General features: G+C 34.0%; 7 protein-coding genes and 1 pseudogene across 24 annotated transcripts; 2 read left to right on the top strand and 6 right to left on the bottom strand.

The window, feature by feature from the left end:
• Window positions 1-398: 398 nt before the first annotated feature.
• LOC113768709 lies at window positions 399-7,809 on the top strand. 18 transcript variants are annotated; one of them, XR_003468120.1, is made up of 13 exons: window positions 401-823; window positions 1,943-2,075; window positions 2,243-2,333; window positions 2,455-2,555; window positions 2,809-2,904; window positions 2,993-3,086; window positions 3,179-3,399; window positions 3,488-3,575; window positions 4,800-4,908; window positions 5,963-6,093; window positions 6,345-6,576; window positions 6,759-6,927; window positions 7,497-7,809. XR_003468120.1 is itself a non-coding variant. In XM_027313163.1 (2 exons), the coding sequence occupies exons 1-2, from the start codon at window positions 409-411 to the stop codon at window positions 1,887-1,889; spliced, it is 465 nt and encodes a 154-aa protein (XP_027168964.1). In that variant the 5' UTR covers window positions 399-408; the 3' UTR covers window positions 1,890-1,930. The 18 variants fall into 18 exon arrangements, 1 of the variants encoding a protein (XP_027168964.1); XR_003468116.1 differs by adding an exon at window positions 1,840-1,858 and having other exon boundaries at window positions 1,948-2,075; window positions 2,993-3,399; XR_003468117.1 differs by adding an exon at window positions 1,840-1,858 and having other exon boundaries at window positions 2,993-3,399.
• A 5,526-nt stretch (window positions 7,810-13,335) lies between these two features.
• On the bottom strand, window positions 13,336-16,276 carry LOC113769064 (annotated as a pseudogene).
• Window positions 16,277-26,234: 9,958 nt separating this feature from the next.
• Window positions 26,235-27,318, bottom strand: LOC113769063 (major allergen Pru ar 1-like). Its single transcript, XM_027313546.1, has 2 exons — window positions 27,135-27,318; window positions 26,235-26,533 (listed from the first exon to the last, which is right to left on the bottom strand). The coding sequence occupies exons 1-2, from the start codon at window positions 27,316-27,318 to the stop codon at window positions 26,235-26,237; spliced, it is 483 nt and encodes a 160-aa protein (XP_027169347.1).
• A 3,545-nt stretch (window positions 27,319-30,863) lies between these two features.
• On the bottom strand, window positions 30,864-31,874 carry LOC113769061 (major allergen Pru av 1-like). Its single transcript, XM_027313545.1, has 2 exons — window positions 31,691-31,874; window positions 30,864-31,234 (listed from the first exon to the last, which is right to left on the bottom strand). The coding sequence occupies exons 1-2, from the start codon at window positions 31,872-31,874 to the stop codon at window positions 30,864-30,866; spliced, it is 555 nt and encodes a 184-aa protein (XP_027169346.1).
• Window positions 31,875-47,273: 15,399 nt separating this feature from the next.
• LOC113768562 lies at window positions 47,274-54,088 on the bottom strand. The gene is made up of 5 exons (XM_027312968.1): window positions 53,819-54,088; window positions 52,851-52,917; window positions 52,025-52,426; window positions 49,641-49,981; window positions 47,274-47,987 (listed from the first exon to the last, which is right to left on the bottom strand). Exons 1-5 carry the CDS (start codon window positions 53,900-53,902, stop codon window positions 47,772-47,774), a joined length of 1,110 nt encoding a protein of 369 aa, XP_027168769.1. The 5' UTR covers window positions 53,903-54,088; the 3' UTR covers window positions 47,274-47,771.
• Window positions 54,089-56,184: 2,096 nt separating this feature from the next.
• LOC113768270 (probable apyrase 7) lies at window positions 56,185-59,625 on the top strand. The gene is made up of 3 exons (XM_027312550.1): window positions 56,185-56,307; window positions 56,933-57,743; window positions 58,951-59,625. The coding sequence occupies exons 2-3, from the start codon at window positions 57,074-57,076 to the stop codon at window positions 59,463-59,465; spliced, it is 1,185 nt and encodes a 394-aa protein (XP_027168351.1). The 5' UTR covers window positions 56,185-56,307; window positions 56,933-57,073; the 3' UTR covers window positions 59,466-59,625.
• Window positions 59,626-60,013: 388 nt separating this feature from the next.
• On the bottom strand, window positions 60,014-66,844 carry LOC113767937 (heme-binding protein 2-like). The gene is made up of 2 exons (XM_027312141.1): window positions 66,567-66,844; window positions 60,014-60,629 (listed from the first exon to the last, which is right to left on the bottom strand). Exons 1-2 carry the CDS (start codon window positions 66,782-66,784, stop codon window positions 60,179-60,181), a joined length of 669 nt encoding a protein of 222 aa, XP_027167942.1. The 5' UTR covers window positions 66,785-66,844; the 3' UTR covers window positions 60,014-60,178.
• A 1,788-nt stretch (window positions 66,845-68,632) lies between these two features.
• Window positions 68,633-69,506, bottom strand: LOC113769060 (DELLA protein RGL3-like). The gene is made up of 2 exons (XM_027313544.1): window positions 69,269-69,506; window positions 68,633-69,156 (listed from the first exon to the last, which is right to left on the bottom strand). The coding sequence occupies exons 1-2, from the start codon at window positions 69,504-69,506 to the stop codon at window positions 68,633-68,635; spliced, it is 762 nt and encodes a 253-aa protein (XP_027169345.1).
• Between the last annotated feature and the right edge of the window lie 1,826 nt (window positions 69,507-71,332).

Raw genomic sequence — 71,332 nt, 5'->3', positions numbered from 1 at the left:
TGGGGCCAATTTTGTCGTTTCAACCTCTTGCTTATTCTTTTTCTTGCAGCTGGTACAACTGCTTGGTGCATTTGTTTAGACAATATGTCTTTTTTGCCCTTATTACAAGTCTTACCCGGAGGTTTAGTAGAATGTGGAGATCGTAATATTGGTTGGAGAGTGTTTTGAACATTTGATAGATGTGATGGGAGGATTTGATAGAATAGCTCTTTATTACTTTTCTAGCCCTCTAGATTCTAATTATATGGATGGGTTTCCATCCAACTATGCCTTTTTACGTAATTTAGCCTTTTTAACTTTTTACCCATTCTTGGAGACCGTTTTCCCTCTGAGTTCTGTCGGTCATTACTCTTCTTTGCATTTCATCCCCTTTTCTCTGTGTTTTCACGATAGCCTTCTACTTTTGTTATGGAAATTGTTCTTTATTTGACTCCATATCTGCTTTTATGTTTTCCCCGCCAGCTACCGCTGCTTCACTTAACACAAGCTTCTGAAGCCACTAGCCCTTTTGAGGCCATTTCTATCTATTACCAGATATTTGCCAATCCTTCATCTTCCTTCATCTTCTCCAGAGGCCCTAACAATAAAGGAGCAGGCCATTTTTTTAGTACTATCCAGTTTTATATATACGTCACTCAAACCCACAAAAATAACAGGCGAAGGAGAGGAGCACGGAAAACCACCACCACCTTTTTCTTCTTTTCATACTTGCGGGAAAACACAGGAGAGTCTTTGAGCAAGAAAATGTATAGCAACGGAGACTCTTCTTCTCCGGAGGACTCCAATGGCGAATCAAATGAAAAGGCTCAGAGATCGATCAGAGGTATTAATTTTTCCCACGTATCTGATTTAGTTTTGCAGTTTGTGATGCGATTTGGGTAGTTCCATGTCATCTAGAAATTGTTTGTTGCGCAGAAAGTGGCTAAAACGAAAGAGATGTTGTCGAAGCAAGCAGGTCAAACCAAACAGATCTTTGTAAATGACTTTGCCAAACGTGTTATTTCAGAAAAGTTATTTCAGAAGACATATTTTTGACTTGGAGTGAGACCCAATATCTCAAACTTCACCAATGCCTTGTGTTTCACAACTTTGCACAATCACATAAAGACTGTACAGTCCAAGAAACAAGGATCAATAATATCTATCCACCACGAAAATAAGAAAAAAAAAATCTATGATGCCTATTAATATCTACAACTTGCAAGTCCTGAAAAGTGGCTTGAACGATAAATTTTGGGATATTATTATGTCAGAGGAGACTTAAGAGTAATTTTTCTTTGTTTCACACCTTATAGCCTCAATTGGATAAAACTGCATTATGTTTCAGAAGGAAATACTAATAATAGAACCCCTAGAAAGTCAAAAAGATTTTGGAAGATCTGCAGTCCGGATCCCCAAATGAGCCAAAAAATTTTCCTCAGTAGTTCTGTCCCATTAATATGAAGATTAGAGTTGCAACTTAAAGAATAAGATCAAGAAAAGAAAGCACCAGACGATAGCTTCAATATCTCTCACTAAAAGATAGAATAAATTTTATTTCAAAAAACGAAAACAAACCTGTGCGAAGCAATCAAACACGCATTGCAAACAAACCTGTGGGCATCAATTATCTGGACGAAAATGAAAGACCACGAGACAAAAGCATGCAGATATGGAAACAATTGCTGAAAATGACTTGACAGGAATTTGAATAATAACTTCCTTTCTTGCATAAACTTGGAATAATCCTACAGCAAGTTAGTCAATGAGTGAGTAAATTTCTGAGGCTTTCTAGCAAGTCAAGAAAACTGGTCCTGCTACCTGTTCGAATTTTTAATGTTCATTATCAGTTTGTTGCAGGTTTAGATGGTCCACATTGGTACATGAATGTTCATAGCTGTTTTCTTTGAATTCTTGATGCAAATGCCCACATGCGGGTTTGATGAACTAAAAGTGTATACAGGACAGACAAACATTTGCCTCATCTGGAGAATACAGGGCAATGACTGACATGTGAGCAACATACCCACCATATGATGCATAATAAACAGATCTTTGCCAAACGGGCTGAAGAGCACGAAAGATTCATCAACAAGGTAATCAAGTAACTGACCGACCAAAACCCACCATATGTTTGTCAGATGGTCTCAGTAGCTATTAAAAGAACAACTTTGTAGCTCATATTTGTTTCCGGGATTCATTGTTTATTTACTTTTACTAGCATCTTTGCTTATGGTTTGGTGACCTGGGATGTCGATTTTAGGTTGCACTGATTGGGAGCTTTTTGGGTTGATAGGTGACTTATTTGTTGAGTGTTCTTGGGTTTGGAACATTCTGCTTTCTGTTGGGTGCCAGTGAGTATTACATTCTTGAGATTTGATAATTCAGTTATCTTTATCCCTCGAATAATTAGTTAGGCCTTGTGGATTGTCATTTGCTAATTTGTTTTTGTGGTTCTTTTCTATTGTGGCGCAGGGCCTCAAGATGTCCCTTATGCATATTGTTTGCTCTCTATCATATTTGTTCCTCTACGGTGGATTTATTATCGATACAAGAAATGGCATTATTATCTCTTGGTAAGCTCTTCCTGTTTTGCAACTTCTTGTTTTGGCCCATTTAACTATACGAATATTTTTTGTTTTGCGTATCTCGGTTATTTAGATGTTTTGTCGAAGAGGTTCTAGAGTCTTAATTAGACAAAATCACTCTATGTTTAGTTGGAATTCTGATGGTACATGTTATCTGTGAATTTTTCTGTTTCAGTGTAGACTTCATCTCCTACAAAATGTACTTTCTCTTGTGTCACTATGTACTTCTTTTGCCATTCAGGACTTCTGCTACTACGCCAACACACTATTCTTGGTCATGCTTCTTTGTTTTCCTAGAAATGAGAAGTTTTTCATGATTTGCTTCTCTTTTGCAGAGGTAAGCAATCAATCTGGAGATGCCTTGTTTTCATCTAAATGGCATTAAGATTTGCTTCTTTATGTCTTGACTCCTCACATAACTGCAGGGTCCACTGGCTTGGGCACTGATTGTGTGGAGATGCAGCTTAGCCTTTAATTCTTTCGACAAAATTGTAAGCGTCTTCATACATCTTTTGTCTGGTAAGTTGGACATCCTTCTCTACAAAATAAGACAAAGGAACTTAAGAACCTTTTGATCCAACTTCGGCCCTTCTTTTCCTTGATCCCCAAAGCAAAAGCTGCAAAAATTATCTGTGGAATTCTTGATACGGTGGCCAAAATACCTGCCGCATCTGATGTTCAGATTGCCCTATGCAAGGAAATTGTGCAATAGACACGTGATGAGAAGTGAACTTTCCTTCGTTAGCGCACTGAGGCAAAGCTTGCAGCTCTATTGATGGAGACCAAGGAAGAATCCGAAACTTTAGCTCTCCTTTCTGGACCAATCAAGGAGGTGAGAGGATATAGCTTTCATTTTATATGGTCTTTTGCACTTGTATAATTTCTCTCATGGGAAAGTTTCATGTTTTATGTCTCTGCAGGTTCAGAATATAGGAAAGCTTCAGCTGAGTCCATTAAGTGCTCTTTTTATCACTTGAATTTCTTCATTTCCAACCTCCCATAACTCAAGTACTGATTTACCTTGACATCTTTGCTCAAAAAGCATCCTTTAGTTGATAAAAACTTCTTTTCCTGCAACTGCTTCATAATTTCATACTACAGACCAGCTTTTATGTATTAATTATTTTTCCAGGACTTGGAACAACTGAATGTTGAACAAACAGCTCAAGAAACTTAAGCACATAATCAATAACTAATATGTTTCCTTGCTCCAAATCATTATGTTGTCTCAAAAGTTGAGACAAGTCCAAATCTATTTGTTTAAGTTTTGTTTTACCTTCTTTTATGATAGCCATGATATAAAAAATGATGCAGTGTTTCTTAATGAGTTTGAAGACCAAATCTGACTTAAAAATAAATAGGAATGGAATAAAAGAAATGTAGGAATCACATCTAGGTTTTACTACTGTGTTACCATTAATTGCTCGAGTCTTGATGAACTTTGAATTCGATAAGTGCAATTCTAATAAGTATTATTGACGATTTGGAATTCCACTTTTGGAGTTCGAAAGTTGGAGTCAAGTTATGCTCCTAGAATACATGCTCTTTTTTTTTAGTGTCTTATCAGACAATTTCACATAATTATTTATCTAAATGTTGATGTTTGAATAGTTTATCTAGAAAATTGCATAAAAAGCGATTTTTCTGATATGATCTAGAGAACCATTTCATGAGTATTGAACTTTGTCCCTTCTAAGTACCCCAAAGAACCTTACGCCCAGCCTTCTGCATTTAGATTGCGTAGAATTCTATGATCCCCAATTGTTCCTCGTTCTGGAACTGCTCAGAATCTAGGTAACCTTGGGAATGACTTTTGGTAAACGTAACAAGTCCCTCATGAGAGACTGGTATCATACAAAATATGGAAACCAATGTTTCATTTCCATTCTTTAACCTCCTTATCAGAAAGAAATAGATCCAGCATGGCAGACTGGTAGAAAATTGAAAGTTTCAAGGATCTAAAGGAAAACCAACTCATAACTAAGGCTCTCAATCTTAATTTCTAAGAGCTATCATTTGTGTAAATTTGTCATCAGAAGATTCATATTATGTCCGAAGTATTCTAGGTAGGATGTTATTCTTGAATTCTGCCTTCAAATAAATCATGGTTAGATAAATACTAAATTTTGACTATAAAGTGGCATTGGTACTACATAACTTAACTATGCATTTCTTTTTAACCATGGCATGCACGTCTTACTTATTTTTCTATTATATGCTTTTGTGTCTCAGCTAAAGCTATAGACGAATGTCCTGACCTCAAGACCAAGGCTGCTGAGTCAAATAAAGCAGCAAAGATAGATTCAAGATCAAAATCCATTGTTGAAAGGATGCTTGATAAGTATGTAAACTTCTGAAATGCTAGATTACACTATAGATTTAAACTTTTTCTCATTATCTCATTTTTGGACCTCCCTGTAGGTTTATAACTAACAGAAAACATCAATAAGCTGTGAGAATAGCCATAAAATACCAAAGATTGGATAAGATTGAGGAAGCAGTTATAAGAAGTGACAACATTTAAGTAACCCTATACTATTGTAATCAGGTCTCTCACAGTTTTGTCAGCTCTAGAAAATATTAGTGTGACGTGGTTATATCTATCTAATTCATTCTTGTTAACCTTGTTCATAATTCTAATTCATTCTTGTTAACCTTATTACTAATTCTAGAGAACATTAGTCCAAATATATTAGATGTCAAAATTTGAGAAATTCTGACCCTCAACTACTTTAATGCAGATACAACGTCTTCTTGTTAGAGTATTCCAAAAACTGCCATCACCCCATTATTTAAGCATATGTCAGCTTCTCATGTTTTTTGGATAGACCAGAGGACATTGCAGCTGTATTTGAGAAACTCTTAAGAACAGAAAGCAATAATGATGCTTTATTGGGATTTCAAATAGCATTTAACCTTGTAGAGAATGAACACCAAGCTTTTCTTTTGAAAATGAAGGACCAACTTTCCAGTCTCAAGGAAGATGTTTATGCTGAGAGGTTATGAAAAATAAAAGGAATACTGTCTGGAGAGACTTCCATACAGTTGACATTGCAATTCTTATATAATTATTATAACTAAGGCATTTTCCCTATTTTCTTTTCTTCTCTTCCCAAGATAGTTTCTCAGTTTACTAGATTTCTTTGAAGTATTTGACTAATTGTTGGTTTTTTGCATATTACATTGCATGTCCTAATTCTCAACACAATAAAGCAATCTGTTGAGATGAGAAATAATATTTGTCATAATGCAACTATATACGCTAATAGCATTATGCATGCTGTCAGAACCGTCAGCACCTTACTGTGCACCTGCTTTGCTCATCATTTTATATGTTGCATAATGATAAACGTAGTCATTTCTATCTAACATTTTGTATTTGTTTAAACTCTCAGAACTGGCTCACCCGGGCTACAAATTAGGTTAAGTTTAGCGCAACAGCACTACGAGAAACACAAGCAGTGTCTACTATAGGGAAGGCATAAATCAGTTCCTGTGTGATAGTCTAACAAGCGCTAATGCTGAGGTATTTGCCTTGTTGTGTTAAGTAAAAAAGTACCTATTTTTATCTTTGCACTTTTCCTCCTTTTTTAAAAATTGTCTCCTACAAGTTATTCAACATAGTACCTACCTTAAAGAATGTCCTTTACTCGGACATCTCTGCTTAATGTCTATAATCTATTTCTAAAATTAAAAGCTAAATGAATTCTCTCTTTTTGTGAAAAAGAGAAATCAAAAGTCACTTGGACATTTCTAACGATTTGGCATTGGGGATAGCTCTTGACAGTTTATGGAACAGAAGAAGCAACTGATACACTGATTGAGCAGATAACTTGGGATCAAGACCCCATACTACGTTATGGATAAATGTATGCATTTGCATTGGCTTACAGTAGAAATGCAAACAACAAGGCCATTCGACAGCTGCTGCATTTTGCTGCATCAGAATTGAGTGACAATGTTAGGCACACTGCAGTTTTGGCACTGGGTTAGTTTCTCTTACGTTCAGGTTTGGCACTTGCATATGGTTTATGTTCTAGGCTATAAGAATTTGACAACAAGGCTTTACTTCTCCAAACAACTTTTCATATGATGTATTCGCTCTTAATTTTTTCTAACCTTCTACAAGGATCGATGAAAATGCACATATTGAACAATCCATCTAATTGAGTTGCTAATCTTAAAATGTAGACTCCTCAAATCGTCTCCCTGCTCTCTGAATCATATAATCCACATGTTCATCATAGTCCAGTTCTTATGTTTGGCATATCATGTGCTGGTACTGGTCTGAGCGAGGCCATATCATTGCTGGAGCCTTTGACATCAGATGTGCCAGCGATTCCCCTGTTGATGCATTCAGGTAGTTTTTTGCCTCATTTAACAGTGATTCCCTGATTTTTTTACCTTATTTAACAGACAGCAATTGGAAAAATTTATTCTGGATAAGCATCAGGACACTATGAGCAAGATGCTTGCAATTTGAGCATTAGGAATGTTGGATGCCACTATTCACTGATTTATCGTGAGCATAAAATCTCATTAATGCTGTACAATAACTCAAGTATTAATCTTCTTGTTTCATTTTCTTCTCTACATCAGAAGTATACAGACTCTTATTTCTTCTGCTGCATCCATTTTAGATTACATCAACATAATGGATATTCAGTGTTTTCCCATCTATTACTACCTCTATGCTATTATACTCGCACCTTCTCCACATACCAACTCCCCTGCTGTTACTTTGACTAAAACTTTCCTCCTTGTGTAATGAAGATTGAGAAACGCAGCATTTTCATTTCACATTTAGTCACAATAGATGCATGATCTTTTTATTATATAATAAAAAAAATGTTTTCGTTGACAATGCTTTATGTTGGATTTTTTTCAGTTGTTACAAGCTTTGCTCACGGACAATTTTGTAATTGCTAGATTCATGGTGCTGCAGAAAGGAAATCAGAACTGGAGCTCTTTGAATGGACTAAGCATTTTGAGCTCATGTGTAACACATAGTTCACGACACAAGCCTGAACTAGCGTGTCAGTTATTGCCTTTTTTTTTTTTTATAGCAGCATGGACATTGTTCTTTAACTTTTCTAACAGGAAACTCATTCTATTGATTTCTGCTCACACTTAATATCAGAGCCTAAAACATCATGCAGTGAAAGCAATTGCTCATGCTCATTCATTGTAAGACACTTATTGCGCTTATAGATTGTGTATACAACTTCCGCATTGCTACTATTATCTGTTTCTTATTTTCGCTTCTTTTTCTCTTTCAACTTTTTCCCTTCCCTCACCCCTGCATAATTCTCTATATATTTAATCAAGTTTGTTTTCTCTTCATTACTTCTCAGTACAATGACAATTTCAAGCAGTAATCAATTATAAAAAAAACTCAGACCAGTTCTCCTCTGCTCATCAAAAAAAAAGTGATCATCAGGAATTGCTTAAACTCAATGACACCTTAATAATATATACTACTTTTCCATGGTAAGGAAGCTTGCTAACAGGTCTAAAGTTCCCACGCCTTGCGTGGTGGGAAGCGACCCCTAGTTTATATATATATTGCAATGGTGATGGTTGGTAAACTTGCATCATTGGTAACATCATGGATAGCACTGCATCAAATACGCAGCAACTTGCTAAAAGGATAAGTTTGATGACAAGTTGCCAACTACATAATATGTAAAATATAAATTCGGGCAGGCCAACTTGCCTGCCTTTGCAGGCTGCAGCTGCCCTGCCACCCTACCCGCTGCCCTTGGCCCTAGAATCAAAGTATCTTCTCCAGCACCGTCAAGAAACTTAGTATAAAATGCATAAAAACCCTAGTGAAAGAATTCTTGTATTGGTTTTTGCCTCTCTTCTCCTTCACAAGTTTCTCCCCTTCTACCATTTCTCAGGTTCAGTTGAAGCCTAAATGGCTATATCTATAAACAAGCTTTTTTACGCATGTTCTTCTATTATGGTCAGTGAAAACTTGTACATTTACGATTTATTCTACATGCCAAGTGATGTTACAAGACTTTAATCATTTATTTTTATGCAAGCATGGTGTTTATATCATAAAATCTCAGGCAATTAATCATCAAGGTATAGTGTTTATTGAGTTGAAACTTGAGCTGAATCCTTGCTTTCCTTTTTTTTGAAGATACATTTTTTTGGGTCAAAATATAAATCCTAAAGAAGCTTATTTTTGTGATAGGTTATAGTGCTATTTGACTATTTGAGTTCCATATTGGGAAAGTTATGTGATATTTTGTGCTAAATGAAAATTTTTTGGCATTCAATTGATTTGTGCAAAAACTTCCATCCGCATGCGACTTATAATGGGCAGAGCGGCCATATTTTGCAAAGAGTGAAAATGTATAAAGCAAAAACTCTTTTAGTTTGTGCTTTTGCTGTTTCTAAGAGGTTAAATTTAGGTATGTCGAATTAACCTACTTAGTTGTATCAGCAGACAGTTTTTGAAATTTGATTATTTTTTTCCAACCTAGTATTCAGATATTTATAACATCAACCCTCAAAAAAAAAAAAAAAAGATATCTACGACATCATAATGACCCTAATATGATTTGCAGAAAAGAAAAAAAAAAGAGGTACTATTGGGCAGTCCTTTTTGGTATGCTTTTTGCTGTAACGCTACATCATAATATTTAAAATTTGGTCTGCTTTACTTTTGATAGATTTACCCTTTCCCTTTATAGAGTTTTGATAGGGAATCTGACGGCAAAACCACAAAATTAGTTTAATGTGATATTTTAATGGGTTGCAGTCATGGGTCCATGATAAGTCGTTGAAATTACAAAGGGATTCTTTGCATATTTTCAAACGATAAGTCGTTTTTGACTTTTGTGTGGGCATTTTGCGTATTCGATCATTTTTTTTTCTCTTTTTTTCATGACAAATATGTCGTTATGGTTTATATTGGATCTGTGAACAATGGAAGAATAGTTACTTATATTTCACAATTTTTTTGGTTAAGTCATTTATGTTTAAAATGATGCAAAATAGTTCTTCACTTATTTAAAACGTATCGATCTATTTCAAATCCAATTTCAGCCTATTTTCTGATCACGAAAAGCTATTTTACTATTAAATTAGTATTTTTTACATTGAAAGGCCAATTTGGATGATTTTAAATGTCGGTGAGTAAAAATAATTTTCAAGATGGCAGAACCATTTTTATCATTTTTTCCAAATAGAGTATTGGAAATCAATGTAAAACACTAATTAAACCATTTTGTTGATAATATCAGCAGAACTCATCAAAGTTAAAAAGTAGAAGTATAAAAGACTGTATGAAAAATATAAGACCAATTATAATGATTATTAGGACTGTGTTATTTTTCCAGGCGAATCATCTGAAAGCTCTAAAGAACCAAACTCAAAATAATATACCCATAAATGACAACAGAGGCTTTTTTGAGTTAAGATAAGTGAACTGATAATCCAACTTTGCAAAATACTATTAAAAAGGCAATAAGAAAAGCAAAAACAGTTGATAATATATGAGGAATAGTTTTGAGTAGGATTGGAGAAACTTTGCTATTTTATAAAGGGGGCATGAATTTTTTTTTTTTAATTCTTGCAATTAGAGCTGTCAACGGGTGAGGGCACGTGCCAGAATTGAACATTTCGGATTTGGACCAGTTTTAGTATGCATATTTCGGATTTTACCTGACGGGTCTTATACTTGATCTTCTGGATTCGGGCCTGACGGGTCCCCGGATATTGGTCGGGTCGGATACAGGTCAAGTCAAGCCGGATATGGGTCGAACTTTATAATAAATATATATTTTTATAATTGTTAATTTATTATATAATGAGTATTATTGTATTAATATTATATATATTTTATAATTATTAATTTATTTAAATGGGTTTGGGTCGAATACGAGTCAAAATGCAATATTCCATCTTCGACCTGCTGTTTTATTAGGAAAAATGTGTCTAGGTTCGAGTCAGGTAAATGGAATTATATTTGTACCCTTAGCCATAAAAAATTAGTGGGTCTGAGGTAGTTCTTGGTCTAGATCTGGATCGTTGACAGGCCTACTTGCAACTATATACAATTTTGTGATGAGTGTAAACATCAATGACAAAATTTTCTATTGAGTTAAATTTATAATTAACGTTTTCCTATTTATTTATATTTTAGAATCTTTTTCATGTAACTGCTTTCAACTTTATTTAAAATACTGTTCTAATGCCAGTCTTTTTCTATGGCTTGGGTATTGGAATTTAAGGAATTAAACTTAAAAATTATCCATTTGGAAAAACAACAAAAATAGTCCCTTATATTTTACAAAATCTTTTTTGTCCCTTACGTTAAATGATGTAGAATGGTCCCACAAATATGTAAACTTTTCTAATGTAGTCCCAAAGTGGCCGAAAATATGTTTGAATTGTTTGCACCAACTTAGTGGAAAAAAAAGATTTTTTTGAAATGTGAGGGACTATTTGTGTTATTCTACATCTATATAAAAGAACAAGTAACCCCTGCCCCTGAACATTTCCCTATATTTCACTTTGCCTCTTGAACTTAGTTCCCTAACACCCGTACGGCCGTACCCCTAAACTCTTTATCGAGTTTCAAATAAGAACTCTCATTTTTCCCCCCTCCTTTACTTCCTTTTTTTTAAAAAAATTCTTTCTATTGTCTTTCTTTCCTATCGGGTGCATTTGTATTCACATTCTAAAACTTTATATGACTCTAATTAACTATAAAAATTGTTTGAAATAATAATGCTTATGACAAATAATTTACCCTCTTCACAAAATTTGTCAAATATAATCCTTCTGAAGTTAAAAAAATAAAAATCATCATACTTTCACAGTGGTTTCAATTTTTGGCTTCCAATGTTCCTGATGCCTTGCCAATTTGAATTGCATTCTAAATTTTAAATAAAATCGATAAAAAATTAACGAGAGTTGAGATGTGTAACTCTCATTATTATATCAAAACTATTTTCAATGTGCAGCAACAACAATATTCATGAGAGTCATTGTTAGTAACTTTTGTATAAAATTTAAGGATAATTTCAGAAACCTTCCATTGATGTTTCTGACAATTTCACTTAGCTCCCTTGACGTTTTCAATATTACACTTACCTTCCTTGATGATAGACAATGACTATAATAACCTTCATAATTTTTCAAAAGACAGGCCGTTGATAAGAAAGGGAAAAAGATAAAAAAAAAAAGGAAAATAAAAAATGGGAAACAATTCTTCTTGACTAGGTCACATATTGTGGCCAAACTATTTTAGTCATGGCCATTAAATTGTAATTTTCTATCACTCAAATACGTTGATCAAGGAAGATGTCTCCTTCCTTATCATCAGCTTGCCATCACATCCCTACAACTGTTCTAAAAAATTCTCTTGAATTCCTGATCTCCTAAAAGCTAATTCGAAACCTATAACTTTTTTTTATTCTGCCATCCTACTCATTACAACGTTGGTATCACTATCCATAAATTGAAATAGAATGAAAATCTAAAATTTTCATGCCAATTCAGTAAGGCCAAGAGTTCAAGTAGGTTAGCCATTCAACTATGGATTTGCTGGTTGAATTAGTGGCTATATAACATAACAAAATGTAATTAGCCAATCGGTTGTTGAACTGGCTAGTTTTTTGGATTTTATTGGTTGACCTGACGGGTTATCAAACAATCAATATGTTCTTTCTTTATTTGGTCTAGTTACTAATCCGGCATACTTAGGTAGTGGTTCACCTGGTTGACTAGTTGAATTGTCTGGTTTGGCCGAATTTAGTAACTATAGGTAAAATTATTCGTGTTTTACACAAAATAGAAACTTTTTATCAAGTCGAGGCTTGTTTCTGAAATACTAAAAATATTTTCAACTATTTAAGAAACACCTAAAATAAAAATCAATAAATCAAAGTTGTAAATCATTTATTTTCAGTTTCACCCATTCGCCACCTTACTACCCAATCACCCAATTTCAAAGTTGTAAATCAAAGCTGTAAATCATTTATTTTCATTATTCCACCTTACCACCTCATCTAAGTACAATGATTACATATTCCTTTAAAAAGTTGATTTTCTGAAAAACGACTCAAATTATAGAACAGAGGGACTATTAATTTTGAACATTGATAACGGTTAAACATATGAACCATTTGAATTTGATATTATTATTTGGATCGGATCTAGATTGATTTAATTGGCTTAAATTTGATCCATTTAAAGCCCAAAATTGGCCTAAACTCCAACTCATTATTTCTCGTACGACGCATGCTGTTGTCCAACAAAACATATAAACTAAATTCGTTTTTGTTTTTGAAATAGTACTATGAACTAAATTCGTTTATGTTCTATTTTGTCTTTAAAAAAAAAGGTGATTTGTTCTGTTCATGGATAAAAAACAAAACAAAAGAGAAAAAGCACGAATATTAGCATACGGCCAACTTGGGGAAAAAAAAGAATTAAATTCTAAGAGTTAAAAATGTCGCAAAGAAATTTTTATTACTTCTTTCGAGCTGATGTAGTAATTTTTACCAACAGAAAATAGCTAAAATATTTCTTTCTACTTATTTAATATCAAGGGGGGGTGTTTCACAAATGAATTTATGAATTCGAAACTTTAAACCAAGAAAAACGAAGAGCAGCATGAATACTTCACATTGAATTAACATTCCGTTTCTGAAGTCAAAGCATCTCAGGACTCATGTACAGCATGAAAGAAAATAAGAACAAAACTAATGAAGAAATTTTACAAAACACAACGGTATGAAAAATTTTAGATGAATAAGATGTAGATCAAAGAAGGGACTCTTTTCTGATTTGTGACAAACTCAATTTCAGATAGAAAATGAATGTTAACAGGAGAAATCTGCTTGCTTTGTGAAGGCACCAAGAGGCGAAGTGTTCTCTTCCCAGCAGTCTTCAGTACTCTTTATTTCTTCCCCATACACCCATTCTTCCTCTCCCTTTTTGTATTCAAGTCCACTAGTTTCTGAGCAAGAAATTGAAACTTCTCTCCAGTTGCTCCAGATTCTTAGCATGATATAAAGCAAAGCCAAGCAAATGAGCGTTGATGTGAAGACGATGGCCACTATGATTCCAACCACGGCAGTATTTGACAGCTCTTTCTTCCCATGTCGTGCAGATTCCAGACATGATACTAGCGGTGGGCCACATAGCTTATCATTGCCTAAGAAAGAACTTAGTGGGAATCCTGAAAAAGTTGATGGAAGTTCCCCTTGGAGGTTATTATTTGACAAGTTTAGCCTGTGAAGACTGGAGAGTTTGCCAAGTGACGATGGAACTTTTCCTTCTAGTTGATTGAGAGAGAGGTTTAGTCTTTCTAACTTCACGAGATTTCCAAGAGATGGAGGGATTTCACCAGAAAGAGAATTCTTGCTCAGGTCTAAAATGACTTGTAGTTCAGTTAGGGTGCCAATCTCTGATGGTATCGAGCCGGTTAAGTTGTTCTCAGAAAGCCTGAGCTCATAGAGTTTCTTGCATTGTTGGATGGTTGGTGGAATGGGACCAGAAAGATTGTTACTTTGAAGATTCAGGACATTCAGAGACGTAAGATTGCCAATGTCAGATGGGATTGTTCCAGAAAGGGTATTGCTGCCGAGAGAGAGTTTAAGTAAGCTTGAACAGTTGCCAAGCTCTACTGGCACTGTTCCATTGAACTTATTGAATGAGAGATCTAGTTCCCCAAGGTCTTCCATACTCCCTAACCATGTAGGAACTGTTCCTGAAAAGGAATTGTTGTTAAGGAGAAGGTGTTTAAGCTTTTTCAAACCGGAAAGCTCAAGTGCCAGCTCTCCTGAAAGATTATTGGAAGACAAATCAAGGAAGTAGAGCTCCTTGAGCTGGCCTAAATGAGGAGGAATGCTACCAGTGAGAATATTATTTGCAAGTCGGAGACGAGTCAGGTTTTTAGACATGGCTAAAGTAGAAGGAATTAGGCCTGAGAAACTGTTATTTGTTAAGTCTAGAAGTGTCAAAGAATTTGAACCTGACAAGGGAGAAAGGGTTCCACTAAATCTATTGTGAGAAAGATTTACAATCCCGAGGTTTTTCAGAAGGGAAAGAGATTCTGGAAGTGGACCTTCAAATGAGTTATTGTAAAGGCTTAACATGATCAGCTGGGAAAGGAATCTGAATGTTGGTGGCAATGTTCCGGATAGTTTGTTGTCAGCCAAGGTCAACTTTTGAAGCTTTTGGCAGTAGCCTAGGCTTGGTGGTATTGAACCTGACAAGTCATTCTGCCTCAGCAGTAGAAAAGACAGATTCTTTAGCCTTCCAATTGTTGCAGGAATTGAACCTGAGAAACGGTTTCCAGAGAAATCAATCTCAATTAAGCTGCTGCAGTTTGTTAGCTCCATCGGAATGCTTCCTGACATCTGGTTGTCATACAGGTAGATAATGCTCAAGCTCTGAAGCTTTCCTATATCAAGAGGGATTGCTCCTGTAATCATGTTGTCAAACAGATAAAAAGAAACTAAGTTGCTCATGTTTCCAATCTCTGGAGACAGAGTTCCACTAAAGCTGTTATTGTTGAGCAGAAGATCTGTCAATTTCTCTAATCTTTCAAGGCTGGAAGGTAATGATCCCTGAAAGTTGTTACCCGATAGATCCAATTGTTGAAGGGACGAGCAATTCAGTATCTGCATGGGAAAGCTACCAGATAAATTATTTCGAGCCAGAAAAAGCTGTTGAAATTTGGAATCAGGAATGCAGAGACTTCCAGGAATGCCACCAGTCAAAAAATTATCAGATAGAGCTAAAGCCTGAAGATTTTTCAGCTGAGAATTGGATAGATTAATGAGCCCTGAAAGCTTATTTTCTGATAGATCAAGCACCTCAAGCTGGCTTAATTGGTTAAGCTCTACCGGGATTTGGCCATCCAATTCATTCCCGTGCAAGTTCAGGTACTGCAACTTGGACCCAAACTTGGTCGGAATTCCCCCAGAGAGGCTGTTGTTGGCTAAGTTGAGGATTTCAAGTGACTCAAGGCTTCCAATTGAAGCAGGAATTTTTCCTTCAAGTCTGTTGTTTGATGCTGCAAAGTCCTGAAGGTCAGTACAGCTACCGATCTCGGGTGGAATGGGACCATCAAGATCGTTCTCCTGCAAATCAAGAGCTTTCAAATGCTTCAAGTTTCCAATTTCTTTTGGTATGCTTCCATTGAACTGGCAATATGCAAGTCCCAGAACTCTCAATTCAGTCAAGTTACCGATTTCCGGTATAACTTGGCCAGTTAACAAGTTATCTCCTATTCTCATAACTTGCAACTTCTTCAGAAGACCAATCTCTGCAGGAATTATCCCAGAGAGAGAGTTAGCGAAAAGCAGCAATTGCCTTAGCTCTTGAAGCTTACCAAGATCAGGTGGGACCATTCCAGTTAGAGAATTCATCGACAAGTCGAGAATTTGGAGAGAGCTGAGCTGTGACAGTTGAGGAGATACTGAACCTATTAGTCCTGAACCTGAAAGATTCAGACTGACAATATTAACTTGATCGTTTGAGCATGCAACCCCATTCCAGTTGCAGAAGTTAGTCCCTGGAGTCCAATTTTCAAGAACTCCAATTGGATCTTCAAGTTCTGATTTTATTCTGAGAAGAGTGTCTGAATCAGATAAAGTATCTTCTAGAGATGCTACAAGTAGAGAACCAAGAACTGAGAAGAAAATCATTAAATAACAAAGATGCAGGCTGGCCATTTCAAAGTTTGTCACTTGGAATCATCTAGTATCAAGTTTTGGTGAATTTGACAAAGGAATTCAATCCATTTTCGAGAAACAAGCAAAAGAAGAAGAGATTCAAATTTCAAAAATTATCAGAAGAACAGCAAAGAGATCATAGGAGTTCAAGAACAAAAAGGGTAGCAGATGACAGTGATAAACTGCCATGCCAATGAGTTTATATAGTTTCATTGACGTAAGACTTTCTAATCATCTTTACAGGGTGAAGCAATAATCATAAAAAATGCATGAAAAGTTAAAAAAACTTTCTCATGAACAGGTGTTTTTCTAAGACTATTTACAGTATATCTTCTTTCCTACTATTTTATTTTACTTTTGCCGACAAGGAAATATTTTTGCCAAATTATAAAGAATCCCAAAATTTTCAGGTATATTGAACTGAATAATTTCAGATTAATTAATCACCAAAGTTGTATATTCAACGTGTTTGGTATGGTGCCTTAGCTCATTAGCCGTGGTTGAGTATATCTTCATATTTGGTCTCTCATGTCATAATAGCATGTCAGTGAAATTGGTGTTGGTACCTTTACTCAAGTGTTCTTAAGCATTGCATTAGTCAACATCAAATATGAGAAACTTGGACTAAAAAGCACCCAAAACTCTTTGAACTGAAAATCTTAATATTTTCCCTTAAAAGAAACTTTTTCAGATTTGAACCATGTAAACCTGCAGCATATATATATTTTTACACATACTAAGTAAAAATTGATGCGACATATACACTAGATTTCGTGTGATATTCATCAAATGTTTACGTGTTAAATATTTAAACCTACTCTTTTAAAGAAATTGTTTAGTTGCCAATTTATTCAGAATATTCAAATTTTGTATAATTATCATTTATTCAAAATTGATAGTGTATAGTATATAGAAAATTAATTCTAAACTTATTATCCCTAATGTCTAAACTGGCCCAAGGTTTAACACAGATTGGTCCTCTCATTTTCAAGTTGTTGAAAAAAGGTATGATATATTCTTCTCAAGGTAATGATAGAATCATGGAAGGATGGAGCATGCCGCAGTAAAGATAAGATGGTCCGATGGCTACGCTGAAATATGAGAACAAAAAAGCTATGGGAGAAAACGCACTTGCCGCTATAACAAGAAACTTCAACATAGTGGGGCTATCCCTACAAGGTTTTCCACCTATGGCCAGTGCCAATTTTTGGATATATTGGATGTGCAATGAATGTGACATTGGATAAACAGTGCTACAGAAAATCATGGGATTTTGAGGGATCTATTGGAAAATATTGGCTTATACTATTTGACTTCAAAATACATGTGTTCAATGACCTTTGTCAATTGTCAACAAAATAGGTAAAATTCCATTATGCTAGAAGTCAGAGGTTCAATCAGCATCACAGTACTACATCAGGGCGATGAATTTGCCTTATTTTCCATTGCTTTTTCTCCTCAAACTCCTCTTCATAGGGATCTTGTCCATTCCAACCACTTTCTAAGATAATGTACATGTTTATTATTCATTGATTTACATTGTAGTTTCCTCTCTCTTTCTCATTCAATGCAAACAAAAATTAAGAAGCAGCCATGCTTCAGATGCTGTGGATATCAGAAAGTGGAGTAATACATTTTAGGTTAATCGCACTTTATCCCCTTTACGTATGGGCTATTTTTCAATTTATACCACAACGTTTGTTTTTCTACAGTTTACCCCAAAGACTAACGGTCAACCCTAATGGAGATAAACAGAATACTGAAAAGACAGTAATGCCCTTAAGAAAATAATGAACAACTCAAAATACCCATATCTCTAGGTTTATGAAAGGGATAAAGAAAAGTTTCCAAAATTACCCGGGAATAATGGAGGAGGGAAATTTCCCTCCATCTGGCACATGGGACAAAAAAAAAAAGAAATTCGGAAGACAAAAGGTAGAGAACCTTTTGTCATTGTGGGTCATCTTTTCTCTCTCATTTATCAGCCACTTTTCTCTCTCCTCTATCTACCCATGAAAAGTGTCCACATGCATGCCGGTTTTGAATAAAAAGAAAATATAGCTATCTAAAACTCTTTTTGACTTATTCATATATAGAGCAAAATTAAAGACAATAATAATAGATTATTAATGAAAAATTCTTACATTTTAATTTGAGCAACAGTACAATCTTCTTTCCGGATTTTCAAGTGTCCAAGAGGTGCACAATGGTGCCTCTTTACCATATCCACACATTTTTTGGGGTGATTTTTCAATGTTATTTGAAGCACTTTGTGACATTTTTATGATACTTTTGGTTGACAAAGAAAAATTTTAGGAGCTGTTGAATCTGTTGAAATGAAAGAGAAAAAATAGGCTGCAACTGGATGGAAGCATGAAAGAGAAAAAATAGGCTAAAAAGCATCAGACATCCCTTTTTATAACTCATTAAGGGACATTTTAGTCAGTCAAAACAAACAGTTCTCTTCCAATGGCAATTTTGGCATCTTGAAGTTTCTAACAATGCAATTGCTTTGCTGGACTGACGGAGGGGGTAAATTGTGGAAACACAAACGTTGGGGGGTAAATTGAGAAATGACCCATACTTAAAGGGGATAAAGCGCGATTAGCCCTACATTTTATGCTTTTGCACTTTTGCAGTCTACAAGTATTGTATACCTTCTAAAAGCGTGATCTATGAAGTTTCCCATCTAGGTCATGTGAATGATTACCAATAACAAATAGTGATATATCAATATATACCTGGTTAAGTCAAGAAATTTTAGTAGCTCGGTAATGACTCTCAACCATTTGTTAGTTCTTGTTTTATATATAATAGTATTACTTATCTTCGTCTTTAAATTCTATTGTAGGTAATTGGTTTTGAAAAGCACGAATAGAAATTTCATGATTGGATTAGCTCATTTTGCTTTTGAATTATAAATATTACATTGATTTACAGTAGTCAAGCTCAAGATCACACTGCTTTGACTTGCTTCATTTTAATATTCAAGGCTATTAGTTGCCCCAACTTGGTCCAATTCTGCTTAGATCTTCTGTTGAAATCCTTTATTCCCCAACCAAAACCTACCTAATACCAAATTTAATACAGGAAAAATACACATGAGCAGAACAACCACAGTTGATTTCGGGGTGATCTGTTTTATTTTAATGCTGCACAAACCCCAGATGAAAAGAAAGCCATGTGAGGATTTGTTGTCGTTTAAGCTAGGGATATTCCATCTGTCTAGCTTGAATTGTTAATGCTTTTACTACAAGAAAGCAATGCGTTTAGGAGCATTCTTGATAGAAAAAGACCCAAACAAATGAGGACAAAGATGCATGCTCCACAAGGATTTTTTGTTTCATAGTGAACACATGTAATTACCACAGCTTTAAGCTTTATCTTATTCTACATTTGCTTATTATCTTGAGTAATTTTATGGTATTAGATATCTTCAAATGCCACCTAACATGTGAAATAATAGCAGAGGAAGGGGTGTATTTTGGACTAGCATAACCAATTATATTCTATTAAAAATATGGGAAATTCTATGGTTCCTTTTGGATATTATTCCCTCGACTTGTATCTCTCACTGACGATAACAATTTAACTATTTAACAATATTTAATTTAAGGGTCAATAATACTTTCCTTACCATTTAACAGTGAATTTCACTTATAGATATGATACCGAATACTCACAAGAGATTGTAGAATCTCCCGAAAGTATAATACCTTGACTACACTGAAAATTTTGAGATGATCTGTTATAAACAGCGGTCTATGTTTTGTGGTCTCACCATGAAGTAAGTGCCATAAATGGGATTCACTTGTGGAAAGTGGAAACTAGCTACCGTATTGTGGAGCTGATTTATCTATATCATAAAATAGCATTGAATTTTTCTATAGAATTGTGAAAGACAGACTATGAAAAGTATATATATGCAATGATTATCTGCAACCAAAGGTGCAATATCCTAACTGGACTATAGAATTTTCTTGCAAGGTTATGGAGACGGGTGGAATAAGATTTCCTAGTACCACATATCGAACAATCTCAATCCAAAAGATCCAACATCGTTTGTTCCATCAAAAACCCAAGACAAGGAAACTTGCTTTTAGCCATGCGGGAAGACTAGTGCTATCCATTTGCTGATCACATCTGTGCATTCTACACATACACTACAATGATGGCTGCCTCCATCTTTATGATTCCTAAACAAAGCCCTAATTGCTACAATAATAATTTTTCTCAGATAAATGTTACTTTTTGTTTTTTTTTTTAAGATGTTGACAGACTTTATGGAAAACATTTGGGGTGCTTGCTAAAGATTTTTTTTTAATTAATTTTCTTTAGGTTAATTCTCTACCTAATATTTTGTCCAAATCTCCAATTCCAAGTGGCCCAAACACATAGAACCAAAATAACACCACCAACTTTGGAATTAAGAAAAAAATGAGATATGCGATTGAGATCGAAGTATAGTTGAAAATGGAGAGGCTAGGGACTTTAAAAATGTGATATAAATCCAAAGGAGAAGGTACATCATTGTTGGTCTGAATAATATCTATAGCAAAAGAACAAATTAAAGGAATTCCTTCCATCTATCAAGGAATTAAAAAAATTATCACAGGAATAACATTTTCTCTTTCTTGGGTCCACTTTGAAGAAAATAATGCTACAAGAAAGGGAATAAAACCATCTAAAAGAAGTAAACCTTAAGTCATTTATCCATCACTTCATTCTGTTCTGATGAATGATTGCTGACTTTTGGGAACTAATATTCGTTCTTAATGCTCTAAGGAGTTCTTGATGGATAAGGAAGAAGTTGACTTTAGTTTGCTTTCCAAATAATTCATGTAACCTCATCCATTAGATTTCAAAAGTAGAGATAAGGAGGCCCTCTTTTTATTAAAGCTATTAAGAAGTAGGTGTTTTATTTGGTTTTGTTTTCCGAGGAATTAACTTGGTGGTTCTATTACAACACAAGAAAATGAAGGAAGCCACCTTTGGAATCCTGTCAAATCAATTTATAAAGGAAAGTGTTGATTCCTTGAAAGAAAAGCAAACCGTAGACACCTTAACATGCCCTATGTATATTAGTGTATATAATTTCTAGATAAAGAAATGCAGTCTTAGCCACTAATGTTTGGCTTGTGTACCATATTTGTTTTTAGTATTTCGAATAAAATAATTCTGGTCCTGAAATTTCGATTTTAGGTAAACCAAGGATTACTAAAGAAAAATCATAATAACTAATTCTTAAAATGAAATAAAAAATTTTGACTTTGCATTTTTGGTCTCTTATGCTTGGAGATTTGAGATGATATAAAATTTATAAAAATCTCTAAAGCACTTTATATTAGCACAGCACTATCTTGTCACTAAAAGGCATCACATCGTTAAATTAGTTATAAGTAATCGAATAATAATACATAAGTAATATATAAAATTAAAGTTAGTGGTACAAGATGAGAGTTCTAACTTAATATATAAACTTTATTCTAAGTACATCTTACACAAATCCTTGCTTGACTTGTGGATATAGTGTTGGTTATAGTTAGGAATTATGATTACAATAAGTTAACTAATCAAAGTAAATACCAATAGAAAGTGCTTATAGGGAATTTTTCAAACAAAGTGCTTATAGGGAATTTTTCAAACTTCCTTTTTTTTTCCCTTGGCTTTTTGTCTAATTAAAATTTAAATCTCCAATGAAAAAGTTTTAAAGTACTTATTTTAGTGTTTGAGTATATTGATAATTTTATTAAATAATTCTATAAGAAAACCTACTTAATGTAAAACTTAATTTATAACCTATTGACATGCAAAAAAAAAAAAAAAAATGCTAGATGATCAACTTAATTTTTATATAATATATAATGCTTGCAGTTCAAAGGGACATGCCATTGAATGTTTAATAATGAATAAGTAAAAAAATGGTAGAATTTATCAATGAATTATTTATAGTGAAAAATAATAAACAATTATAATATGCCAAATTTGAGACCAATTATGCAAAAAATTAAAAAAATATGAGAACTAAGTGGTATGAATACATAGAATAAAATTTTAATTAGCATTTTCACTTTTTTTTCTATAAGAATTCCTAGTGCACACTAATGCAATTCCAATGTGATTCATAATTCCTTTCATCATAAAAACATAAACATTTGATTCTAAATATTGGGGGAAGCACTACATTGGGTCAAATTCTAAATATTGGGGGAATAAAAAGGCAAAGTCAAGATTGTTCACTAATGATAATTTGATTTTGACAATTAAAAATTGTTTAATTTTCATCCATTTTTTGATTTTGTCAAAAATCAGAAACTTTGAGGACCACATTTATTTCGATCGAAATATTAGAGTTAAATTTGGCGTATAAACTATATATTAGTGGCCGAAACTACGTTTCTCCCAATCCCCGGAAGATTTAACAGATAGAACATTTTCCCTAATGACATGGTTTAGATACTAAATAGCTATATGAACCTTGACTTTAATTTGGTTGTGTAATATTATGATTTATAGATGGAATTATGATCAATATTAGGTCTATATACATTATCTTCTTTTCCTATCCTTTCATGTGCTTTGGTAGGTGTTGTTGATTGATTTCAAAGAAGAAAACTTAATGAGAGCTTAAAAAAATTAACTACATCTTTATTATCTGAACATTAAGTTTACTTGGGTAAAAGTGTTCGTTAGTTTTGTAGTACAACCAACACTAAAAATAAAGTTGGCCTTTATTATTGTTTTTAACTTTTTGTGTCTTTACATAATTCTAACAAGATCTGGAGATTTGTCTTGGCACTTATCCATTTTTGAGAAATGAAGTGATAGAAATATTCATGCAAAATATAAAACAGGGCAATTGGATGACTCAAAAGTGGAGCAGAATTTGGATGACTTGAACATGAACCCGCATAAAGAGGTAATGCAATTGGACAACTCCAAAATTGGGCGGTAAGAGATATGACATCAATAGAATTAGGATTAATTTTTTATACACTGAGAGTGATTGCACTGTCAATGTTAGATGAATGACAATTATGTAAAATTTAAATATAAAATTCAACTTTTGTATGGATCCAATAGTAACAATGTAAATATTGTCAGTATATATAGAATTTTCTCATAAAGTTATCCTTAAAACATAGTTTAATAAACTTTACTTGAAATTACTTTTGTGATAAACTATTGTGGACATTCATAAATTGATGAAAAAAGATCCTTAGGGCCAATTTGAACTACAATTTTTTGGAGTATTTGTAAAAAAAAAAATTCTGAAAAAAATAGCAATCCAAACAAGGCCTTAATTTACATCCACAAATTTTGAAGAATGAGGGTTTAGAATGCCCAAATTGTAGTTTGACTTTTTATCTTCCCGCACTTCGTAATTCTATATGAATCAAAGCTACATTAACTAATAACAGCACTCAAAAATATTTTTCATAGAGGAAGTGCAGATATTACTAATGGTTTGGCTAACTCGTTGAGAGAGATTTCAGCTGTAAGTTTTTTAAAAAGCGTAATTATTTCGAAAAAGTTTCTAAATGCAGAGGTGTATTAATTATAATAGTGTGTATTAAAATGATAAATTACATGTGATTATGTGTCTTAACGTGTATTCATTGAACATCGTTACAAAATTCCTATTACTAAACTAGTACTATTTTGTTTTCTTTTTTGCTTTTTTAGCATACTTGTAAGTAACTGCCCTTCTTTACAACCCCACACCACAAAAATAAATAAATAAATAAATCCCTTTGAATGGTCAATCCTGTCGTTGCTGACTTCGTGTTCTATGGTTCATATCGTAGAACCAAATATACAGACACCAATTGTTTAGCTAAGCATAACCAACTCACTTAAGTGAATTCGCAACCAAGCGAAGTATAAAGTGTCGGTCTAATTGTAGATTAGGAAGTCAAATCTTTGCACCCATAATAAAATTTAAAGGATATATTGTAATGTACTCCTTTGCTCTAAAGGTGAGAACCACTCTCTCTAACTCCTCTAAGTCTAGTTGGACCCTCCCTTAGATACATTAAAATAGATATAGTGATCAGGGGTTCAAACATCTGCACTTACATTAAAATTTAAAGGATGTGTAGTAGTGTACCCTTTGATATCGAGGTGAGAACTACTCCCTTTAGCCTCTTTGGCTCAATTGGACTCTTGCCTGGATGGATTAAAGTAGAAGTTGTAAATTGACCAAAAAAAAAAATTGTTTAGCTAAGCATATAGTATACACCAATTTTTAATTTTCATACTGTTTGTAGAGGTGTTTGATGTATCAGGCTAATGAACTTTCTCTTTCTTGGAGCCAACTGATTTTCTTTTCTTTTTTTCAATACATACCTCTTGGAAATTTAGAGTTTTATATATCACTACTTGCAACTATTTTTCTTTGCTTCTTACTTGATTACTAAAACCTTTCTAATTATGCCTCTCCTGTGAAATCTGTATATGCATGGAAATTTTGAGAGTTTTAATTCGTTTTTAAACTTATCATTGGCCAGTTAAATACCATGATCAATCATAAAAAAAGCCAGTCATACTTTGCCTATCTTACCCGCTTTATTGTTTTTGCTTTCATTTGCAGCCACTAGCTAGTTTTGTTGTTATTATGATAAACTGTGCCACAGGATGGCCATAATCTTAAGAAGACAAATTGGAAGGTGAGTTACTTTTTGCATTATAAGTTTCATTTGTTAAAATTAATGATTTTTTGATTTAAGATTTTCCCTGTTATTACCATGGATGTGTTATTTATAGTTGGAATGATTAATTTTAGCATGAGCTAAGGTTTCCAACTGATAAATAGTGTCATAGTTTCCAAAAGTGTTAATTCCATTTTACACCTTTGAACTATTCCCTAATTTTTATTCTTTTAAGTTAGAAAGCTTTACTTCCTAGAATCTTATACATGTCCACTTTAGTCCACTATAAATGGAATGTACCAAAGTTAACAGAATAGTTGCTGCTCTTGGTTACCTTATAACTAAAATCAAAATATTCCGTTTACACAGTGACAGCAATTTTATATAGTCCTTCAACAATTGGGCTAAAGTGGAATGAGCTTAAGATTTTAAGCAACAAAGTGTTCCGAATTCTAGCTTAAGGACAAAAGTGCGATTTAGAGTATATTTCAAGAGAGCAAAATGAAATTAACCCTTTCCAAAACTTGGTCATAATAAGGTAAACGGTCTCTTATTTTTTTTTTTTCACAGGACTTATTAAATCTTAGAAGACATTGATTTTAGGTATTTCAAGCTTAATTGATCTTTCCACATAGGACTTGTCCACAATTTGGACGGAGAGTTTATTATGATAGTTTTTTTTTCCTCTTCCTGCGGTGGTAGCCGGATAGGGCAGTTAAGGAATGTGATTAGTGTTAGAAGGCATTCGCTCTATGTGGCTTTTTCAGATCGGACTTCTTGGCTATTGCAATTTGGAGAGTTCAATCTGGAAGTGTTTCTTTTTTTCTTTTCCGATTCTGCAATTTGATCACCTTTGTTGTCTTGAATACCGACCAGAATAATGTTTTAGTGTTCATCATTTTTTGTCTATGGTATCATATTCAGCAAGGGCTGGTCCAACTGATCAAATTTACTATTTATTTACACAATATGACTCGGATAAAATATGTCATTGACAGGATCAATCCAATCATTATAAACTCTCACCGTCCTATGTGTTGTGAGATAAACAGTTATTTATTGTAATTGAAAAAAAAAGGGTTTAAGGGATCTTCGATCCATTCGATGCAATTCAAAAGTTGGAATTTTCTTGATCATTAACAGGTTGACACGAGCAATTGCTATCATTAGTAATTTAGTGAAACATGTTTTGTGAAACTTGAGGATTACAACAGTAAAGATCCTTATTGCCAAATCAAAGACACACAAAAGCCACAAACGAAAAGAACTGGAAATTGAGAGATAAATCAGCAAGTCTTGAAAGATGATTAGGCATAGGCATTAGGATTTTCGATGAGATAGGCCTCCACAACCTTGTACATTCCCACAACTTTTTCTTTGCCTGCTTTGATATCTTCTTCTTTGAGTGAGAAATCTCCTTTGGTGTAGTACTTGCTAGTCACCTTGGAGACAGAACCACCTTCTGGAGTTGGCTCAAACTTGACCTCGTAAGTGATTTTCTCAAGGTTTTCTGTCAATGCACCACCTTCAATCAATGTGTAGTTGTAGGTGTAAGTTTCTTCATTGAGCTCATCAATCTGGTACTTCAAAGATCCAAAATGGCTGCCTGCAAGGCATTGACAATTTCAAACACAAGCGTGGCTGTAGCTTTCAATAAAATAGCAATAAATTCTGGAAAGTACATTATATTTGTCCGATTGAAGGGTTTAGAAGGTATAGGACTTATACAGCATGATGCTTGAAAATTCGATCTGCAAAACTACCTTTTGTGAAGTCAAAAATCATTTCTACACTGTCAATGCAAATATTAATTTATGCTGGTGAGTTTGGATGAATAGCAAATCACGTCTATCCAAACTTATACACGATTCTTGAAAATTCGATCTGCAAATTTACTTTTTGTAAAGTCAAAAATTGTTTCTATACTGCTAATGCAAATATTAATTTTATACTGACGAGTTTGGATCAATGACAAATCACATCTATTTAAATTTTATATATATATGTATATATTGAACATCTAGTAAGCATCATGCGGTCTACTTTATAGAATTCTTTGCACTATGACTGTAGTAAAGATCATAAATAGTTTTATTAAACTGTAACAACTAGTTGAGATGTTTACAATTTTTGTTTTCTAGCTAGGACAGTAGCGTTTGAACTCCTAAAGCTTTCAGTACTTTAATGGAATGGCCTTGTAATCTTACCTTCAGCAAAGTTAATTTGCTTAATGCTTCCTGCTCCACCATTACCCTGGGTGATTTCAATGCTCTTAATGGCTTGTGGCATGAGTTTTGGGATTAAATTGTGGGAGTCTACAATGGAGGCTTTGAAGATTCTTTTAGGGGCGATTGGGGAAGTATATTCCTCATTGAAAGTTGTAACACCCATGACTATAGAAATTTCTTCTTAAGAGAATCGAAAGAAACTTAGAAAGCTGGGAGTTTTTCTGTGCTGCTGTGGATTGTAGGGGTGAAGCTATTTATGGATGAACTATGGAGAAATTTTCTGCCAAAAATTGTCAGCTAGTGGCAAATATGTGCACCTTGGCAAATGAAAGGACACCTTATTCAGGAATCAGTCCAATATTGTTCTATTTTTCGTTTGGTTTGCATGTCTTTCTTGAAGGCTAGAGGCAGCAAGGGCCACTATATTGACAAGTCAAACATTTTTTCCTGAAGAAATCATCATGGATCAGCATATTCGGTAGGAAAAATGCTTGAAGTGTCAGACATATGCAAGTTTGACATTAAACAGGACAGAGTTCAAGGCATGTTTCTTCCTTTTCCTGTACCTTCTCCTTCTCTTTCTTCTTATGCTATATACTTTCTTGTTTGTTTAGAATCTAATAGTCCTAAAAGCAGAACAAATTCAGCAATCTGAATATAAAAATTGGCCATATCCTGATTGGATTGTTCTTTGTCCATCTTTAAACGTTATTTTCATTTATGAATTTATTGTGCAGTGAATACCATTTTTCAGTAAACAATTTGAATTGTTAGAAACACAATTACCAGGCAGCCACAAGTTGAATGTAAATTTTTATTCACTTATTATTGCAAATTCTAGACTAACACAACATTTACATCTCTAGTAAATCTATATAGTATTATGGACTAATCTTTTTAGCACGATCAATGTAAAGAGTTTGTTCTACGAGCAGGCTTTAATGCATGTCACATTTGCAATTACATATTGTAATGCATAGTTTGTTATGGTTTAATAGTTGATTAATATGCCCAAAGGGCCTAAAATTAGGACTTTGAAAATGCCACTGTAGGTATTTGCATGTAGTAATGAACTAAACATTTTCATATAACATTATTGTTCGTCAAGCTTTATGGGTTTAATGCCTAAATGGTTCGATCGAACAAAAAAACTAAATAGTAATTTGAAAAAAAAAAAAAAGAACCTTCATGAATAACGTTGCTGCAAGACGTGATTCATACTTGTTAGTAGAAACAAGCTGCTATGAAACAGATTGAAAGAGTTTTAATACATTGGACTAGTTCTTTGAAAACTTCTGAAAGACAAACCCTTTCTTACAAAGAGAGGCAAAATAGGTAACATAATTTCGTTGATATTCGTGTAGCCTTAAACTTAAAGTTTAATTCAGAAAGGAAAACTTCTTTAATGCTTTTTGAACATGATAAGACACTAAAGAAACTAAAAGAAAAAGGATAAAATTGCTAAATATATGCTAGAATTTATAACCAAGTGAGCAGTCAAGGCATATGCTTTTATGTAAATGAAAATCATATGCAGTTTTGGTATGATTTAAAAATTCTACACTGTTTTCTATTTTTTCATTTTTTTGAGTAAGAATAATTTTATTCTTCGTGGTGACCGTTAATCCTCTTTTAATTCAATAAACTGACGTACTTCTATTACTTTGTCCACTACAAGAACAAGTACATGTTGCATTTTTGTCCTCGATATCTTGCGTGCAATAATGAAATTTGCAATTAACACTTTTATTTCTTTAGACAAATTAAATTAATTTTCTTGTAGCTAGTGGTGGACATATTCTTCATCCAAAATGAAACACGACAACAACTGAGCCTGAATAAATAACAAATGCATAGGACTGAAAGATAAACCAAACTACTTGATACTCAAATCGAATTTGATTTGATAAGAGCTTGTTTAAATTTGGCTCGCCAATTAGTCAAACCAAAATTGAACACCATTTTATGTTTGATAACAATCAAACTCAATAAAAAGTTCGTTCAACCTAAGTTAAGCAAATAAACAAAACAATTTTAAACTCATTAAAATAATCAAACAAGTTTAAATATTAGAGTGTTTGGTTTGATTAGACTCTTTTGCACTTCTACAAATACAAGAGTCCTGATCAACCTCCAAATTGAAAACAATTTCTAACATAAAATCTGAACCTATCTACCAAACAGTTCGAGGTGACAAAGAATAATTTGAGGAGAAAATAGATACAGTTAAACTGCAATTCTCAGGGTTCTAGCTCGCGAGGGAGTTGATTACCTAATAGGGGAAAATTGAACCAACACTGGATGAAGTATGTCATACTTTCCTTTCATGTAATTGTCGAATTAAGCATACAATCAAATTGACTGCGAGATAAATCCTTAAAGCAACAAAAATTTGTTATGGCTGTTCTTTCGTAGATTGAACATCAATCTTGTCTCTAACAACCATCTTTTGATGAAATGAATGTGGAAATCTAAAATCTCCTCATCTTCATATTCAGTTTGGCAAACTACACAAATTTCAGGATCCTTATTTTAGTTTCTTCTTTTGTTTTATTTCTAGATCGTCAGTTATTTGCATTGTTGAACTTTTTCTTTTCTTTTTTCTTTATTGATTCTCAACTAGACAAACAATCAAAAAGTTCAGAAATTCCATAAATCCATAGTCATTTTCCTATCCTTTTCATCTTTTGCATCTGTCTTCCATCACAACCAAATAAATCAATTCTACAAACTCCATTATCGTGTAAGGGGAGCCCCCCTTACAAGTTTGAATCTGTTAGGGAGGTTCTTTTAGAAATAAATCATCAACCCATGAAAATTTATAACATTTTCACAGTGAACTATATCCTTTTTCTCCACTACTATATAAGTTCAAAGTTTGAATCCTGAACTTGACAACTGGAAATGGGAAGGGTGTGGAACGGAGTGAGAGGATAAAAAAAAAAATTGAACTATATCCTTTGTATGGCATTAATTTTGCCCCATAGAAAAACTCCTGCCTCTATATTATAAGTTGTCCACCTAATCAACCAACTCTTCAAAATCGAATTCTTGAATGCAATGTTTTCCTTTTGGTCTTTATCTTCCAAATGCCATCCACTGTGGTTTGATGCTTGTCCTCTGAAACTAGGTTGAAGTATTCTAAGTGATCCTCATCCAACCAAGCCAAACTAAAGCTAATTGTTGCTTGAATAAAACGTTATTCTAAAGTTTTTAGCTTGTTATGTATTGCTTGCTGTTTTTTCAATATAATTAATGGAATGATTTTGTTTAATTAATCCCCAAAGTTGTATTGTCAACATGTTTTCTTGGTCCCTTAGCTGCGGTTTAGAATATTTTCATTTTTAAACTCTCATATTTTAATCTGTAGTATTTTGTGGAATTGGCGGTACCTTTAGCCCATTACTAAAGTGTTTTTCAATAATACTGATTTATTTTCTCCCCAAGATCCAACTGAATTATTAAGAAGATTAGATTCAATTCCTAAACCTTTCCCCTTCCCCCTCTCCTTTGACGTTATCTTGTGATATTTGTGTGTTAAACATCTAAACCTAAAATTTTAAGGAAATTTTTAGGCTTATAGAGAGTATAAACTAAATATTTTATAAGGATAAAACATGACGATAACACAAAGTAATTTAGTACAACATACTTTGTGAAACTTGACGATAACAAATTGCAAAGATCCTTATTGCCAAATCAAAGACACTAAAACCAAGAGAAGAAACAGAAATCCAAGAAGGAAACTGAAAGATTACAATGACCAAATTTTGAGAGATGATTAGGCATAGGCATCAGGATTTTCAAGGAGATAGGCCTCCACAGCCTTGTACATTCCCTCAACTTTTTTTTGCCTGCCTTGATGTCCTCTTCTTTGAGTGTGAACTCTCCTTTAGTATAGTATTTGCTAGTCACCTTGGAGACAGTTCCACCTTCTGAAGTCGGCTCAAACTTGACCTCATAAGTGATTTTCTCAAGGTTTTCTGTCAATGAGCCACCTTCAATCAGAGTGTAGTTATATGTGTAGGTCTGTTCATTGAGCTCATCAATTTGGTACTTCAAAGAGCCAAAGTGGCTGCCTGCAAAGCATTGACAAGTTGAGACACAATTATGTCTACTGTTTTATAAATCATGGCAATGAATTCGATGTGGACTGTACATTACAAATTGTCTAATTGAAGGTTTTAGAAGGCATAGCATTTACACAACATGATTCTTAAAAAATAGATTGCAAATTTACTTTTTCTAATGTTGGAAATCGTTTTCATGCACTGTCAATGCAAATATTTATTTGCACTGACGACTGTGGATAAATGATACATGACCTCTATTCAAATTTAGATTTCCTTTTTACATACATCCATGCCATCAAATTCAAAGAAATCTTTGCACTGTTAATGTAGAAAAAATCATCAATACTTATATTAAACGGCAACGAAGTTCAGATGTTAAAAATTTTTCTTTTCTACTCATGAAAATAGTATTTGGATCCAAACGCTTTCAGAACATTCCACGGCATCGGCTTGTAATCTTACCTTCAACAAAGTTAATTTGCTTAATGCTTCCAGCTCCACCATTGCCCTGTGTGATTTCAATGCTCTTAATGGCTTGTGGCATAAGTTTTGGGACCAAATTGTGGGAATCTACAATGGATGCTTTGAAAAGCCTTGCAGGAGCAATTGGGGAAGTGTATTCCTCATTGAAAGTTGTAACACCCATGGCTATATATATATATATTTCTTCTTAGGAGTTTTGGTACCAAAGAGTAAAAACTGGAAGAAACTTAGATAGCTTGGAGCTTTTCTGTGATGCTGTGGATGAAAAGAAATGAAGCTATTTATAGACAAAGTATGAAGAAAATTTTTTTTTCTTTGCCATGAGTATCCTTTGCAAATGAAAAGACAATAATGTTAGCAAAAAATCCAATGCATTTTATTTCTCGTTTGGTCTGTATGTTTTTGTCAAAGATAAAGGCCACTCTATTGACACAATCAAACATTGTTTTTTTCCATTGACACAATCAAACATTTCTTTTTCTTAAAGAAAAATTCAACCATGGTTCAGTATATTCGTTTGGGAAAATGCTTGAAGTATTAGACATATAGAACTTGAACATTAACAGGACAGAATTCAGGACATATATATGTGTCTTCCCATTTCCTCCATCTTCTACTCTTTCGTTTTGTATGTATTTTCTTGTCTGTTAAATATCTAATAGTTCTAAAGCACGACAAAATTCAGCATTCTAAATATGAAAGTGGCCACCTTGATTGGATTATGCTGTGTCTTTTTTGACGCAGTTTTTCATTCTTGAAATTATTGTGCATTGAATAAAATTCTTCAATAGGCTATATTTTGAGAAACTCAATATTTGGGCAGCTACAAATGGACGGCTATTTGTCTTTACATGCTGTTGCAAGTTTTAGTGTGACGGGGATATATATGCCCCTAAAATTTTCAATTACCTCAAGAAACTTTTGCTGCTTAAGTTTTTGGTCTCGAAATTTGATATGAAGTCTTTACCCTTCCCAAACTAGAGAATTAGAGACTTAATTAGTTATATGCTTTGTTTTTTGTTCATGTTTTATAAGTTAAAAATATTTTCTTAGACATCTATTTATATACACAAAATTAAAACCTAATTTTAGTCCACCTAATTAAGGGTGACTTGGACAGCTTCTCTTTCACTTTCCTAATTTGTATATTTTGATTCATTATAAAACAAAGTTCTAAGTCATTGTTAATCTTGGGAGAAATCTGTGTAATACGCTTGAATTTAAAAATGACAAAAAAAAAAACATATAGTAAGATGGGAGGAGTAGATGACAGTTGCGTTTATGGGACTATAATGAGATGCTCTATTGTTGTCTATATAACAAAAATACATCTCAACTACAAAAAAATAAAATAAAAGAATTACTTATTTGAAATCAGAGTCTATAATTAGTTAAAATAATTAATCGAAAACCAGCCCAAAAAGTATTTGCAAAGGATGTTTAATTCTACTGTCCATCAAGATGTATTTTAGTGCCAAAACACTCATCTAGCTTCAGTTCCTTACATGTAGTAACGCCTAAAAGTTTCCCATGCATCTTGACCGTCATGCATATTGCTTTGTAAGTATCTGTAACTTGCAAAGCATATTACTCCAACTTCTCTCTCTCTCTTTCCTTTTTATTATATATTTTCTTGTCTGTCAAGAATCTAATATCCTAGAAATAAACCAAAATCCCGCATTTGGAAGATGAAAAACAGGCCATCCTGGTAGGATTGTTGTATGTCTTTCGATATAAGGTTTTTTCTTTCCTTTTTTCTTTAGGAAATTATTGCACCGTGAATACAATTTTTGTGTGAGAAAAATCACTGGGCAGCTACAAGTTGACTCCAATTTGTATTTACATTTTGTTCCAAGTAATAGAATAAAAAAATAAACATCTGTTTTTAGGCCATACAAATATATAGTTTTCCATGTTGAAACATACATTCTCATTACGGTTTCAAAAATAGTTAATATATTCAAGTTCCCAAAGCTTATAGTTTATACTTGTGAAGAAGAGGTGCCAGTTTTGCATTTTCCGAATGTGTAAAATACTTTTTTCCGAGTTGATTCATCAGAGAATCTCTCACCTTCTTTGGCAATTTTGACAAACTACATCTTTTCCAGTGGTTTTCATAATCGAAATTCTTAAAAAATGAATCGCTAAGTTCAGTAATAGTGGTCTAAAACTCATATAACTAATATCCTAATTAATTCATTTTTTGAAAGAAAACACAAGTAACTCATTACTTGTCTTAATAGAATAAAAAATAAAAGAAAAGGAGAAAAAGAAAGAAAAGAAGGCAGAAACCAGAAAGGAAAGGGCCTCAAATTCGGACTTTTGGATAAATGTGAGGCATTTCTGTATCATAATGAACTAAACATTTGCACATTGAAAACTAATAGTTAGAAATTGTACTTGGTGTTGACCAAACCTTATATATCTAATGCCTAATGGTGCAATCGAACAACACCTAAATAAAAATTAAAATAAAAACTTTATAATAACATAAATACAAGAAGTCATCACAAAGTTGTTACTGGTAACAAGCTACTAACAACAGAAAGGAAAATTTTTTTTTCACTGAGCTCCAAATTCTTTAAAAATTTCAGCTTTCTGAATTACAAACTATTATATGCATAACAAAAGGCACAATAGGACATTTAGTTCTGTTGATGCTTGCATAGCCTTAGAACTAAAGTTTATTCCAAAACTTCATCAACCCTATAGAACATGAAAAGACAAGAAAGTAACAAAAAAGACGTTTAACAAAAAATTGCTAACTGTGGAGCAGTGGAGGGAGGAATCCTCTATGGACACGTGTTAAGGCCAAGAGGCTTTATTCAAATCCCAGCCCGAGCCTGAACCGAGAGGAGCTAGTTGTAGTTGAAAACGGTCGGGTCTTCGAAATAAGACCAGAGTCAGAGTTAAAAAGGACTTTGCCTCTAGTAACTTAGTAGGATTTATACTCATAGATGGAATAACTACTGAGAGTGAACGAATAACTCTGAACTCCTTCATGACTATCCAGGTGAAGCTTTATAAATAGTGGACAGATGGATCAGAAAGAGGTACAAAAAAATACAGCACATTTATTCTGCTCTATTCCATTATTCTCAGACTCTTAGATTGACTTGAACGTCGGAGTCGGAGTCACAATGAGGAGATAGTCCCGGGAGGGGAGATAGTCCCACTATTCGGCTCATTGGGGGAGATAGTCCCGCTGTTTGGTTCATTGCAGGTCAGTTCGATTACTCCTATTCAGCGTCCTGTTTGGATTGTGCTCTCGGCATATTCTCCACTAACCTATATAGTTTGGTACTTAAACAACCAAGTAGGCAATCAGGGCAATCGAGAAGAACGCTTTCATATAACGTCAAAGTTATACATAGCTCGGTATGATTCAAAAGTTCTACAATATTTTCATTTTTAGTTTTATCTTGAGTGAAAATAGTTCTATAATATTTGTGGTGACAATTAATGATCGTTTAGTTGTGTAAGCTGTTACATTTCTTTCGCTTTAGTCATAACAAGAAGTATACATGTATTTTGTTGTGTTAAATATCTTGCCAACATAATGAAGACCTATTGCAATTGAGATTGTTTATCTTCAGCACCAAAATTAATTTCATTAATTAGTCATATAGCATGAATGTTGGTACACATGATAATCAAAAACAGAAAATAATTTCACCTGAAATGGTAAATTGAATATGCTTACTGCTAAAATCTACATACTCAACAACTAAATTGATGGTGAGGATGACGAAACAAGAAGCCACCAAACATCGCCATTCAATCCCATATTTCTTGTCAAAATCCTGCCTTAGCCAAAAATCTGCACAACACTAGACAAATATGGGATAAAAAAGTAGCAGATAGATACTCCATCATCATAATTTTGAAGTGCAAGGATTGAATACATACCAATCCCTTTTGGCATGGATTTTTGATGCTGTGAAGGTTTCTTTCAAAACTAATTGATGAAAATCTTGGCACATAATCTCCCTTTACTTGTGTCTTTTCCTTTTCCCAACTCCCAACTTAAGGTTTAACAACTATTAGTTTTATCCCTCCTTGTTTTTGTCTTATCATTTTGTCATCGTCAGATGTCGGGGATACAGCTGGTAAGGAATAAAATTATCCAAAACTCTCAAGGATTGGTTATGTTTCTACAAATTTGTACATTCCTGTGGGTTGGGTATAGGGATGGCGGTCACCCGCCCCGCCGGGGGCTAATGGGGAGGGGGTTGGGGCGGGGGAAATTTTTTTCCCCCGCTTAGAAATGGGACGGGGGGCGGGGGAGTGTACCCCCGCCCCGCCACCCGCTTTAAAAAAATAAATATATAAAATATATATGTATATAATATATAATTTAATTAGTTACAAACTTATGATAATGATATTATTAGTTATATGTATTATATAATGTCTATTAGTATATATAATATAATTGATATTATTAATTATACTAATAATTATATATGTGTACTAATACAAATTATTAATTGGTTATACTAAAATTACTAATACATTTATACTAAATCCCTAATTACACTTAATACAATAACATTTTTTTCTTAAAAAAAGCACAAGCACAATAATGAATTAGTGATTGTATTTGTGCCAAAAGTGACAACTTGATTACTTTAGTTATATTTATTTCATCATGTTGGATTGTATTCAAATAATTTTTATTTGATTGTTTCTATAAGTTTCAATTGTAAAATTACATTGAATAATAATTTGATGATGTATTGATATTTTAATACTTGATTATTTGCTAAAATTTAACCATAATAAAATTATATAACAAATTTTTATTAGTCCCGCGGAAAAAGCGGGGCGGGACGGGGACGGGGCGGGGGATGGGGGAGGGGTCCCCCGCTCCAACCCCGCCCCGTTGCCATCCCTAGTTGGGTAGTGCCATATCACCTCACGTCTTTGTATGCTTTCTACAAATCCAACACTTTTGAAGAGAGAGTCCTACAGGCTTTCGGATCTGGTTTGATCAGTTGAATTCCTTGAAAACTCAGAGGCCTGAAACTAATGGTGAGCCTACACAACTTTTGAGGTGTGATTTGATGGCAATCTTGCGTTTGATACAAAATCATGGCTGGGTTGAGGAAGATGCTTCTTTGATGGAGAAATATTTACATTGTCAATGTGCTTGTTTGATATTTTCAACGGTGCGTTGTTTTAGGGATTTCAGGATTCTATTTTCATGGATATTAGTAGTAGTTTCTGTTTGTGTTTAGAGTTTTACAACATCAGATGCTGAGTGCAATTTTTGTAGTAACTTTTCACTTTTGTTCTTTTTGAGTTCTGAAGTATCTTACCATTTTTTACCATTTTTTTTTTTGGTCCCCAAGAAAAATCATCCCTTCTTATGACCTCTGGAACGACTTTTTTTCTGCCCAGCTTTCACCATCTTTTTGTTTGCCTAGAGATTGTTTGTTCAAAGAGTTGGAAGGAAAGAAGCCCTGAAAGGTTTAGGTTTAAAGAGTTTCGTTGGCCACGTTGATACCAACAAATGGGAGCATAAAATGCAAACTTGCAAGAACCAAAATGTGGTGATTTTATTTTGTATGGCCAATGCTTCTTTGACACTTATCCACAGTCCAGACCCATTGCACTAAATATTAATGTTTCCTGGTTACAGCTTTCACCATTTTTTATTTTTCAAGAGATTGTTTGTCTAAAGAGAGTTAAAAGGAAAGAAGATCAAAAAGGTTTAGGTCTAAAGAGTTTTTGCAAGACGATAATAATAATATGAGGTATTTTGACTGTAGTGAAAACAAAGACTTTTGTAAGATTATAATAATAGTATGAGACGTTTCAATGGTAATTAATGAAAACAAAGGGTTTTGCAATATGATAATTATAGTACGAGGAATTTTAACGGTAGTGAAAACAAAAAGTTAAAAAGTTTTGTAAGATGTTAATAATAGTATGAGGTATTTCAAAGGTTGTGAACATGATAGAGGAAAAATTGAATATATGTTCTGCCAAGTGTCTTAGGCTCGTATTTTTTCGGTATTTTCTTTTCTTTTCTTTTTTTGGATAGCTTTTTTCATGTTAGACTAATAAAAAATAAAAGCAGTCATGGTGGCTTTTTTTAAAAATTTTCTTTTCCTATACAAATAAAAATGCTATTTGAAGCACTAAGGAGTTTGGTATGAATTGTTATAATTTTTGTTGAAACAACATACATTGTGAACAAAGACTTCACCAATTTCCAGAGCAATTTCTGAATACAACTACTTGAACAAATGACTGGACTTGACCAACCTCCAGAACAAGTTCCGAATATAACAACCTGAAAATTGAGATAAGACAGGCTAAATATGTTAATACTTTTTGTTGATGCAATTGTCAGCACAGGCTACGAGATAGCAAAGCTTAATCAACTAGTTTTCCATCTGGTTTCTTTCAACTCTAAATCAATAGATTCCGGTCAACTTCTGCAAACATTTCAACATGGGAGAGAATCAAGAGTGGATGATAAGAGTATATTTTACGTATTTTTAGTGTACTTTATTAATTAGTTTTGGTGTGTTTTATTTAATTTTATAAATAATTAACTAAGATTCTAGTAAAAATATGCATTTTGTGGTTAAAGTGTGAAAATTGCATTTCTATTGATTTTTATGGTAAAAACTTCATATTTTGTAGGTTTAATGATTCAATCATCAAATGAAGTGCATTGAGAAGATATTTGGATGATTGAAGATGGATTAAAGTGGGGAAAATAAAATATGAAGTGTAAAAGGAAGAAATGCAATTTGAGGACAAAAATCAAGAAAAGTCAGCTTTGACAACTCAGACACATTTTCGTATTTTGACTATATCAGGAGCTACAATGATCGGATCAAGGTGATCTTGGTACCATTTTGAAGCTAAGAGATATATCTGCATTTGGTATGAGACATCAAAGTCCAATTCGGCTGTTTTCATGGTCAAAATGTCAAAATACAGAAGTAAAAGTCTGCTGCTGAGAGCTGAAAACGCGGAATTGACCAGTCAGTGGTATTTTTATCATATCTCGGTCTAGACAGCTCCAAATTGGATGATTCTTGAGGCACGGGACAGCTATTTCAATGGACTACAACTTCTATGTTTTGTACAAGAGCTAATTTAGCCGTCATCATAGAGAAAATAGCAGTTGAAGTAGCCAGATTCTGGTCAGAAATAGCTGCTGGTACAACCTGTTTTCTCCTTCAACAATTTACAGCTATGGATGAACGTATGACAACCAATTAGCAGCTGTAAAAGGGATGTTTCAAGCCTCATTTCCTGATGGCATTCATCTATATATAGCCATGGACTTACAGGATTCAATATAACTTTGCAAGGCTAGGAAAACTCACCAAAAATGTAGTATTCACTAGTTTTTCTTAGTTCATTAGTATAGTATAGGTAGAGTAGTTTATCCTTCTTGTATTTGTAGTTAGATTTGGAGGAAGATTGGAGGAGCAAAGATGGAGAGTTTGCAGCTCAAGTGACAAGGGTGACTTCTCTCCTATCACTTTCTCTTTTGTATTTGAATTCATGTTTAACTAAAATACAAGTTTGGTGTTTGTTTTTATCATGTTTAGTTAAAGTTTATGCCTAGAGTATGGATGAACTTTCTACATCTTGTTTATGATCTTTACTTGGTTATTTGGTGATATTATTTTGAGCAAGTTATTTATCACTTTTGATTTTCTAATCATAATTAACTGGCCATTAATTGTGATTATCTAAAGGTATTAAATTTGCAATGAAAATTGGAATTTAACACTAGTGCAAAGAAGTGATAAACCTAGGGAGTACACTCACGAAAGTAGAGGTGCATCTTTGTGGTTTTAGTGACTTGTTTCATGTAATTTCATAGAAGAAATGAACTTGTAATTAATTTATAACCACGAGAGTAGGTATGACTTAATTACAAGTATAGTTGATTCACTACGAGAGTAGGTTTCACATACAATAGGAAATTACGCCATAACTAGCCAAGATAATAGTATTCACTTAACCGGTAATCTCATTTGCAAGAGCAGTAAGGAATTTCATATCTCTAGGAGCTTTCTAGTGTTATTTTTATTACTTCTATATTTATGATAGTCTAAATAATAAAGGAGTTTGAAAACATCGGTAATTGCATTCTTCCCTGTGGGATCGACCCTTAATACCCTATACTCGCTCACGATTCGTATACTTGCGATAAATCGCGTGTGGGGTATTTAGGAATTTATAAATGTAAAACTTGATTGGGATGAGCTTAATATTATATGTATACCCCGCGCACGTCAGTGGAGTTATGTACAAGTGAGGGGGGCAATTTGAAAAATTCCAAAAGTATATATGCACGAAAAGTTTCATGACATTTAATTTTGTCAGGTATTTGCATACACCTTGAAATTTTCAAATTTCCTTTCTTTTTTTGTATTGCCCCCTAAATTTGTAGAATAGTTGCATTTATAACCTACCTTAATATGGACACAATCAAAACGAAAATAAGATATTGTATGAAAATAAAAGAAGAATCTGAAATTGGGTACATTAAACTAAACAAATCTTCTTCATTTGAACTAATTTTTTCAAGATATTCTTTATAAATGTCCAGTCTTTGGTGGAGCCAGGACAGAAGGACCTATGGCTAGTGAGGGTAGTATTATACGCCTGAAATGATGTCATTATTATTATATAGAAAGAAATTTGAATAAAGATTATGGTTATATTTTGAGCTTTTTGTATTATAAAAGTATTGAAATAATTTCTTATTCAAGTAGTAATCAATTTTGTGATTTAATAACTTTAAAACAGTTGTATTATATGAGAGATGTCTAAAAGAAATTGATTATTTAGGGAGATAAAGGGAGGGAAATTAAAATTTTTCATAATATACAGGGACAATGTTAAAAAAAAGGTAATTTTAAAAAATTGAGGAGCAGGCAATTAAGAGTTTAACATAAAAATTTTTGAAAGTTTTAAGCTATTCTTTAAATTTTATAAATTTGAGGGAGGTAATTGCCTACTCTCAGCACCATGTGGTTTCGTTATCACTCCTATGTCTAGTGTACAAAATCACCTGTCGTATTGACTATGTATTTTTCTAAAATAAATAAAAGAAAAATTTTACCTTTCTTTGTTTTTATAAAACATTATAATTTCATTAAAATCTTCATTCCTATGTCTAGTGTACAAAACCACTTGTAATACTAATTATTTACATTTTTTAAATAAAATAAAGAAAACTTTTGTTTTTCTTTTTTTTTAATAAAACATTATAATTTCATTAAAATTCATACTAATGGCAGGAGTTATATCATCAAATATACACAAATATAAAAAACAATAGATTTGAAAAATGGATACTACAGATCTTAGATAAAAATTACATTATAAAACTCCAAATTTAAAAATTGAGATAAAATTATTGTAGATCCACGAACATCTGTGGATGCTTTCAATCACTAGAGCTGCTAATTAACTATTTCAAATTCAAATATTATAGTGAAATCTGTCAAATATACCCAAAAATTTCCAAATCTAATAGTCATGACCTAAAAAGACTGAGATCCAATAAAAGACAAATGAAAAAACTATTTAAAATTCTCATTAGGAATCCTCAGAAAAGAAGAAAATTCTCACTAGAAAAGTTTAGAAGATGGGAAAACTCTCGCTAGACAACTCTAAAAAAGAATAAACTATTACTAGAAAATCTTATGAGAGAATTTAGTTACACAAACGAAAAGAATTATTAAGAGAACTCCTACCATGAGAAAAGATCAGAAAATTTTGATCTTTCTCCCATGGAAAAGTTGAAGGAGGCTTTGATGAGATAGTTTTTCTAGAGGGAAGAGCAAGTTACAAATTAGAGTCATCAAGAAAATAAATGCAGAACTATTATTAATTCTATTTATTAAAGATAGAGCAATGTGGCACCCAGGACATATGACGCAGCGGTTGAGGGGTTGGCCTTGAGTTGTTGGCTTCTCCATTGACCGGGATTCGTTTCGTGCCCGCTACGCTGCATATCTTGACTCGTCCGGGAAAACTGTATGGGGTTATCGGCTTCCCTCCGATTTGGTGTGCCGGCTCGGACCCTAAGGGCTCGGGTCGGAGCATGTTCCGGATTACCAAAAAAAAAAAAGATAGAGCAATGTGGTGACCACAAAGCTAACTATTTCACCTTTCTTAGTACCATACTATACACTGAAATAGTTGCATCCCTGGTCTTGAGGTGTTAGATCCACCACCGCGAAGTAGAATCATCTTCTGTGCACAAGGTAAGCTCCTACTACAGGTAAAAAGTATTCGGCTAAGGCCATCAAAGCTAAGTTTTAACATCGTAAGCCCACATGTGGCCCTAACCAATAGCTGTATTTGGATATCAAAATTATCCCTAATATTGTTTTATTTGCATCACACATATACTTTCTAATTACTTTCTTATCATTTCAATCACTTTTTGTCTCATATATATATACAGTATATCACAAAAAAATGCTATACTAATTATTTTAAATAGAGTCCTATTCAAACACACCAATGCGAGACTAGCATATCGGGGCAACCCTATCATACACCATGACTACTTCAGAACTATTGCAAGGTTGGACAATTTGATTGGTCATTTATTCATTTCGTTCTCAAACCACTATATAACATGAACTTTTGTTTGTGGGTGTTGTGTTGGCCTTGGTGTATTTTTTGAAAATTATTATGAAGATCGCTGATTCACACTTTAATGAGTACTATAATATTATGCGTATTTGAAAATTAACAACAAAAAAAAAACATAAAATACCTACACCTGATGATGCTCAAAAATGCTTGCAAACTTATACTTACTCAAGATTAAAAAGTAGTAACAGTTATATGTAAAATGAAGTTAAATTTAATTTTCACACTCTTGAAGTCAATGATATCCGTCCATTTCACCCTCGGTAGATTGATATTCTGATGAGATGTGTGATCAGAGTCTTGTTTTGTGTCTTGATCAACGGATGGATTTCTCTATCTTTATTCCTTCTACGAATCATACCTAGGTTATTAATCCAGGATTGTTATTGCTATTGAAAAGTTTCATTTTAATTATTGTTGAAAATGTTAGTTATTCTGTTCAACTTACCAACTTGTGTTTTATAGTTTTCAGTTTTTCCATTTTTTTGGATGCTTAAAATATTTTTTTCTGATAGAGAAATGCTTATTTCAGTTTTTCCATTTTTTTTATTCTTAAAATAATTTTTTTTCTGAATAGAGAAATGCTTAAAATCCCTTACCTTCTTACAACTTTGTGAGTTGTTTTAGATAAATGACATTAGAATTTTAAATAGAAAAGTGCACTAATGGTTTTTTTCTTCTTTCTTTTTTGCTATAAAAGTTGCACTTATTTATATCCTACTTAGAGGTATTTACCTACATTGAGAATCCTAATTCCGAAAACTTGAGCTTTGTTAAACATGAGCTAATATAGTTTGATTCTGCAAAAACTTCTTGAATTGTTAAGATATATGCACCAATTACTTTACCGTCACGGCATACACCTTTTTTTTTTCACTAGCAGGGAAAAAATGAAAACTAAGAAGCAAAGAAGGAGTACAGAGATTAGAACCCATAATTTCTAATTCCTGAAAGTTCAACTTTAGACACCAAACTAAAGGCATATTATTCCATGCAAGTGAACACGTATATGGTTTTGGTGTGATTACAAAATTCTATAATATTTTTTTATTCCTATTTTTTAAAGTAAAAAATGTTCTATAATCTTTGTGTTGACAATTAATCATCTTAGCACTGTAAGTTGATATAATTTGTATTGCCTTAGTCATAAAAACAAGTATAAATGCCCTCTATTGTCTTGGATCTCTTGCTCATCATCAGTGAAACATATCGAATTGAGTCTTTTTTTGTTCTATTCTTTTGTTTAGTACTAAACTCAATTTTGTGATTTTGTGTAGAAAGTGGTACCTAGAACCCCTTCTGCTCTCCTAGTTTAAAAAAATAATAAAGTCACTACCGTTTTTAGACATAAAAAATTAAAACATAAGAAAAGAAAAATTTAGACAGGCTAACCATGACATAACCAGCACAAAGTGTCAATCACATATATGTATTAGAACAAAGAAAATGATTACCTTCAGTCCCTCCCGTCCTTCTTAGGAAAAGGGATGTAGTCCTCCTCCTTAGGAAAAGGGAAGAGAAATAAAAGTGGAATACCCCGAGGGTAGGCTGCTTACCAAAAGACACCCAAAAAAATTGTAAGATTTTATATTTTAGAAAAATTAGAAAAATATATTTTCATAAAAATAGCAAAAATTTTTAAAAATATTTAGCCACAATTGATTTCTTCTTCTTAGGATAAGGGTGGGAGTGTTGGAGCAAATGTAGGAAAACCTTACACAAAAAACAAAAATCAAGCATACACGTAAAACCAAAAATGACAAAAAACCAAAGAATGATCAAAGAGTCAAAAAGCAAAAAAGTAGTATATAAGCAGCATCATAATTAGATGAGGGTTTTCAATTGTATTTTCTAGACGAGAAAAGAGGAGTATTTGTAGCAGGAGTGATAGGGTTTAAAGAAGTTTTCAGGGGGTTTCAGGTACTATTTTCCTTTTAAAATGATTGGAATGGATTATAAGATGAGAAAGATTATAACTACCAACTTTCTACTTTTTGCCGTTGGTTTTAGGTGCCTACAATGCTGCCAGCGCCACAATCAGCCAATTGCCTTCATAGGCACTTAATCTTTTCAATCAAGCTTTTGTGTCTTGGTTAAACAAAGGTTTGAACACATATTGCATGGCATGATGAGAAAGTGATTGAGATGAGGCAGGAGGGGATACTGGAAATAGTTTGGAGAAGGGAGGATGAGAAAGTATCTGGGTAAGAAAAATGTATGATTACTAGATATTTGGAGACAAATATTTTACAAATGTGTAAAACACACAAAGTACAGCATGGATGCAATAGACAGTGACGATATCTAAAATATGGAAGTTTATTCAAAGAAACAAAGCAAGAATACATCAATGTAGCATTTTTAAACTTTGTTGAAAAGAGTGTTTGGAAGGAGCTAAAACATTTTACATTCAATAGTAAGTTTGGGAATGGACAATAGAACTGGCAACTCTCTCCTGCACTTTTTTGTAACCCCATCCATACAGTCAGTTCATCTTCTTAGCTCTTTCATTTTATTTTTGCCTCTGTTAACTTTTCACTAACATGAGTTGGGATGCGATTCGTTAAAATGAACAGCCTATAATTTAACACAGTAACTTCCCTGTCCAAGTGATTGACTCTTTGCTCCACTCGTGAACTCATTAGGTTCATATAAACCAATGACACACAATGGAAACTCAGCCGATGCTGCCATCTCGATAAGGTCGGCCAATGCTGCGCTGCTATTGCGAATTTGGCTATTTTGATAGGGCAAATTTGAATCAATTAACTAATATGGAAGAATTTAACAAAACTGTTCAGTTCAAGGATAGCAATTTGATTGGTTGGGAATAGCAAACTTAAATGAAAAAAAAAATTCTTGTTGTAGTTCTGAAAATTGGACAAACATTTTTCCTTAAAAACTAGCTTTTAATACAATCGACATGGAACACATATGTTATTTTTTTGCACGAGGTTGGTGGGGTTTTAATATGCATAACATAGAATAAAATGCCAAGAGATGGAGGATCATAAGCAAAATAAGACAAATTCATCTTTAATACCGTAGATAAGAGGAGGCACCATCTTGCTGAGATAGTAGGATGTCTAATTGAAGGAGAAGATGATATATAGTTTTTCCAACGACCATCTTTTGATGTAATTAAAAAAAAAAAACAAGTTTATTGAATATTTTCTCTCATATTACCTTCAATTCAATTGGTTTCTTTTATGATTTTTGTTAACTTCGACGCATACCTGACATCTTGCAGTCGATAAACATCAATGGACCTAAATTTGTGACTAAGTTAAAGTTACTTATCGTTTGCATAGAAATAGTTTTAATATCTCTATATATAAAGCATGAGCACCCTCTGACGTTAAAATTTTCTGTCATTTAGTAGATTACCTGATATATCTTCATTTGTTAGACTTTTACAACCCACCTTTCCTTCTTTCTCTTAGCCACTCTCCTTTTTTCCTCTTAATAATATACTAAATGACTTCCTCCAAATTACCACTAATCCATGACACTCATCCAGTGTTTCAAAAAAAATGATAATTGCAAGTTACATAATGTTCCTCACCCTTTGTTCCTCTAATTAATTTGGTACTCTTTGTCTTTTTAAAATTTATTTATTCATTATTTTCTTCTTAATGTGCACACAAATAGTGTGTGCCTTGACCTCTAGTTTCAAATTGTTGTGAAAGTGAGGCTACAAAAAATCATTTGATGGAATCATAAATTGCTTTAATTTCTTATTCAACCCTAGTAAGTATTTTAGTTTCATGGATAGTTGTTGATGCAAGAAGTTAGGTAGGTCTTGTAGTTTTGTCAGCCTTGGATTATTTCAACTATTTTGGAGATGATTAAGATTGCAAATTGGCTTGAAAACAAAGCAACATATAGGTCTGGCCAATTTTAACCAGATTTGGATTAAAAGAGTTTAAATTGTTGTAATTCCTAGGTTGAGCTTTGGATGGTTGCTCCAACGACACAACAACCATATTGATCTAGGCTATTCTAACTAGATTTGAATCAAAGCAGTTTAAATTGGTGCAAGTCCATGGTTTTGAGCTTTCAATGATTGCTCAATTTTGTAGCTTTATCTGATCCAGTAAACTAATATTGGCATGATGAAGTTTATGAATTAGGCTAATACAAGTAACCAACTAGGCATTACATACAAACTCAATTCGGTATGTTTCACTGATGATGAGCAAAACATCCAAGACTTTGGTGGGCATTGGTTATACATGGTAATGACGTTTGTATAATTGTTTGCTTAGAAATTGATCTTGAACTCGACCGTGTCTTGCTTCTACTAAAGTTTAAGAAAGACAAGATCGATACAAAAACTATGCAAAGGAAGAATTCATGCAAGATTGCCAGGATATAATGCATTAGCCACAACAAAGAACCATGCAAGTTTATAATCTGGTAGCGTTTAGGTGGGAAACTTTTACTAATCCTAGGCATATATTTTGCTCAGACAAGTAAATAAAAACACATAGAACTTGTTGGAGCATAGGTTTGCTTTTAAAAAAATAAAGAGAATAAAACTTGGCAGTTCATTTTTACACAGAGAAGATGAAATCATAATATCCACTTAACCCCCCTATAATTTACATAAATATCCGCTTTCCCTCTGAGATTTTTGCATTTATCCACATAATCCGCCTATGATTTTGTACAAGCTGGTTAAGTCATCATTTGATTTAGCATTTAAGGACATTATTGATATTTCAATTAACGATATTATATAAGTTATTTTCTATTAAATTTTCAATTTACATGAAACCACAAGAAAGTGAAGTGAATATTTTAATCCTAGTTTTTAAAACGACTGCTCATCAAGACATTACTTTGGTAACATAAAGTTCACCTAGCTGCGGTTTCCTTCATATTCTATGTGGCAAGGGATACTGTCTAAATTAAGTTCCCTTCTGGACCAGCATGCTTATTGCAAAGTAATATTCTCTAATAATCAACAGACACTCCTACAACAGTTTCAAGCAAGAAGAATCTGTACAATCTATATTCAATTGACCACGAACAAAAACATTGCCATTCAATTACCAGATGGATATCGAAGGCAAGATCACGAGGGCGAAAAAATTTAGTCACATGAACATGAGCACGGACCAACTAAATTCCAGCAACCTCCGCAAACATCTCTCAGCTGTGAATCTTCATTCAAGGAATTGCTGTGACTGTTATATGCCAAAAGCTGTGAAGAATTCATGAAGGTATATGATTTTAGCTTCCCATCAAAGTGATAGTCAGCCATAAGCAAGCCGTCCAGATGAGCAAGTCAGACCACCACAAAAAGCAATGGCACTCAACTAACCACCAGTATCATTAACAGTATTAGAGTCGTTTGTAGAGGGAGTCGATAATCCAAATGGAGCTTCAGTTAGCTCATAACTTAGTCCTCGGTAATGGTGGCAGAAGGAAGTAATCTCATAATGAAGCTTGAGAGCGACCAGATGGTAATCACGCCAAGAAACTGGAGGACATTTAATAGTGTACTTAGCGAGCTACTTATTGCCAAGTTATGCGATGTCATCTCAGCTCCCTTGACAGTGTAAGAAAGAGCAGTTACCAGTTGTGCTGCTCTATTGAGTTGGTGTAACCTGTAAACCTGAAAAACACAAGTGTGGGTTACTGAAAATGAAAGACTCCTTGGCAATTTCCTTTGCTTTAGAATTGCATCCATCCAACAAATATTTCTTCTATCAAGTGAATCTAAATTTAACGGCCAGCTGCCTAAAAACACAGATTTTTTTTTTATCTCAAACCAACCAGCCAGACTAAGAGTTCAAAAAATTCAGAACACCAAAAGCGGAATCTAATATGATTGATAGCAAGGAAAGAGGGGAAAATGACTCAAGTCATAAAAGCATTAAATGACAACGATATTGTTCATGCTTCAATGCTTTACCTTCCAGATATTTAAGCAATCAGACTAAAGATTTATATGCAAGCGTGACGTCATCCTATAGATGTTCTTCTTCTTGCAGTAGTTAAAATCACATCCACATAATCAAAAACTTAAGAATATCTTAAGAAAAAATCACTTATTGAAAAAGGCATTCAGAATTGTGTATACGCTGAGAGCTTAATTTCTAAATGCAAGAATACCAAAAAGTTGAAGCAATAACAACTTTAGAACAATAAATAACTTCTCAAAGTACTCGTCTACTGTGTTCGTAGAGCATGCAGTTTACAAGTATTTCCTGAGTTGATAATTAAGGAAATTAGAGGAGCAACTTACCTCTAGTTTAAGGCTCAGACTTATTGCTGCCAAAAATTCCTTACCAGGGTCCCCATGACAAACCTTTTCGTTAACCTTGATATCTAGAACTTAAAGGAAATGTTTTTCTTTCTATCCTTCTTTCTGCCGAGGATCAAGGAACTCTTCAGCTTTTGTTACACTAGGATTAATAAACTAGACACCCAAACTTCTACAACCAGAAAGCATTGAATGATCAATTTGCTATGCTTTGATAACTAGCAAAATTGAACTTTGAGGATCTATACTCTTGACTTTTCTACAAATATCAGAAATTACCTAGAAGTGATTTCATGGTTGTCCTATGACATAGCTTAGGCTTTAACTTTGTCAATCACAACATGTGACTAGTGAATGGAATATTATATGTTACCCCTTTTTAAAAAGTATGAATACTTTTGCATGCACATACTCAAATTTACTCATATCAACAATAGTGATTAACAAAATTTAACAAATAATCATGTGATCAGCTACACTGACATTGTACCATCATGACCTCAAGAACCACACAAGTCATCATAACTTTTATGTTCTCGTTTTTATACTCAAACTTACTTGTATCAACAATAGTGATTATCAAAATTTAACAAAAAATCACGAAAACAGCTACACTGACATTGTACCATCATAACCTCAGGAACCACGCCAGTCATCATAAATTTTATGTTCTCGTTTTCTCTTCTTCTTGGTGGAAAAGACCAGAATTAATCATCAAATTTATTATGTATCAGCACTTATACTCCTATTAATTTTAATTCTTTAGGTACATTGGCTGGGAATGAAGCCTGACTGAGAACCCAAAATCAACTTCTTAGGCTTCAAAACCCTTCAAGCTATCAACATGCACTAGCATTTCCAAATAACACACAGGAAGGAATAAAAAGTTACACAAAAGAGAACCTTAGAGAGAGAGAGAGAGAGAGAGAACAGTAACCCCTGATAGCAGCCAAAAACATATGCAACAAGAAGGAAAACAAAAGAGGTGATAGATGTTCTTACTTGAAATAATATGGGAATTACAGCCCATGAAGGGGACTTAATATATCTTGCATATCGCTCAAATGCAAACTGAACCACAATGCCAACAAGATAGGGAGCAAGAGTGGCAGAAGCTGCAGGGCCCGTCCATGGCCAGACAAAACCCATTGTCACCATGGGAATCAGCAGACTAAGTACCAGAACAGCAACTGAAGAAATTTTGTGTCCCACTTGTGGGTTAAGATTCCTGATATTTGATGGAGACAGTGGTTCAAAAGGTCTCCTTAAATGATCTATCAGAAGAAGAAACACGGCAACTCCAGAGTAAAATATAGCCTCCGTGAAGAACAATATAAGGAAGTCTGCAAAGACACAACCAGGATTATGGGAAGTAAATGGGTGATTCAGATCATGAAATAACTGTAATGTCAAACAGTCAAATTTACTTCAAAGTCAATGTATTCTAATGCATAAAAGTAGACCACCAACACTAGTAAATCAATGTCAAAGTATAAAAGCATTTATAAAAAGCACAAGCAACAATACCAAATTCCAAATTGATTTCCATGTATAATAAAAAAATACCAAACTCCAAATCAAGTCAATGCATAATAACATAGAAAAGGTACATCAGCAACCGTATCAAAATCAGAATCTAAGTTCAAAAGCCAACAATAGTACTTTTATTCCCCTTAGAAACCCTTGTTTTATCCATATGAGCAAGATGATCCACCAGTATAACAGTTAAGAAGACTTCTGTGCACTTAAATTTTTTTATTCCAGCTTTTGTTTCTCCATCAATAAGTAAGAGGAGAATCGATAGAAGGCTACAGAACCGCAAGCTTCAATTTTTGATCAATTTTAGCCCACCTACAAACTATAGTACTTCTCTTTCATTTATTTTCAGCTTCTTCGCATTTGTTATCTTTTTTTCTCAATCATGGTAAATGGGGAAACTCCTGTTTTAGCGCACATGAACCTTCAAATTGAAAATATGATGCCTTGCCCTTTAAAACTATATCTCATACGCTACTAAACTTGTCCTCTGTCTGAGTGGTAAATCATATCTTTACTTGGTAACTTTAAGTAAGTTAACAAGCAGCACAATATGCAGTCACCACACAGATGCTACCAAGATCTGACCACCACAAAGTATCTGCACTCCAGGCAATACACACCCCTCCTAACAAATACTTATTCCTGGACAACAATCACTACCTTCCAAATTATGTTCAAATTTTTTAGAAGTTGACTCCATCAAATTTTCATCTGAATTCTATATTTAAAAAAATGTGTTTATGAAGCTCCTCTTGACTAGTTTAACCAACAAAATAGGTAATCAGGCTTAAGTTTGAGTATGCTATAAATGTTCTAAGCTATATGTGTTTGTATATACATTTAGCAGAATTGTGATCCTTCATTATTTACTCACACTTAAAATATTTATTACCACAAAAGAGATTTATGAGCAATACATTTGCAATATGAACAATGGTAAAGAATGCCACCTCTTATCAATGTTTATAGATACACTTATCTTGTACTATTCCAATAACTATGTATAACTAAACTAAACCAGTTGCTACATATCCTCTGTATATGTAAAACTCAAGCAAAAACAAAGCAAAAGTGATTGTTTCAGCTCATTGAATCATTTAAAAAAGATAACAAGCTTAGTATGTTTAAACGCATCATAATGAGCTAAATTGAGGCTCACATACCAACAACTAACAAAAGAAATTGAACTATGAACACAAATACATATGTCCATGTTCCACCAGGCTCATACAAGACCATTCCAGATAGTAAAATGTGAAAAATAAATAAGTGAACTTCTTGGAAGAAAATGATCGCTCAGAATAAAAGACACAAGGATGTTAAATGAACCATCTAGCAGACGCTAAACTTCCTTCACTGATGCACTTACTTTCAAATGGTTTTACCATCTTTGCACTTCTAGAACTTGTTTATTACTTATACCATAGGAAGTCAAGGCCTTTAATATAAATAAACGTCAGCTGACAAGAAACCGACAGTTGGAAAGCTAACATGCAAAACTACAAAAATTCTAATTTAATTTGAAAAAAGTGATTTTTCAGAAATCCCTAAATGAAATCCATGTAACTCCTCCAATGAAAATTAAATTAACCAGAAAAGGCCACGGAAACAGTCACAAAATAAAAAATTTTATGAAAAGTGAAACAGATGCTTCCCTATGCCCGTTTTCTCCTCCCATCACAACCCATCTAAAACTAACAACCAAATGCCCTATTTCAACCACCAACAGTTCCTTCCCTCCCTTGGGGGCAGAATCTTTACATCTGCATGTTTACTTACTAAGGTAATAGAATAAATACATAAAGGTGATGGACAAAGAAGACCCTTCTAGCATAAATTTCACTGACCTGTTAATAAAGAGTCTTCAAATATGGTTGATAGAATCCTGCGCAAATAAAGAGAGGGGAAGATGAAAGAGGCTACAAGAACTGCAGGACCAGCTAACCACAGAAGGTTGTTTTGTTTCTTCTTGGGGCTGGACACTAGCATTTCATCTTGTACTTTATAAGGACGATTGTAGAATGAGATCAAGCCAGGTTTTCCTCCAGTTCCTTCAGTGTAGATGACCGCACCATTCAAAAAGGCAACATCTTCAACAGCTGAGTGGTCTGCTTCTTTCGCTGAATTGTCTGTTTCCAGCTCACGATTGTCTAAGTGATCCTCAGAGATAGCCAAGGGAACTTGTCGCCTATATGGAAGCTTCTCCTGTGACTCCAGCTTTTCATGTACGGACCAGCATGACTTGACAACTTAGAATGATGAAAAAAGATACAAAAGTCAATTCAAGAAAGGGGAAAAAAAAAGAGAACTACATGAATAAAGGAAGTGACTTTTTAACTGTATGACAGCTCATAAGAAAATTTTGACATGCAAATAGTCTGGAGAAAGAAAGTTTAACATCTCTGAGAAATGCAGCCTATATGTTCTGTAAGACCCTAGCCAATAACATGCTGACTTAAAGCAACTACCAAGAGAAGCAAAAGGCTCTAAAATTGCAAAAGTTTGCAATAAGCCTTTGCATTTCACCGAGAACCCAAAGAAAAATCCTCTTTGTCAACTTCAACACAGGCTGAACTCTATTATTTGCCAACAAATTCATGAAAACTATTACTCAGTTGCATTTCAAAAAGAAGCTCTGGACTTTAGGATGATCTTCATAGGTCAAATGACTACCTAGAGTATTTTTCAGCTGTTCCACGTGAAATTGCTGCAAACTGAACAGTCCCCTTCCCATGCAAACCTAGACAATAAAGTAACAAGCATTATATCATTTGATGCATTCTCTCTGCCAAAAATATGCCATGACCTTAAGAAATTAAAGAACCGAACAAGTAACAAATGAATGAACATACATTAATGAAAGTGCCCCAAAAAATCTTTTCTGTCATGAAAGCTATTTTAAACACTAAAAAGTATCACTAGAAGGAAAAAGAATTTGTAGAATTAGGCTTACACATTGCCATATATCTAATGCAAAAGTGTTATGCCAAAGGGAACAATTGGAAAAGGATACTCACTATCAGAATGTACCTTGGAACCCATCCACCAAAATAATAATTAAAAAAAAAAACAAGAAAACTGACCAATGTTCACGATAGAACAAGTTACTAGCAGCCTTATCAGTCTAACTTCATTCCAGCAACAAATGGAGCAGGCAAACTAAGCAGTGCATGTCTTATCTTTATAGCTTGAATGCATTGACATCCAGATTAATCAAAACCGAATTTTTACAACTTACAAAATAAAAAACATACCGATTGCCTGAGTTCCAAATATCAAAGTCGATAGTTTTGCTAGGTGAAAGAACCTATGCCAACAGAACTTTGGTCCAGCAAATTTCAATCCAAATTTATCTAATTTCACAACATTTTAATCCAATTAGAAAAGGGCCAAATGACAACAAGCATTGGCCTAAAACAAATAGCTAAATTAAAAAGCCTTGAGCTCTAAACAATCAGGGATTGTTCTTGTTGCTAAAAAAAAAAAAATCGTTCTTCTCTAGCAATCCAGTACAACTTATTCCAATTTAATAAAGGCTAAAACGCACTACATGCAGCCATAGCATAACAAAATAATAAGTACTAAATTACTGACTAGTTGACTAAATTAACCATTGAAAACAAGATACCTATTATGAGTACCTTAGTGGAAGTTCTTCTGGATAGAAAAGGTGAAGGAAGAGATGGGGAAAGATAGGAAATTGACGAACTATTTTTAACTGTCATCGTCCTCCTTTTTCCCCCTTTTACTAGTGAAGCAACTACGAACTACTTAAAAACTGAAAATTTGGCAAAGTGAGGAAAACCCATTTGATTTCAAGGAGATTTAGGGAAGCCCAGATGGAAATTTACGTGACAAGTCGACAAAAGAACATAGTGAGATTTCTGAGATTTTGAGGTATCAGTTTTGCCTTGCGGACAGCGGAGGGAAGGAAAAGCAAGAGAATGAAAGCGGCTTCTTTTGTATTTTACTCTTGCTTTCTTTTCTTTTTTTTTTCTTTTGTTTTCTATTTTAAAATTAAATAACTTGCTCAGATTTTTTGTGTGGGTGATGCTAGGGAATTTTGGATAAATCCTTCCATAGAGTATCTTTTTTTGGACTTTTATATAGGACTAACAACCTCTTTATTTTGTTGTAGTTTTATGCTTTATTTTTGGATTAATTATTGATTTTAAACCTCAAATGAGACTATTTCCTTTACACATTTTGCTCCTCTTGTACCTAAATCAGTGTAATTGCCAATTGTCTTATCAATCAATCAAATATAGGATGATTGGACAATGAATATACGTTTCAAAAGCATAAAGCTTGATTCGTAAAATATGAATGTTTGTTTGCATTAATGCTTTTACATTCTTGTTTGGAAATTAAAAAAAAAGGGTTTCTCTAAATACTTTAGATTAAATAATAAAAATGTCAATTAACTATTTAAGATTGTACGATTGAAAAAAGCCACCAAACTTAGGACTGTCAATGGGGCTGGGCCAGCCCGAGCTCGGCTCGCTCGGCCCGACAGAAAGCCAGATGAGTCCGATCATTTAGTGAGCCGATCTGAGTTTGAGCCTAAAAATTAGGCCCGAATTAAATGTGAGCCGAGTTTGGACCTTATTAGGCTCAAACCCGATATAGGTCCGACCCTTTAATTACGTATATATATAATATTTATATTTTGATATTATGTATCCAAATATATTATTACTAAATACTAAATATATACATAAATTACAAAACACAAAAATACATCTAAAAACTCTTTCATGAGCTTTCTTGAGAGCCAATATTGGTAATGCATAACTAAATCTCTAATTTTTCTTATTGGTTGTGTAAATTTTTGTATTGGGGTAATATTGGTTGATTTTTTTTGGTCTACAAACACAAAAATCATCAAGCATATTTGGATTTAAATCACAAGATTATAAAAAAAGTTTCAACTTTTAAAGATGTATTGGCTTATGATCGCATGTTTTATTACTATTTTTCATGCATTTTGAATGGATTAAATATAAATATTGTTGAAAAATTTTTGCTTTATAAACGTTTTAAGAACTATTATTTGTTCATGTTTAGTTTTAATATTATAGTCTTGTAAATGTTAAATTAGTTTTACAACTTAATAGTTATAGTAATTATATTAAGAAAATTAAGAAGTAATAAGTGAGTTTGGACTAAGCCCGATTAAGACTCACAACCCGAATATTATGTGAGTTGAGTATGAATTTCACATTTACGAACCCGAAACTCATAGCCCGAAACCCAAAAATGATTCAAATTAAATGAGCTGAGTTTGAACTCATCAAAACCCGGCTCATTAGACCCGATTGACAGGCCTAACCAAACTTGTAAAAGTGTACATTTTTTTAGTCATTTTACTGAATTTCACTACTCCAGTGCAGAAATATAATTATACGAGTAACATGCTTAAAATTTCGATAATAAAAATATTTCATGACCTTTGACACGCATTGACAAAACATTAAAGACCTTCTCAATTTCTAGACTTTATGAATTTTCTCTAGATTACACTGCTAAAGAATTTTGGTTGAAATCTGGAGAGAATTAGTGAAATTTTGGAAACTCAAAAAGTTTTTAATCCTTTTTTTTAGATACTAAGAAGAATGTGTAGTAGTATAAGTTTCTTATCTATCTTTATATTTTAAATATCTTATACAAAAATTAAATATATTATATAAAAAACATATTTTTTATTTTCTTCCTCAAAATATTATACCTTCAATTTTTTCTTAATACTCTACCCAATGATATCAGTATATTCGGTCTCTAAAAGAAGGAAATAACAAATCAAGATATTCTTCCAATGTGCTTTTACATTTTTATTTGAATTGTTTATCAATATGTTCTAAAAAGTTCTTGGTTGCTACAAAATTACTAAACAACTTTAGGGTGTTATATAGTGCATCATAAAAGTTTAGGGGCTAAAGTAGAATTAAAACTTTATACTATTACAAGAAAGGGGAGAGAGACAACCAGAAACAGGAGAAGACACGCACACAGCCGGACTCTGAGAGTTGAGAGAGATTCTGAGGAACGCATCAGCACAACAACTTCTCCTAATTTTTGTTTCTCTGAAGAAGCTCTCAAGTCTCATCCCTCCGTCTGTTGTTTCGTCTTTGTAAGCTCTTCTTTTATGAAAGTGGTTTTGTTTTTACTCTTCTCTGTTGGTTTTGTTTTTATGAAAGTGGATCAAAGGTGAGTGAAGTTTCCTTTGAATTTCCCATTTTGATCCAAAAAAGGACACAAAAATCAGAAGTGGAGTTGGGTTTTGCTTACTTTTGACTTAGCACTTAATTCTTGGGTGAAATTTCTCTTCATGGTTGTTCTTTTCAATTATCACTACTGTCATTGGCATCCAAATTGGTGTCAGAAAGAAAGTATTTTTATGATTCCTTCATGTTGGTATTGAAGAAATGGAACCCAAATCGCCATCAAAATCAAAACTTCCGGTCATGGGAGCTAATAAGTATTCTAGAATTCTAAAAGTTGGAGCAACCCTTTTGATGATTCTGAGTTTAGTATTGGTTGGGGTTTTAATATTTAGGCCTAGCATAGTTAATAAAATGTCCCAAAGGGATTCTTATTATACTGTTGTTTTGGATTGTGGAAGTACTGGTACAAGAGTAAATGTGTATAAATGGATGGTTAAAGATGGAGTTAGTTATGGTAATTTACCAGTTTTGTTGGATAGTTATCCTGGAAATTTTGCTAAGAGTGATGGCTGTCGATATCATTGTATGCAGAGTGAACCAGGTTTACATAATTTTGTAGGTAATGCATCTGGAGTGAGGGTGTCATTGGAACCTTTGATTCGATTAGCTGAACAATGGGTACCTTTGGAGAAGCATGGGATTACACCTATTTTTGTCTTGTGTACTGCTGGAATGAGGAGGTTGGCATCTGATGATACTAGGAGAGTTTTGGAAGATGTTGAGGATGTTGTAGAAAACCATGGGTTTTTATATAGGAAAGATTGGATTAGGGTGTTGAGTGGTAACAAAGAGGCTTACTATGGTTGGGTTTCGTTGAACTATAAGATGAGGGTATTTGAGAACTTTTCGAGGTTGCCAACCTTGGGACTTCTTGATTTAGGAGGTTCATCGTTGCAGGTGGTGACAGAAGTGGATGAACTGAGAGAGGATGACCATCATTTAGTATCAAAGATTGGCCCAATGGAACACCAACTTTTAATATACTCATTACCCGCATTTGGCTTGAATGAAGCTTTTGATCGAAGCGTTGTTATGCTAACTCATAGTGAGGCTCTTAGGGAAAGTAGGGATGGCATATTTGAAGTCAGGCATCCTTGTTTGAGTTCCAGTTATCTGCAAAATTTTACTTGCCATGGTTGCTTCGGACTAGAGAGGATGAGTTCAGAAAATGTCACTACTAAGATGGAAGAAAAGGAGCTTAGTTCTTATATCTGGTTGGCTGGGAGCTCAAATTGGGAAAATTGCAAGGAACTTGCAAGGGCAGCTGCTGTTAATTCAAGCAATTCAAAGTTGTCGGAGCTGGAAAATCACTCAAAATGCATTGGCTTGTCTTCTCGAACAGGTCCACTGATCTTAGTTTATCATTGCAATTCTCTTATGAACCTGTTGAAAATCTTTTCTGTGCTTGCATCTCTAGTGTCTTATGCATTCTTTCTTTTAGTCGTTTATATTTTAATTTTCCTGCACTTTTGGGAATCTTCTACTAGTTTGGTATGAATCGTCAACCCCACGTAATGGTTGAGAAAGCTTTGGTAAAGTATATCCTCAAAATCTTCTATCTAGAAGCACTCAAACTTTTCTAGATGTTTTGCACTATTAAGCTACCCCATTAGCTTTGTATACAAAGGTGAGGCATATCAGCAATCACGACATTCATGAAATATGTTGTTACCATCAAAAGTAGCTAAGATGCCAGTTATGATGAGATTACATGCAAAATACTTTCGAAGTACCAAGACCTTCCTACTCTTGTAAAAATTTGGGCAGAGGACACAATGAGGAAGCTCTCTAATAAAAAAAACTAATTAAAGAATTTTGCTGATAACTCATGGAGTATGGAAAGAGGTCACCTAAAATGGAAAGGCATTTGCATACCTGGAAGATGTATCACTGATATCATGTGTCTGAAATAAAATGATATGGAAACTATATGTCACGCAATATTTAGACTTGATTAGGTCAGTGTAATCTTATCCAGCCATTATAACCCTGCACCTCTATCTAGGGTGGCAGAAGCGTGAAGGATGTGATTATGTTTTCCCTCATGAAATCTATGTTAACGTTTTAAAGAATCTGGAAATCTTATTTTTGTATTCCTCTTGGGACTTTTGCTTTTGGCTCCTCTTCTTATTTTTTTCATGCACTAATGGTCACTAAAGGCATGAATTAACTGATTGTACAAGTATTGATGGCATCTATATCTTTCTCTCTCTGTTTTCGCTCCTTGTATTTTAGTGGTGTTGTCTTCTGTAGTTGTTAGCAGATGGTAAATTCATATAGTTTTATGGATATTGTACATATATTTCCTGTGTTCAGGTGTGAGGAGACCTGTTTGCAATTAGAAAAATCGATAAATAAAATATCCAAAATTGAACTTCTAGATGCAGTGCGACATAATTATCTTCATCATTTCTACTATTTTGTATTTGAACTTTTTCACGTTGTGGTGAATCCTTGTTCCGGGGTTCTCAATTCTCCCTTTATGAAATGCTTTTCAGTTGAAGCTTGTGCCGAATCTCAGACTTTGATGTCCAACTTTTCTTCTGCAGGCAAGATGATGCTTAACTTAACATCCTATTCTCACTACAACGCATTGTCTGGTTTCTTTGCAATCTCCAACAGACTGAATTTGAGTGCAAAAGCAAATTTGACGAAGATGTGGGAGACAGGAGAACACATCTGCCCAAGATTATGGGCTGATCAGAGAAGCACCTCTGCACAAGATTGTTTCCATTTGTCTTATATGGCATCACTTTTTGAAGATGCTTTGTGTCTTAGAAATGCAGAGATAACCTTTGGTCCTGGAGATATTTCTTGGACCTTGGGAGCTGCACTCATTGAGGGAGACTACCTGTGGCGTAGCACTTCTGAATCTCAAAAAGGATTTTTAACCCTGAAAGGGAATGAGAGGATATCATCCTCTTTTCTTCTGTTTGCATTACTTTCATTTCTTCTTTTAATTGTTCATTATAGTCACATTAAACTGCCTATGCCTAACAGGGGAACTTCCTCCACTGGGGGATGTTTGCCATCTTACTTAGGCCCCAAAAGACAGCCAGCCTAAGTTCTATACTTCTATTTCTGTAAATCATTTTTGGCTGCCGCCTTTCTCATGAGCAAAACATAAAAATACAGTCGTTTCTGTTATTGTATAAGTTTGTATAAGATTGATTCATTCATTCCTGTAATTGATGAAAATACCACGTCAAAAGGTTGCTTCAAAAGCTAGTAGTAATGTGCTTCTCCATAAATTTGAGAGGACGCTCTCTCTATGCTTGAGCTATTATGAATTAAAATTGAGTTTAATAGTATCCTCAATTATTATTTATGATTACGTTTTGGCAATTTATCCAGGATTACCTTTCTCTAGTATTATTTTGATAAAAAAAATCCTGGAATCTTCCGAAGTATCAAGGACAGATATTCTAATTGTGGCTTGTGAGATAATAGACAACTTGTTCAAGTTGTCAAGTTAAAAGGTTAAGGTTATTTCTGCAGGTGCAAGGCTGGAAATTCACAAGCCACACAAAGGAAGAGTCGAGTAATCATCACTAAGGCATGCACTCATTTTCGATTAGAGCTTCACATGCATTTAATCTCATCAGGATAAAATTGAGTACCAATAAGTACGATACCATTTCTTTAGCCAAGGATAACATTATGTGAGAAATCTCTTGGGGTGTGGATTGTGTATGTACATGGCAAATGTTCCAGCAGCTTGTCTCAGATCTTAAATACAAACATGCAGGGTTATGCTTGATTCGAATTCTTTAGCAGTCAGTATGAAGCCAGCAGGCTTGACTTGCACCCATTTGCTTCAGATCCAGCAACATCAACCCAAACCTCATTCTTACGTCCAATAATTCGGAAAGGACTGTTGTACTGGGCAATTGAGTAAGCATATTCGCTGTGGGAAGTTGAATTTGCCCACTGAGATCTGCTCAAACTGATGGCTAATTTCTCGGCTTCTTTGACAATGTTGCTGTCCCTGGCGAATCCTGAGAACTGCCTTACAGCGATACAGTGACTGCTCCAGGAATCAGGTGCAAGATTGAGTTCAGGAAGTGGAAGTGGTGGGCTGGCTTGAAACTTGAGAGGTAGATAGAGTTTCACGAAGTATGCTGATGCATGAAGTGGTCCAGCTCCCGGAACAATGCTTGTCAAGACAGGTGCAGTCATGTAGATCCTAGAGAAGTTCAAGTTTGCCCCTTGAATATACTGAAATAACCTGTGACGCAACAAGAACAGATAATGTGTTGAGAGAGAATAATATCAGTTAATTCTAGCAAGACAAATTCTGTCTGCACAATCAGCAAGGGTAGCCGCTATTGCAGTTTTCTTTACTTCATATCAGCTTGCACCTGATACAGTAGAACTGGGATGGTTTAATCTGTAATTCACTGCACGCCTACTAGACTAAAAGTTCCTTTCTTATGACGAAAATCCCATTATTAGACTCCTCTAGAGAAGCAGCTATTCTGCATCCAGGCCTTTTCTGTTGGAGAAATTTCTCATGTAGCTTACGGTTTTTATGAATATTTAGGGACAAAATATCCAGTGAATCAAAATAACAACAATTACTTGTTCATTCTCATGTTAGAGGACTTATTTTAGCGTACTTTAGTAACCAGCAGAGTTAAAGAATAGCAGAATGTTCTTCATGAAGTCCAGTAATGTCTTGCAAGCATAATACAACCAGTATCAACTCTAAATCACCACAACCATACGTGTCAAGACTCCAATGTAAATAACCAGTTTGATCAATTAAGAACACAATCATCAATGACAAAATAAATAACTAATATCCAGAAATGCTACATATACAGTATAGATTAAATCGTTGGAAAAAGAACAATCAGGCAAGGGCAGAGTAATTGCAAACAGTAACACAAAGCATCAGCTTTTCCTCTTTACTTTCCCTTTTACCCTTGGGATGATAGTTAAAAGATTGAAAAGATTGGAAAGGTCTCACTGTCTCAGCAAGGGGTTCCAATAATAAGAAAAGCTGCATGAACATATTAGAAATGTTCAAGAAGTTATTGAACATAACTTCATGTTCTAAGCAAAATGGAAACACAGTCTAAAAATAGGCCGAAAAATGTTCTTGCTACCAAAAAAATATTGAGTAAAAAGTAAGATTGTGGGAAGTTGACCAGGGCAACAGCACATCTGCCGTGTATATTCAGAACCATTACCAGGCAGTTTCAAGCTATTGTTTGTCTCCTATATTTAGCAAGAGTCACCCCATAAGTTGTTGGGTGCTACTGGGTCCTCTCATCCCAAAAGCTAGCTCAAAACGTGAGACTTTTCTTTACACTTAAAACCAAACGCCCTACCCTTTTTACAACTCATGTGAGATAAATCCAACAATCTCCCATAACACATTAACCCTATGTTTGATTAGATTGTCAACCATTTTCATTTGAAGGCATACTGAGAAGAGTAGTTGTAACCGTGGTTTCATACCACTTTGTCGAGAAAGGGGTCCTGGTAGACAGATATCATAATAAATCACAACCTAGGATAAAAATCTCTTTCCCCAAGTACCCATTAATACAGGAATAACCAAATTCACCAAGCAACAATATCAATAGTAATTAAAAAATGCCAAAAAATAAATAAGCACAGAACCAGCAAATTTCTGTGATTATTGTTTAAAAAAGAAATTCAGAATGGTAGAGCCGGTCAAAGGGCTCTTTCTCAGACTATGCCCCAGTGTTTTTGAAACACATGGGGCCAAAATTTTTTTAATTCCATGGCAGCTCGGGGGACTACCTTTTGCGAATGGTCCCTGTATGCGGTAGGAACCAATCAGCAAAACCTTTTTACCTTTGTTTTATCTTTTGAATACCTAATACTCTAACTATTTAAAAATCTATGTAACATTATCAAAAAATAAATAAATAATTTAAATTAAGCAACTAATCGTATTGGGGGGGAGGGTTGGGTTGGGTGGTACGGGGGGAGGGAGTGTAAGTAAGAGGTCTCGGGTTCGAGTCCTCCTGCTTACACTAAAAAAAAAAAAAAAGCAACTAATCGTATTATTTAGGGTTTAGGGTTTAATTTTAAATTGTTCTAACTATGCAACTTTAATTAATAAAAATTTAAATAAATATCATGGACATCTAATTTAAATATAGTATAAAAATAAGATAGTAGTATAAATGTAAAAAGAATTTTTGTAAGCATTGTAGATAATTGTTATACCGAAAAAAAGTAGCAATTAAAAAATGAGTACATAATCTCAGTTGCACCAGTACATATTGATTTTCCTTGCCCTCCACACCAGCGAAAGGACGCCTAAGAAACTTTGTTGCTCCACAACGCCTCAAAACAAGGGCAAAAGACACAGAGGTTGATAAATTAGTTTGTTATCTTCTTCTTGACATATTTTAATTTAATAAATTATGTACTTATTTTTTTATTGCTATTTTTTTAGTATAACAATTATTTACAATACTTACAAAGATTCTTTTTACACTTAGACTACTATTTTATTTCTTATATTGTAATTTAAATTAGATACCCATCATATTTACTTAAATTTAATTAATTAAAGTTGCATAGTTAGAATAATTTATATTTAAACCCTAAATCCTAAATAATACAATTAGTTGCATAATTTAAATTATTTATTTATTTTTTTGATAACGTTACACAGTTTTAATTTTTTCAAATAATTAGAATGTTAGGCATTCAAAAGGTAAAAAAAAAAAAAAGTAAACAAGTTTGATTAATTGGTCCCTGTATTTTGCAAAAGATGGCCTTCGAAGAAACTCAAGGGCCATGAAATTTTTTTTAAAAAATTCTGGCTCCTCGTTTTTCAAAAATACAGGGGACATAGTTTGAGAAAAGCCTTTTGACCAACTCTATTATTCTGAATTTTTTTTAACAATAATCAAAGAAATTTGCCTCACCGAACCCTAAGATTTTTATGTGGAAAAACACCAATCATGAAAATTTGTGGGATCTAGTCCAGTTAAAAAATCTCAATTATATCAGTAATAAGTCTATAGATAACAACAACATCAATCAAATGAATCTACTACAAACTAATCTTCGAAAAACTACAACCAGAAAAAAAGCAGTTTGGAAGCGTATCATCAAACAAAAAAGAAATTCAAAATTGGAACCAGTAGATAGGTAGACCGTGTTGAGAGGATCACGTAACTATAATTTCATCCGAATGAGGGTTTGTTTCACCATTTGATCAAGGTTTCCAAATTTCAAGAACTCCATTCTCTCTGGTTTTTTTTTCTCTTCACCTTCACTTTCTCTCACTTTGTTTAAATCACTCACATGACTAATAGTTGAATGATTCTTGTAGCTGTTTCATCAACTATTAATCACCTTCACTTTTCTTCTTTTCTCAAGTCAAATATTGACTGGGACTGCTTAAGTTTGTCTTTGGGCTTGGTTCAGCCTGTTATAATTTACGTCGTCCAGGTCTATGAGAGATTTTACCTCAGTCGGGACTAACTATGACCAAATACTTGGCCAGCCTAGTAGCTGGTCCCAAACCAATAAAAATGCTCCTAATAAGATTGCGGAACCCATTAATTCTGTTCTAAATAAAACCCAAATAAGCTTGTGGGGTTCTTATTTGGCCAATTGGCAATATTACATTGGTCAAAGATCAATTACTGCGCTTGCCAAATAGTTGGTCCACACCATTATAAAATTTCTCTGAAGTAAATGGTTTGATTTGAAAAAAGAAGAAAAGTCAAGTGACTAGACTAGTCACTTGACGAAGTAGCCACAAGAATTATTCAAACATCAACCATGTGACTGATTCAAATGAAGAGAGAAAAAGTGAGTATAAAAAGGAGCTCAAAACAGGAGGGAATTTTTGGAACTTGAAGACCTCGATTGGATGGTGAAACAAAACCTAATCGGATTGAAATTTTAGCCATGTGATCCGCTCAACGAGTTCTACCCATCTATTAGTTCAGATTTTGGATTTTTGGTAACACCTTTCCAAAAGTTAGCGCAAGCAGTGAGGCATTCCCTCACACTTACAAACTAAAACCCACTCCTTCCACAACCAAATTGGATGAACCCAAAACTAGATTGCTGGGCTTGGGGTCCATCGTCATTTGGGTTGAACCAAAAGAAAACTAAAGCCTAAAACTCAAGTTAGTCAATTTTTAACTAGTCTAGAAACAAAACCAATTTCCCTTGAGAAATGTATCTACGGAGAGCACCAGAAATCGATAAAGAGCAAGAAATTCAAACGGGAAAAAAGAGCTAGAGAGAGAAAGGAATACTTGCAACTTTGGGATCAATATCAGATGGCAAAACAAAACACGTTTGAGATGAAGTCACATCCTCTCAACAAGTTACACCCATCTACTAGGGTTAATTTAAATTTCCACTTTGTTTGACAACATCCTTCCAAACCAAATTCCATTGCAATTGTGGTTTTTGGGAGAGAGTTGCAATAAGTCCACTTTTGTGATGTAGCTGCCACTTGGCTATCCTAGATAGACCTTTGTATTCCCATTATTTTCATAGTGGAGATTCTTTACTAGACCAGGTATTTTTACTTTAAATCTTCGTGTCTTGTGCTTCTTTACTTTTCTTCTTTATTATTAATATTAAAATTGTTACTTGGTCAATTTGACTGATCCCACCTTTTAATTAATACTTGCAGAAAGAGAATTTTGTCCCTTTTTTGTTTATTCTGATACTTGTTGGCTACACTAGTACCTTTTTTTTCAACAAAGTGGTACAAGAGCTAGTTACAACAACTCCACCTGACAATCTGATAGCAAGTTGATGATTGTATCTAACCTAGGGCCCTACTTGTAAAGGGGAGATTGTTGGATTTATCCCACATCGGTCATGGAAAGAATTGTCTCAGTTTATAAATGTGAGGGAAAGTCAGATAAAGAGATAATTGTTTTGGGGCGGGAGTGTCAGATAGCACCCAACAGGTTTACTACAAGGCAAACACCCAGAATAAAGAGATACTTAAAACGTACCTAAGCTTGAGACTTACTGGAGCTACAAACTCATAGGTCTCAATGGCATTAAATTATTGATGCATTCAAGTCTCAAAGTACTCTTCCATTGTTTGAAACAATATTCAACAGACATACTTCTGTGGAGCCTCTAACCACCAGATTTTTTGCAGAGCCTAAATTCAAGAGATCACTTATTTGAGATAGAAAAGTCAACCGAGAAAATCGATAACTCATGAAGATATACAACTTTTTCTGTCAAAAGTTTAGAGTTATTACGGCATTGATCTACATGTTCTCATGCATGTTTTAAGACATGTAAAGCAAATGTTCACACATTTGAAACTAAAACAATCCCTCTTTTGGTGTTCTATAGCTCTATCTCTTAACATACCAAAAATATCTATAAGCTCTCCTCAACTCGTCATCCACAATTGTGGTCTTGGATTTATAAAATCTAAAGTAAAATATTGCTTATACCCAGCATTAAATTCATCAACAAATCATTAGGGAAGAAAACCAACAAAACTAAGATTGTTTCAGTACGTGTACGCACTACGAGTGCATGTTCTCATCTCATCAATTCTACTTCAATTGGAACTATTCTTTCTAAATATAGTCATTGGCAATCAATAGATTTTTTTTTCCCTACACTTGCCTCACCACAGCAGGCATGTTTTCTAGCAATCTCATAGTAGGCTGCATCTTCTTTTTGCTTCATGAGTAAAGTTCAATCCATGGCTAGGAAGGGAGGAGTGAAACTATTCCGAAAATTGCGGAAATTGCTCTGTTTATATGTTCAGAAAAGAAAAGCTTTTTTTTTTCTTTCTTTTCTTTCTTGACGTGAACACTTGCACCAGTTGAAGATTTTCAAGAATATGAAGTCACATACAAATGACAAACTGTATCTAATCACATCGATCACTGCAACAAAATATTTGATCAATCCTGAAGCTAAAACTTTTTACTTAATCACAATTGGGCAGCAAAATCAACAACCTTTTATGGTGGATAACAATCTTAAGCAACAAAAAAGTAGTAAAATATACTTCCGGTACCATAACAGCGAAAACGATTAAAAGTATTCTCTATCAAAGTCAACTGTAACTGCAGCACAAATTTAAAAAGAATTGAGGAAACTAGAAAATGGTGGCAAAATAAATCTAAAAAGATCACATAAAAAGGAAAAAAGAAAAGGGTACCTGTGAAAACCATCTTTTGTGGCTTTCCGAAAGGAGGTTTCTTTGGCAGGTGCACTCATCCAAACAGAGTCCCTGTAAAATCTCACCTCAAAATCTGATTCTGAGTGCACAACCGTGTACTGTGGTGACTCAATTTCCCTGCTTTGAGCTATCAAACATAAATCCACCGCCATTACTGTCAGGATTATGTAAGAAAGGAACAATTTTGGCTTCTCCATCTGTCTCTCTTTCTCTATTCGACGGGCTGAAGACTGAAGGGGGGGAAGCAGGAGAACACTCCTTTGGGGATATCAATTGAGACATCTGTCAGTTTATGTGAAAAAATTTTGTTGACTAATTAGTCCTCAATCTATTTTGTCAGTATCAATTTGACCCCTAAAATTTTATTGCTTTAATATAGTCCGTACATTTCTATTGTTGAAAAGATTGGTGCTATTTAAATACCAAACAAATTGCCATGTCTAAATAATTTATGAAACTTGAAAAGGCTTATCGATAAATCCAAAGGATAATCAATAAATAATACTTGCTACAATATATAAAAGAATTAATATAAAGTTCAATTCTAGTCATGAACCGCTGGATTAGCGTAAGTTTTGAATTAAATAAATACATAAAATTTTTCAAAGATGAGATGTATGGATAGAAACTATCAATACTTAAGGATCATCTATTTTCTTTCATGATAAACAATGAATTAAAAAACATACACCTTCTTCTTACGGAAACGAAATTTGACTAACTAAACCTAATCCCGATGAATTAAAAAACATACACCGATGAAGTAGAATTATTGGCATATACTTGTCTTTATTTACAATTACAAATCACCTCTCCAATTTTCTGAAATTGCCGAATTGAAGTTGCCTAACTTGACAATAGATGAGTTTCCAAACTCCTACAGAATAGTTGATTGAGGATACAGACATTGAAGAATTCATAACCACGCAGAAATGTGACTCCAAATCCACAAAGGCTCCATTTTTTGCAGCCTCATAAGGATCCAAAACAGTGCTTTTTATTATTATTTACATGTTTCCGTTGTAACTCAACCTGGTGCATCTTCGTCCATATTTCACAATATTTGTGACTAGAACAACAATCATATTTGCTTGATATTTAGGCTTCGCCATTAAAGTTGGCCAATCATGTCTAACTAAGCATCCAAGTCAAACTTCATCAAACTTTATGCAACTTCAGATATCAATACAGCATTTCCCAAACTTGAATCAGAAATAATATGCTTTATATAAAATATTTCAGTTCAACTTGGCATTGTCTAATTATAAATTAGAATGCCTCCCAAGCTAGAATTTGAGGTTGATGAATTGATCTTGTGATCTATTTAGAAACTCTAGATTAGTTCGTTTGATTGGTTCCCCAGGTCACTACATATACGTATCAGCTGTTAATCAACCAAGCTTGAGTAGAGTTCCAGTTGGTTTGATCCGAGCTTCAGGCAAAAAAGCTTAGTTTTCTGACTGCAAAAAAGAGAGAACACGGCAAGAAAATTGCAGACGTAAGTTCCTGAGAACCCACAATCAGCTGGCAAAGATTAGTAATACTTCACAGCTCCTACAACTCTTAATCAGAGGGGAACTCCCACGCAGAAATAGATTGAAATGAGGCTTCGTTTTATCCGAAGATCAGAGATTTCCCATCCATAACAGAAGTACCAGGCCTTAACACTGATCAGATCTTTTAAGTGACAAATTTGCTTGCAATATTGATGTTTGGTTGAGATCTGATTCCACAAAACCGAACTTTTTGAAAAGGAATCTCCAGAAACCTATTCTTTCTTGTCTCAGAGTCCTCTCTATACTTTCAGCTGTGAGAACATTACGAATCATCCCCCACCAGTGAACTTCTTCTACCAGTTTTCTAGACAGCATACAAGAATTTGTGGAATCAATTGGCCCGCTGATAAAGAGGAGCTTTTCATTGAAACGTTCCAGGAAAGTTGGTGCCTTTGCATAGATCTCCACTTCCTTGAGCACCAGAAAACATGGCTTGATACTCTTGATCACTGCCATCAAGGCCACTAAATGATTAGGCCATGCTAACAACTACCAAAGCCGGTATGCCAAGTCAATTGCCACAGCTTCATCAGCCTCTGAATTGAAGAATTCTTCCTTGAGATCCTTGAGGTCTGACACAACTATCTTAAATGAGAAAGGTAAGTTAATGGTTTGAGCAGAAGATGACAAACGTTTGCCCATCTTTTCCATGGTTGCTTCACAGGTTCCAACGTCAGTAATCTTGAGAAGTTCAACAGGGCATTCATGATGGACAGCAAGAGCTTCCATAATCAGTGTCCACTGTGAACCATTATCAATTTCAAAATCCATTAAACGAACCTTCTTAGCTGCTGTCACAGCTTCCAGTATGGATTGACTTGATATGAATTGTGTTTCCAGACAGAATGGGACTTCCTGTTGACATGACATGATCACAGGTTCTAGAAAATTCTTATCCAGCTCCTCAGCCATTGGCAACCATTCTTGACCTTTAAGTTTGTCCGATGAAATTATCCCCAACGCTTGATCAATCTTCTCGTTAAGAGCTTTAGCAAAGTAGTATACAATACAACCTTTTGAACAGAATTACCAGTTTTAGAAGCTAAGACATCGCATATATTCAGCAATTTTCTGGCATAAACAAACTGTTCATCTTCAACTTTCTCAGCTGCAGCATGAACTAACAGTGCAAGTTCAAAGTCTTGAGCAACTTTGGAAGATACACCGCATTGGCCTCTAAAGCAACCTTTCCACTGGAGAGAACATCTGCCTTCTTGGAGTTTAATTGAACCAGCTGTGCTTTCGGTAATTTCATAATCTTATCAGTTAGCAAGGCTTGAGAGCAACAAGAATTATTTGGGGTATCAGGGTTCTCCTCAAGAAGCTTTTGCGGATCCCTCAAACGTTCAACTTTGTACCACATGGCTTCAGAAGTCCTACTGATGTTAGAGAAGGAAATGGGCTTTCCATCTCTTCTTCAGAATAACATGAGATTTGCGATGAATAACTGGTTGTTACTACTCAGGAATCCATATCTTCCCAGTCTTGTGGTAAAAAACAAAATTTGGCCTGGGAGAAATTCCTGAAATGATCACAAATTTATAACCTCAAATCTCTCCCCTCCTTTCTTAATAAAAAAGTATAGGAGTACTGTGTTCTCAGCTTAAAGTTTAAGAACTGATGGAAACTATGGCTCAAGGTACTGATATCCACTGCTGGACATACAAGTTATACCCAAAAAAGCCATTACATAATGCCGGACAAAGCAATCGCTTAACATGCCACATCTAGCAGTAACCAGAGGATACATATCGTGCCTAGACAAAATCAATTACTTTACTGATAGCAGTTTCTGGTCTGAAAATCCTTGTATGGGATTATATGGGCGACTGGGGAATTGTTTAGTTCCATAGGATCTCCAACTTGGGATTGTTTAATGTTTGCTTTATGGTATCTCGGACAAATTTGTGTGCACCTCAGATTCCAAAATGCCAAAATATATCTCCGACATGAGCTTTTGTTTTCTTCCCCATTTTAGGATATATTAATATTGTACAAAGTGATATGCCTGCAGAAAACTTGAGCATCTTAATACATACTTGGATTCATGTTCATATTCTTTCCTAGTACCTACTTTACAAACACACAAGTCCTGAAAGCAAACTTTACCATATGAACTACATGCCTACACTGAATCTTAGGAATCTCATTATTTTAGCATCTATAATTGGGGATGTGCTCCTAAACTTGAAATGGTTCAAGAGTTTCAGAAACTACAGTATAGGCCTGGAGATGTTGCCGCCTGCAGGAAAAAAAAAAAAAAAAAAGTTCAATAACATCATAGAAATCTTGCTAATCAGTTCTTGAAAAATTGTTAAATAACATGTTGAAATGGCAGAACTGGGATTCTCATTTCATCAGCAGCACAAGTTGAAATATATGGCAAAAGTCTTGTTAAATTCTTTGGAAGATCGTTGTGAATGATTAAGTCATCCTCTGGTCAAAAGAGTAAGTTACATGACCTATTGCTAAATTGGAAGAATTGCAATTTTAGTCCCCAATATTTGGTCTATATGTCAAACTGGTCCCTAATGTTTCACCTAAAATAAATTTGATCTCCAAAGTTTCTAGTTTTGTTTATAATTTTGGTTATATCTAGGACGATAGAAATTCAATAGTGATTAACAATCAAAATCATTATCAAAAAAAAAAAAACAATCAAAATCAAATGGCCATTAGTTGACAGAATTGACTTTGCACTTGTTGTCCCTAATGTTTCGAATTTAGGTCATTATGGTCCTTTAATTTTTGAATAGTGATATTGAGCATTTCAGGATGAAACAAGATACAAACTAGATCAAAATTGCGCTAAAAAACATGCAAAAGCAAATCAAAATTCTTTTTGTTCTTTTTTATATTTATTTTATTTATTCATCCCATTATCTTAGACTTACTTTGTTTTACATAGCTGGTCTCAAATTTGGGATAATATGTGCATTTATTGCTTTGCATTATGAATAATTTAATTCATGATGTGTTCTAAAATTTTTCTTTTACTTGTATTGATAATTAAACTCAATTAACTAAGTAACCCATTAAAATATAGGGTATGTATACCATATGTAAATTAGGCTATGTTAATTTTGCGCATAATGAGGCTTTTGTAGAATGACAATGCAAATATGCTTTCTAGTGGCGCAATATAGGTTTTTTTTTAACTCTCTATTCTTCATTTTCACATAATAATTA

Source organism: Coffea eugenioides, chromosome 4, assembly GCF_003713205.1.
Source record: "Coffea eugenioides isolate CCC68of chromosome 4, Ceug_1.0, whole genome shotgun sequence".
Classification (NCBI taxonomy): domain Eukaryota; kingdom Viridiplantae; phylum Streptophyta; class Magnoliopsida; order Gentianales; family Rubiaceae; genus Coffea; species Coffea eugenioides.
The sequence above is the reverse complement of the archived record's forward strand: the minus strand, read 5'-3'. Positions and strand labels throughout refer to the sequence as shown.

Bases quoted from the DNA above. Each gene is read 5' to 3' on its own strand.
- LOC113768709 (XM_027313163.1), top strand. From the start codon at position 409: ATGGAAATTGTTCTTTATTTGACTCCATATCTGCTTTTATGTTTTCCC. The intron at 824-1,839 runs GTATTAATTTTT...AGTTTGTTGCAG, and splicing joins GGCTCAGAGATCGATCAGAG to GTTTAGATGGTCCACATTGG.
- LOC113769063 (XM_027313546.1), bottom strand. From the start codon at position 27,318: ATGGGTGTTACAACTTTCAATGAGGAATATACTTCCCCAATCGCCCCT. The intron at 26,534-27,134 runs GTAAGATTACAA...AATGCCTTGCAG, and splicing joins GCAAATTAACTTTGCTGAAG to GCAGCCATTTTGGATCTTTG.
- LOC113769061 (XM_027313545.1), bottom strand. From the start codon at position 31,874: ATGGGTGTTACAACTTTCAATGAGGAATACACTTCCCCAATTGCTCCT. The intron at 31,235-31,690 runs GTAAGATTACAA...AATGCTTTGCAG, and splicing joins GCAAATTAACTTTGTTGAAG to GCAGCCACTTTGGCTCTTTG.
- LOC113768562 (XM_027312968.1), bottom strand. From the start codon at position 53,902: ATGACAGTTAAAAATAGTTCGTCAATTTCCTATCTTTCCCCATCTCTT. The intron at 52,918-53,818 runs GTACTCATAATA...TTTATTGTCTAG, and splicing joins CCAGAAGAACTTCCACTAAG to GTTTGCATGGGAAGGGGACT. The intron at 47,988-49,640 runs GTAAGAACATCT...TGTGTTTTTCAG, and splicing joins TAATTCCCATATTATTTCAA to GTTTACAGGTTACACCAACT.
- LOC113768270 (XM_027312550.1), top strand. From the start codon at position 57,074: ATGAGGAGGTTGGCATCTGATGATACTAGGAGAGTTTTGGAAGATGTT. The intron at 57,744-58,950 runs GTCCACTGATCT...TTTCTTCTGCAG, and splicing joins TGGCTTGTCTTCTCGAACAG to GCAAGATGATGCTTAACTTA.
- LOC113767937 (XM_027312141.1), bottom strand. From the start codon at position 66,784: ATGGAGAAGCCAAAATTGTTCCTTTCTTACATAATCCTGACAGTAATG. The intron at 60,630-66,566 runs GTACCCTTTTCT...GTTGCGTCACAG, and splicing joins ACAAAAGATGGTTTTCACAG to GTTATTTCAGTATATTCAAG.
- LOC113769060 (XM_027313544.1), bottom strand. From the start codon at position 69,506: ATGTGGTACAAAGTTGAACGTTTGAGGGATCCGCAAAAGCTTCTTGAG. The intron at 69,157-69,268 runs GTTAGTTCATGC...TCTGTTCAAAAG, and splicing joins CAAGACTTTGAACTTGCACT to GTTGTATTGTATACTACTTT.